The sequence below is a fragment of the Mytilus trossulus genome, chromosome 8 (assembly GCF_036588685.1).
Source record: "Mytilus trossulus isolate FHL-02 chromosome 8, PNRI_Mtr1.1.1.hap1, whole genome shotgun sequence".
Taxonomy (NCBI): Eukaryota; Metazoa; Mollusca; class Bivalvia; order Mytilida; family Mytilidae; genus Mytilus; species Mytilus trossulus.
In genome coordinates, this window is record NC_086380.1 from 22,003,143 (window position 1) to 22,067,769 (window position 64,627).

The 64,627-nt window shown below is 32.4% G+C and overlaps 2 protein-coding genes across 2 annotated transcripts; one reads left to right on the forward strand and one right to left on the reverse strand.

The window, feature by feature from the left end:
• Window positions 1–20,062: 20,062 nt before the first annotated feature.
• On the forward strand, window positions 20,063–24,184 carry LOC134727460 (antistasin-like). The gene is made up of 3 exons (XM_063591843.1): window positions 20,063–20,240; window positions 23,097–23,192; window positions 24,039–24,184. The coding sequence occupies exons 1-3, from the start codon at window positions 20,159–20,161 to the stop codon at window positions 24,182–24,184; spliced, it is 324 nt and encodes a 107-aa protein (XP_063447913.1). The 5' UTR covers window positions 20,063–20,158.
• A 6,559-nt stretch (window positions 24,185–30,743) lies between these two features.
• Window positions 30,744–51,498, reverse strand: LOC134727462 (uncharacterized). Its single transcript, XM_063591844.1, has 16 exons — window positions 51,417–51,498; window positions 50,611–50,871; window positions 50,263–50,383; window positions 48,055–49,201; window positions 46,189–47,389; window positions 44,420–45,798; window positions 43,144–43,807; window positions 42,240–42,356; window positions 40,057–40,361; window positions 39,620–39,745; window positions 38,872–39,028; window positions 36,612–36,795; window positions 34,094–35,691; window positions 32,322–33,587; window positions 31,450–31,956; window positions 30,744–31,032 (listed from the first exon to the last, which is right to left on the reverse strand). The coding sequence occupies exons 1-16, from the start codon at window positions 51,496–51,498 to the stop codon at window positions 30,785–30,787; spliced, it is 9,363 nt and encodes a 3,120-aa protein (XP_063447914.1). The 3' UTR covers window positions 30,744–30,784.
• Window positions 51,499–64,627: the final 13,129 nt, after the last annotated feature.

A 64,627-nucleotide genomic window follows, 5' to 3' on the forward strand; every position in this document is an offset into this window, starting at 1 on the left:
ACTTAAAAATAAACAATACGTCTTTATTTCAGGGCGAACGTTATTACGAACTTAGGAAGAAACCAACACAGGTATACTTTATTTAATTTAAGCATACACCGTATATAAACAAAACAACGTAACAAATGCCCACCGAAAGCTTTACTTTGTGAAGCCCAGGTGGTCGTGTGGTCTAGCGGGACGGCTGCAGTGCAAGCGATTTGGTGTTACGATATTACAGTAGCATGGGTTCGAATCCCGGCGAGGGAAGAACCAAAAATTTGCGAAAGCAAATTTACAGATCTAACATTGTTAGGTTGATGTTTAGACGAGCTGTGTATTTATATATATTATAATTATACCCGTGCTTTAAAGAAAGGGGTATACTGTTTTACCTATGTCTATCCATCCGTCCGTCAGTCCGTCCGTCCGTCAGTCAGTCCGTCCCATGAATATTTTTCGTCGCATTTTTCAGAAGTCAGGAACTACAATACAAGAATTTCTGAAATTTGATTTCAGGGTTTATCTAAGTCAGCTATACCGTCTGATGCGTTTTCAGATTGATCACTTGACAACTTCATGTTTACCGAACACTTGTATGATTTTACACATGATAGCCAAGTTGAAAATTTTCGTCACACTTTTCTCAGGAACTACAATACAAGGATTTCTGAAATTTGTTTTCAGGATTTATATAAGTCAGTTATACCGTGTGATGCGTTTTCATCACCCGACAACTTCCTGTTTATCGAACACTTGCATATTTTCACACTATTTATATTATCCACTTGCGGCGCTTGTTTGTACAAAATTACATCTTGTACATAACATATACATATATAAAAACCTAAAGAGAGGTGATTTAAAAAGACAAAATTGATAATAATTGTCCTATAACTCAATTCATTTAGATCGATAAAAAGTTTCGCAAAAGAATCTCCAAAGTTTCACAAAAACTGATCAGAGCAATTTTGAGATGAAAAATCCTGCTTTTAATATAAACAAAACACAAGAAGTAGCAAATGTAAAATCTAAAGTTTATAAAAATCGAAATGGATCTCAAATCATATAAACAATTCGTCCAAGTTTCATGCAGATTAGTTAAAGTGTTTTTGAGTTATTGTCCAACATGATGACGACGGAAGGATTTATGTACAACGGTATACCATTTTGTAAACGTCCTGTATATATAAACTATGAAACTAACGTTACATTGTAATAAAACCATATTGAATAGAAGGATCATTTCCGTTTTATACTTCACAGAAAAGAAGGAAAAGTTTTTGGTATGAATACGACCAGAAGAGGAATGGCAAGGGATTGCAAAGTTGTGTAAGTGTCTGTCTTTAATTATATATATATACATCAACAGCAGTCGAAAAGTCTGAAACGATATTTAATATCTCCAAAATTTTACTATAAAGGAAACTTTACCAATTGTAAAAAAATGTACTGATAAACGATGTGTGATTTTTCAAAATTTAATAGAAGAAAGTTCAATTTATTTCAAAAATGGAAAGCACTATATGTCTTGTAAAAGTTTAAATGTCATCTATGACACAGTAATTAATAACTATAAGTCACTTTACGGACTTCAACAATGAGTAAACCCATATCGCATAGTGAGCTATAAGAAACAATAAAATGATAAATTTCAACAATACAAACGAGCAAAGTTATTTTTAACTTTTGAGGCTTAACATTGTTAAAAAGATAATATTTTGAACTGTTATATATTTAGTCTATGGAAGATATTCTTAGGAATACAGATAAGAAGGACGATCTTAAAAGTGATAAAGAGGGCAGTATGAAAGGTAAACTACTAGTATACAAACTCTATATTATACACAAATTGTTTCTTCAAAAAGAAAACGATTTGATTACTAAGTTGCAAAACTTAAGACTCTTTATAGGCCTTAGATCAGTGCAAGAATCGAAAGGCTAGAGGATCAATTAAGAGTATAATATAATATATTATCGAAAGGCTATAATATAATATATTATACTCTTAATTGATCCTCGAGCCTTTCGATTCTTGCACTGATTATAAATAATTGCAAAACTAATGTGGCATCTCGTGTGGCATTCGAGAACACTTTTTCTGAACAGGATATTGGATTTCCACCATTCCGTTGAATAACATGTTAAAGTCAACGATTTCTTACTACAAAGTGATATCTGTGAGGTTAAGTACAAAATTTGGTTTCAAGAGGAAGGAATAAAGTCTCACTCAACTTGTTTTAAGAGGCAACTTTTTTTAGAACAAAAGAAGAACAGTGTTGCTTGGTAATCCGAAGGCCAAAGCTTCTCAAAGGACGCCAGAGCAATCTCGGACCATATAAAAAACGTTACATCAAGAGACAAAAATAAAAAAATCTATAGGCTCTTATACAGCCTTCAGCCATGAGCAAAGCCCATACCGCATAGTCAGATATTATAAGGCCCCGAAGTGACAATGTAAAACAATTCAAACGAGCAAACTAACGGCCTTATGTATGTACATGTACACAAATTGAACGGCTCGAAAAACAAATATATGTAACACATTAACAAACGATATTTTTTGCGTGGTGCTTCATTAATGTTCCACATGAGTAACATATATACAGTAAGCATTCATTTGTTGTTTCAGATATGTCAACGAGTTCTGAGTTGGAACACGATGTTTTTTCAGATATGTCAACGAGTTCTCAGTTGGAACACGATGTTTCAGATAGGTCAACGAGTTCTCAGTTGGAACACGATGTTGTTTCAGATAGGTCAACGAGTTCTCAGTTGGAACACGATGTTGTTTCAGATATGTCAACGAGTTCTGAGTTGGAACGCTGTTGGAGTTCTGATGTTGAACAGGTAAGCAGATTCAATCAAACCGGTTATGAACATATTAACATTTAGTGCAGAACAACGAAAAATGTTATTCTTTTTGAAATTTGGAAAAAATATAAATGGTGTGTCTATCCTTAAGATGTAATTACTGACTGAGTAACAACTTTTAAAGATTGAAAGGATATAGTTGTGATCACTAGAACATGTTTATAAATATTCATACTAAGTTTACTAAATATTTTTAAATATCTATGCAATTTCAACAACACTTTTCCAGTCGCATCAATTTTATTTGGCCCGTAAATGGCATAGGAGACATGTATAGTTGCCGCATATATTTATTTCTTAGCCGAATGAGAGATTGACTAGTTATATAAAAAAATTCAAAAATAGGTTAAAAAATTTCATAGTTATCGTTTTAACAGCTACAGAAAGACAGTTCAGATAACCAGGAAATTGGAGGCAGCGAAGAGGAAGAGTACGATATAGATGATGGTAATTTATTTTGAATTCTCCATTTTCTTTTTTGCTCACAAAGAAAAAAGTAAAGATCATTTCCAGTTCAAAAAGAAAAGAAAACTGCGAATTGGTTTCGATAAAAAAAAGTATAAAATGAACATTTTACAAGGACATCTTTATATAAAAAAAGAAGATGTGGTATTATTGCCAATGAGACAACTATCTACAAAGACCAAAATGACACAAACATTAACAACTATAGGTAACCGTACGGCCTTCAACAATAAGCAATGCCCATATTTGTAGTTTTTAAGCATTATCTTTTAATGTTCTGTAGCTATGATGCAGAATTATTTCTCGGGCCCTTTATATAAATGTTCGATGTGAGCCAAGGCTCCATGTTGAAGACCGTATTTTGGCCGTTAATGTTTTATGCCCCACCTACGTTATTAGAGGGGCATTATGTTATCTGGTCTGTGTCTCCGTTCGTCCGTTCGTTCCGCTTCATGTTAAAGTTTTTGGTCAAGGTCGTTTTTGATGAAGTTGCAGTCTAATCAACTTAACTTTAATTCTAATGGCAAATGAAAGCATTGACCCTAATTTCAGGGTCTACTGAACATGTAAAATGATATGCGAGTGTGGCATCCGTATACTATGGACACATTCTTGTTTTATAATAAAGTTTACCTTGGATGGCGAGTTGTCTCATTGGTACTCATACCACATCTTCGTGCATCTACTTATTTATTTAACAGTCTCCGTTTATAAAGCCTCGGTCACACCTTAACGGACAGCTATAATGGATATCTAATGGATAATTTTTTTACCGTTAGAGTCTGTTCGTCTTATCCGGTAAGGTGTGACCGAGGCTTTATGTTTGAAATTATTAAGAAACTAAGGTTTCAACTCCCTCAGGCAAATTTGACTTTAGATGGATTTGGCTATTTATTTTTATTTCAGTATTTTTGTCATATATATATATCGTGTCGGTACTTATACATCTTCGGATTTCAAATACTTGGCTTTGAGCATTCCTGATGAAGGTTAGTCCAGAAAAGTGCTTCGGATGCGAGGAATTATTGAACGTGTTGTTTTCATTTTTTTATGCCCCACCTACGATGTAGAGGGGCATTAAGTTTTCTGGTCTGTGGCTCCGTCCGTTCGTCCGTCTGTGCGTCCGTTCAGGTTAAAGATTTTGTCAAGGTAGTTTTTGATGAAGCTGAAGTCCAATCATCTTGAAACTTTGTGCACTTGTTGCTTATGATATGATCTTTCTAATTTTAAAGCCAAATTAGACTTTTGATTTCCTAATTTTGATGCTATATTTTATTAATTTGAATGCCTTCAATAGCTATCTATTGTAGAATGAATAAAAATACAGTTATCACTTCAATCATTCTAAGCACACGACAATTATAATCTGGTAAAATAATGTTTTTTTTATCTTCAGATTTCTCACTGGAATTTGCTGATTTTGAAGTAAGTAAATTGTTAATGCAAGCACTTATTACTGTTATCATAATTGTGATAAAGGTCAACAGCAGTGAAGCCGATAGCTTTATAAAGTCCCATTACATTATAATACCTTCTTTCTGTTGTACGAAGCTTGGTGGTGGATGGTGGAGCCTACTGAAAAAACTTGTTCATTTTTCGTTCTGGTCTTCTGTCACACTTTTGCATAAACAACTAAACTGATCCTGAACAGAGTAACTAAATTAAATAATATTCATCCGAGTCTTACTCACATGGTGTATTTTTGCGTCTCCGTTATAATGCATGGATATATCTGCACTAAACAAATTTGACTCGACTTATACTTCTAAAAAACTCATAATTAAATGACACTTCTCATATAATGCAATTGTCTTTAGGTTTTCCTCAGTAAATTGGTTCAATTCGTCGAATATGTTTTAATGATAGTTCAAATGCAAAACCAATGTTTATGAAAAACCAAGTACAATTCTTTGCCAATCGCTATCAGAGCTTCTAAAGTTTATAGTGGCAGACACCACGACAAAGATCCCAGAATGATAGAAACATTCATAAGAGTTTCACTTCAAGTGATAATTAATTTCTTTTTTAGCAAATGGGGATACTGACATATATTTATGGAATCATGGACTGTATGGACAGTACTTGGTGAGTTAAAAATCATTAAAGCACGACATTTCTTAGTTCAGTACGGATGTGGACGTTGACACCAGATTTACAAGCTTTTTTTAATCTTCATTTACCATAGATATAGGAAGATATGGTATGAGTGCCAATATACAACTCTCCATGCAAATAACAATTTATCAAAGTAAACATTATAGTTCAAGGTAAAGCCTTCAACACGGAGCATGTTTACTGAGTACTCACGTCTGATGCGATATTTTTGGTCTAATATAACCAACTAATTATATGATGTATAATGCCAATCAACCTTGCAGGCAACATTAATTTCCTCGACTTACACCACTGGTGATGAATTACAACCATTTAACTTGAAAAGAGTGGGGGTTATAACCCAATTGGATGAAAAAATAAAATCTATTCAAGCAGATGATTAAAAAATATATTCTGAATCCAGTCCCCCTAATACCTTATAGTGATAAATTTAGAAGAAGAAAAAACTATTGATTGAAGGCATTTGAGAACTAAATAAAATCCTATTTCAAGGGGATAAAAACCTTAGCCCCTTTTGAAGTTAAAAGTTTGTTCCCTAATTTAAACTTAGAATTTAAAAATTAGGGTGTGTGTAAACTCTATCTAGTTCAAAGAGGTATGTTTTTTTTCTTCCACTGCAAGCAGGAGACTTAAAAGCCATAATATTACACTAATTGATTTATTATATGTTATGCTGATTGGTTTTTTTTTTTGTGTCTGCATTTCGGAAGAGTATTGTTGTTGTTGCATCATACTGCAACAGTATACCAATTATCATTTTGTCTTTGCAGTGATGAGGCTGATCACGAGCGTCACCATCAATTTATTTGCAACCCTGAAAAAATATATAATAAAGAAAGGAAAAGAGTAGCTTTTGGTTTCGGAGTAATTTCTAATAAGGTATGCATCAAGGTTTTAATCAACGTATACGATTGCTTCTTATATTATTTTAACAAATTTGTTGATATTGTTAATAAATGCTGTATGCAATAGATAAACATAAACATCGAGGAAATCAAAAGTAAAAACTTTTACGGAAAAGGGACAACCCCCGTATTCAGTTTAAACAACTGCAAGTGAATTATTCATGCAAGAGAATAATTCACCGTTATTGTTTCTTAGCTTAATTAGACAAGATTTAAACATAGTTTCATCTAAAAGCGAATTATTATTTCACTTTTAACTTTCGTTAATGATTGAAAAAAATATACGCTAGATTTTTTTCTATATCTCGTAGCTAGAACCTCTTTAATTATCATGCATCACTTGAAAACAGAAGTTAAAAAAATAAGTTAAAAAGCCCTAACACAGTTGTTGAAATTGACCAAATTTAATATAAGGGCAACATTACGAATAAACGTTTCAACCTTTGATTCAATCTAATGACCATTAATTTCATCTTTTTCTATCAACTATGAAAGTTGAATACATGAATAGAAACGGAGTAAAAAGTGAATGCTTTTCTCTTTTCCTAGTGACTTCACTTACCTGAACTCAAATGTGTCGGTACTGTATCTTGACATATTTTTAATATAAAGACTCTTTTAAACATAAATCGTGTTCACAGTATATGAATATCTTGAATGGTCGGTTTTTTTTGCAGATTATTAGTGCTCTGTTGAAGTTTTTGACAGAAGAACTTATATATAACCACCAGGTTCCCTTCAGATTCGGCGGCAGAAGAATCAGAAAGCTGAAAAATATTGAACTTAACAATATTTTTTTGAAATATAAATTGTAAGTTTAATCTTGTTGCTCATCTGTCGATTTATACGGGATGCTTGTTTTTTTTTGTAACAATTAAAGCCTATCGTAGCTGGGCTTCCAAAATGTTGTAAATTACATTTTTTTTTCAAGAAAAAGTATCTCACAAACAGGCTTTGAAAATTTTAACAAAATGCATGTTTCCAAAATGTCGTTTGTAAACTGCGCTCACTCGACAAAAAAGCTTCATATTGTGACTCGCAGATGATATTTTACAATGTCAACATGCAGACAACCTGATAATCGGTACATCATGATTTTTATCGCATTGTAGTTATTTAATTATGACGCTGTGATTAGTTTAACCGTGACGTGGTGAATCCACCATATGCAACCCATGTCATCCTCTTCAATAGATCTTATGTTAGTGGGGTTACGTTGTTCAAAGAGGTTATGGTATACCATGTTAACATGTCATGGGGTTATTCTATTGAAATAAAGTAACGTAGTATTATAACCATGCTAGTATATGATCAGTATATGGTGTGGGGTGATCTTATTCAAATAAAATAACACAGCTATGATACAAAATTGAAATTTAGCATAATAGTATGGAGTTATAATATTCAATAAGGACTGAATCCCTATGGAGCCGTATGGCCGTTAGTCAGTTATATATTTGGTAAGGTTCATGACGAAAACGCCACGATCACGTATTCTATTTATGTAGCGAAAGGTTCAAATCTGCAAAATATGCATAAATAAGTCGATGTCTTAAAATGACTTAAAACAAATAGGAATAATTTTTTTTAACCATAACAAGCTGAATTTTAAATTTTGTTTATTTATAATTTCAGTTTTGCTGACAACTATGTGACCTTTGTGCTACACAAGGAGGCAATCGTATATTTCATCCAGAAGACAACAATGTGCCCATATGAGTTGGCAAACGAAAAATGTATGGAGAAAGAAATAGATGTTAACAATGAGGTGCAAAAGAAGTATAGAAAATAACTATGAACATTCAAGTTCAAAATATATATTATGATTCAAAATTTCATTTTTGAGTGATTGAGTATTTTGTAAAAAAGGGGGAGGTTTTTTTTTACATGTTGTGCCGTATCTCAATAATAATTTATGATTAGTTCTTAAGACTTTACGCACTTCTTTGTCATATTTATCTAAAGTTCTGTATACTTTTTGGTGATGATTCAAAATTTTAATTTTGAGTTATTGAGTATTTTGTTAAACAGGGGAGTTTTTTTTTACATGTTGCGCCGTATCTCAAAAATAATTTATGATTATAGCTTAAAAATTTACACACTTCTTTGTTATATTAATCTAAAGATCTGTATACTCTTTATACCCCGCTTTAAAAAAAAGGGGGGGGGGGGTATACTGTTTTACCTCTGTCTGTCCGTCCGTCCGTCAGTCAGTCCGTCCCATGAAACTTTCGTCACATTTTTCTCAGAAACTACACATCCACACTTTCTGTAATTTGGTATCAACATTGATATATGTCAGTCATACCGTGTGATGTATTTTCAGATTGATCACTCGACAACTTCCTGTTTACCGAACACTTGTATGATTTTACACATGATAGCCATGTTGAAAATTTTCGTCACATTTTTCTCAGGAACTACAATACAAGGATTTCTGAAATTTGGTTTCAGGGTTTATCTAAGTCAGCTATACCGTGTGATGCGTTTTCAGATTGATCACTCGACAAATTCCTGTTTACCGAACACTTGTATGATTATACACATGATAGCCAAGTTGAAAATTTTCGTCACATTTTTCTCAAGAACTACAATACAAGGATTTCTGAAATTTGGTTTCAGGATTTATATAAGTCAGCTATGCCGTGTGATGCGTTTTCAGATTGATCACTCGACAACTTCCTGTTTACCGAACACTTGCATATTTATTCACTATTAATATTATCCACTTGCGGCGGGGGTATCATCAGTGAGCAGTAGCTCGCAGTTTCACTTGTTGGTTTTGATTCAAAATTTTATTTTAGTGATATTTAGTTTTTTGTAAAAAAAAAAAACAAGGTGGGGGGGGGGGGGGGGGGGGGGGGCGGGGGGTTCCCGCCATGTCTCAAAAAACTATATATGGTTATTGCTTAAAACTTTCTCAGAAACTTTTTATGATTATTGCATATAACTTACACATAAGACGTCGGGCGTGTCATGAGCTCATGGCGCAGCTGTTTATTTATTATATTACCATTCACATTCATAATGTTCAATGCCGGGGAAAGCGGTGTGTATATTTGGTTATTTATAAAGGTCCTTTCAAAAAATGATAGATGTTGTACAAATATGTTGTGAAGGGTATAATTTACATATAAATATGCTAAAAACTATAAGATTGTTGTATTTATAAACAGAGGTGTTATCAAACCAGATGAAAATGGTTCATTAATGGAGAGAATATTGAGTTATGTGATGAATATATATATCTAGGTATGCTGTTAAATTATAATCATGGTATTTTTACGAATACTCAGAAGATGTTGTCAAATCAAGGTAAAAAGCTGTTTTTTTGTTTATTCTATAAAATTCAAGAAGACTGTTTTAATATAGAAACACTTCTGTCTTTATTTGATACATGTATATGTGTCATGCAAGCATAATGAATTATGGTAGCGAAGTTTTGGGATATCATAAAGCATTTGACATTGAAACTCTTCACTTATATTTATTAAAGAAGATTTTGACATTGATGTATTTTATACTAGGTAGAGTCCCTTCGTATGTACATGCATACTGTAAAATTACGAAATATTGTTGTAAATGTTAAAAACTGACAATTGTATTCTGAAAAATTGTTATGCAGAAGTTCTGAAGGTTAGCAGTGTAAAAAGTTAAAATAAATTGAATTGGTCATGTAAAATACGAGATTTATTATGTAATTATGGCTTAAAACATGTCTGGTTGACACAAAATGTTTTAAATATAGATGTTTTTAAAGCTGATTTCAAACAGCGTGTTACTGATAGGTTTATATCTGAAGAAGTGTCATTTTTTTAGGAGTCTTCTGAATGTCTGTTTTACAAATACGTAGAGTGGGGTGCTCATTTTCGCCGTTTTAGGATTTTGAGGTGTAAAAACTTAAATGGATGGCTAACATGGAAGAAATGTACCGGTAAATTATATTTTTATAACAAATATGATATTTTTTTAAACTGAGACAAAATTGCGGCTCCTACCAAACTGCCCGAAAAACGGACAACGATTTTCGGACAATTTCCGGAATAAAAAACACGATTTCAAAGAAGTATTTCTAAGTAAAAATTTTATTGAATGCCCTAATTTTGATTTTTTTTACACCTTTGAAATGTCTGCTATTCATCTATAATGCAATTGATTTGATAAAAATTGTTAAAAGCTGCGGTTATTTGGTTTTAAATAGATGTGTACAAACGGCGAATATGTGTCCCCCACTGACAAAACATCCGGAAATTTCATACACACTTTAATCTAACTTTTCAGATGATTTTTTTTTTCAAACAAACCCGTGTTCAAGCTTAAGAGTATTTTGCATATGAAGTTATCTTCATTTAGAAATATCAGTATACTTAAAAAAAAATTAGACCTGCCCATAAACTGTAGAAAACATGGAAAGATGTGGCGAAAAAGAGCACCCCACTCTATATGACAGTCATGGTTTGCAGTTTTATCTTAGTAGACCTGTTAATTTCCGATATAAATCATTAATAAGCAAGTATCGTATACATGCACATAATTTGAACATTGAAACTGGAAGGTTTTTAAATATAAATACAAATGATAGAATATGTAATGTGTGCAACTGTGATTCTGTTCAGAGTCGAATTAGGTTGGGGGTGGGGTAGGGGAAAAAATTTGGTAGCTTATATAGAGAATCACTGAAGCGTGACTGGAGCAGGCCCCCTCTTAGGTCAGTGGTCCCCCACTTATGAAAATTTCTAGATCCGCCACTGCTGTTGAAGATGAATATCATTTTATTCAAGTTTGAATGTATTGGATACAAAGATATTGGTATGAAGTATATCAAACATTATTATTGGAGAAATCCATCAGTATTTAAGCTTATAAATACAATTTTGATCTGTATATAATATAAAAGAACTTATTTTTGAAAGTATGTATGTTTTGTCGAAAAAAAATCGTAATCGTTGAATGTGTAGATCATACTTTAATTAAATATAAGTTTGTTGAATAAAGCTAATTAATATCATGCTTCTACATTTGTTTTTAATTGTTTACATACTAATAAATTATCTTATTGCACTATTTGTTTCTTACTATATTTAATGTAATATTTATTGTACTTGATATCTATAAGATGTATTGCTTTTGGAAAAAAGAAACTAAATTTAATATAGGGACAGCTTGTGTTCATAGGGATGATCTTACAATTTTTGACATAATTGAACTCTAAAAAAACTGTGTGTATCTATATAATTTAATTTGAAGTTGAACGAATATTTGTTGTTATACATTTCAGCTTTACACTTGTTATTTCATTATCTTATATATAGAGAGATATCACTTTCCATTATACTAGGATTTTGCATATATTCTCATCTGATCGCTGTCAGATCAAAATGTAATAAATAGTTCTATATGTTATCCTCTAGATGTTTTTTTTTATGCCCCACCTACGATAGAAGAGGGGCAATTTGTTTTCTGGTCTGTGCGTCCGTTCGTTCGTCCGTCCATCCAGCTTCAGGTTAAAGTGTTTGGTCAAGGTAGTTTTTGTTGAAGTTGAAATCTAATTAACTTGAAACTAGTACACATGATCCCAGTGATTTGATTTATTATTGTTTTATTGCCAATTTAGGGTCCCAATTTTATGGTCCACTGAACATAGAAAATGATAGTGCAAGTTTCAGGTTAAAAGTTTTTGGTTAAATTTTCGGTCAAGGTAATTTTCGAATAGGTTGAGGTCCAATCAACTTGAAATATATTATATATGATCCTTATGATATGATCTGTCTCATTATACTATGGACGCCATTCTTGTTTTTGTTATTTAAATTTTAATCGTCGGGTTTATATAACATTGACGTATTCTCACAATTGTTTTAATTAAAAAAGAAGCTATCAATCGACATCAAAAGTTATATTATGTAGTTTAATCTATGGTTGACATTAAAAATAAAATAACGAAAACACCCCGCAGAAAATTTCGAAACCTCTGACTTTAGGTTACAATGGTATTTTTTATGAACAGGTAAAAAACATTCCATTATGTTGCAACGATGTTTGAACTAAAAAACAGACGTAATAGGTAGCAGTCAACTTTGTATTTTAATATATATTACTGTAAAAAGAAATACCAACAAAGAAAAACAAAAAGGCATACAGAAAAAGCACACGACAAAAACAACAAGAGTGCTCAACAATAACATAGCACAATGACGGGATGTATAAGTACCGAGTCACGTCAATGTTTTCAGACAGCTCTTTGGTCGGTTGTTGTCTCTTTGGCATATTCCCATTTCCATTCTTAATTTCATTACCTAAAAATATTTGAGGGTTCCGCGGAAGGCAGTGTCTCGCTTACTTTACGATTCTAATGTTTACCTGTAGACTGTATGTAATGTTCCCTTGGAAAAAAACTAACTTCATATAAAAGTAATATACGGAAAACAGGAATACATATTTACAAAATACCTTCTAGATGCTAACTTTTGACCAAAAACAAGCTTATGTCCTAGTTTGGTAGAAATCCAGGATAGTTTAAGAAAGTTATTAAAATTTTTAAAAGTTTAACCACCGAGTACATATTATGTTAACTGGCACAAAAACTAAGTCCATTTACATGTAAAATACGAAATAAAAAGAATTTTGTTTTTTAATTTTACTTCTGGATACCATTTTCTAATCATTAACAAACTTCTGTTCAAGTTTTGAAGAAATCCAGGATAGTTTAAGATATGTATTAAATTTATAAAAACTTTAACCACAGGGTGATTGTTCAATACGGAAAAACAGAATTTGTTTTATAAAAGTTACTTCTGAGACTATCATATGATGATAAACAAGTTTTTGTCCAAGTTTGTTAGACGACGGAATGTAGGATCGCTTTGTCTCGATCGCTTTTTCGATAAAAGTCGAAGCTTCGGCAGAAAAGACTATATACAGTAAAAGTTGATGTTTACAAAGACAAGTAATAGAAACCTACGTCAACAAACGACAACCAAATGCAGCGGGTTTAACCGTTTTAATAGGCACCAACCTTCACCCTACCCTGAAAGAATAGTGTTAAATCACAACATAGAATGACACACTGTTTAATATCAATTGAAATGGCTTAACTCAATCAAAAGACATATATATTTTTAAAAAAACAGGTGAACATAAATGAGGTAGTTAAATTTCTCGTTTGAATTGTTTTTCATTGTCATTTCGAGGCCTTTTATAACTGACTATGAGCAGCGGACTTTGCTCATTGTTGAAGGCCAGACAATGACCTGTTGTTGATAATTTTTGTGTCATTTTGGTCTTTTGTAGATAGTTGTTGTCTCATTGGTAATCATACCACATCTTTTATTTATATATAAAATTGAGAATGGAAATGGGGAATGTGTCAAAGAGACAACAACCCGACCAAATAAAAAAAACAACAGCAGAAGGTCACCAACAGGTCTTCAATGTAGCGAGAAATTCCCGCAGCAGGAGGCGTCCTTCAGCTGGCCCATAAACAAATATATACTAGTTCAGTGATAATGAACGCCATACTAATTTCCAAATTGTACACAAGAAACTAAAATTAAAATAATACAAGACTAACAAAGGTCAGAGGCTCCTGACTTGGGACAGGCGCAAAAATGCGGCGGGGTTAAACATGTTTGTGAGATCTCAACCCTCCCCCTATACCTCTAACCAATGTAGAAAAGTAAACGCATAACAATACGCACATTAAAATTCAGTTCAAGACTGTTGTTGGGTTGATGTTAAGACGAGTTGTATATATATAAAAATATAGTGTTCACATGACCAGTCCAGTGTGAGGTGTCAAGATGGACATAGTCAAATCTGAGACAAACAGAGGAAATAATTCTGTGATATTTGATGACCACGTATAATATAGGTTATCAAAGTTTTAAAAAATGGAGACAAATCCATCAGGTGTCCAAAAAAAACCTGTAAAGCCAGGATTACGACTGATACGGACAGCAAAATAATTTTTAGCATTACTTGTAAGATTTTATCGAGGTTTTAGCAGAACTTGTATGATTTAATCGAGGTTTTAGCATAACTTGTATGATTTAATGATAACTGATTGTTGAGGAAGATGTTTAAAACTTTCTTTATTATTAAAAGACTTTTTGAAAAATTCAATGTTTTATACTATTATTACCTGTATCTACATGTATTTACCTGTATTTACCTGTAATATTGGCGCAAATGAAAAATTTATTTTTTTGCGCAAATGAAATATCGTTTGTGGCGCAAATGAAATATCGTTGTGGCGCAAATGAAATGCCAATTGGCGCAAAAGCAGAGCACCGGTTATAGGTATATATGGAGCGGATTAAAAAAGATTAACCGTTAGGCGTCCGTTCGAGCTATCCGGTAAAATCATGAAAAACACGCTCTTATCAAGTTTTAATTTCATTTTCATATGTACTTTATTGTGGGACGTCGTGTCATCATGAATGAAAAATAAGATTGCCAGTTAGCCAATCAGAATAACGTATTATAATGAAACAAACATCTAATGTAATTATATGGTAACCAACATTCCTAACCAAAATATTTTTTAAGTGAACTGAATACCAGTAACCCTTCAGAACTAACTTTTATTTACAGTTAAAACAGCTACACCTGGTCAGAGTTTAACTTTGTTAGTAAACTGAATATCGGTACCTCCTCAAAACCAACCGTTACTTATAATAAAATCAACTATACCTTGTCCAAACAAAATTTTCTCAGTAAACTTTATGTCGGTTCCTCCTCTGCACAATCTTTATTTTTAGTAAAAAGCAGCAGTGCCTGGTCAGAGTTAAACTTTCTTTGTAAACTGAATGTCCGTTATCGGTACCTCCTCAGAACCAACCGTTATTTATAAAGAAAAAAACCGTACCTTGTACTAACATTTTTCTCTCTCAGTAAACTGTACGTTGGTACAACCTCATAACAATCCTTTGTTTACAGCAAACACACGGCAATATTTCAATTGTCTGTACCTCATAAGAACCAACCGTCATTTATAGTAAAACAAAATCCGTTCCTGGTTAGAATTTAATTTTCTAAGAAAAATGTATCTTGGTACCACCACAGAATCCCCAGTCCTTTATTTACAGCCAAACCTGCACAAAAAGTAAACTGAATGTCGGTAACTTTGCGGAACCATCCTTTAGTTATAGTTAATATAGCAATACTTTTTTTTACTATAAATGACGGTTGGTTCTTATGAGGTACAGACTGGCATTATGTTCACTTAGAAAATCAAATTCTGACCAGGTGTGACTGCACATTTTTTTTACTGTTAATTTACTTTACTTTACTGAATGTAGATACCACCTCAGAACCAACCATTAGTCAAAATTTATTTTTTCTAAGTAAAGTAAAGGGCAGTACTTCCTCAGAGATCACTGAACAGACAGTTTCCCCCAGTAAATAATCAAGCAAGATGTACGTTATATCGTGTCTTTTATTAAAGCGTCTAATGTTTTAATGAATTCTAAGTAAGCTCCACTACACAAAATGTTGTTCAAATAATTTTCATTGATTGAATAATGCACAATTTTAATGTGATTTGGGTAAAACTCTATTAAAGTCACTTTAATAACTGTGGTATCCGTTGACATTTGAATAATAAAAAAATATACTTCTCAACAAAATCTATAATAAAATCAAAACGCATCATCGTATATATTATCGGATTTAAAATAAGATATATTAGCTATATTAAATCGATATTGACCTATTAAATGTTGGAGGTATGTATCTCTGATTTTTATTATCATGTCTTCGTTTTTCTTATTAAATTAATTAGATATATATTTGTAATATTAAAATAGTTTGTTGGCAACTTATTTCACCCAAATGATAATGTATAATTCATAAATAGTTATATAGCCTATACACATGACCTGATAAAGTAATCACCACATACACATTTTTATTACACCGACTCTAATCATGATGAGGCAAAGTTGATACAACTTGATGTTTTCTTTCAGGGTCGTCGTTATCTATCTTTAATTTACGGGAGTAAGATGTCAAACAAATACACAGCTGCGCAAGCCTGATATTGGTTCTGAGAAGGTACTCCGGTTCTACACAAGTAATGGTTCTGAGGAAGTGCACCGCTGCCGTACCCTGATCTTTGTGACATTACACAAGAAAATATATAAAATAATTTTGTTGTTCAAAGTATTTTCAATATCATAATAGAACAATTTCATAATAACATTATATTAAAACAATAACATATATATGTTTGGTGGGATGTTACAATTACAAAACTACGTCAACATATAATTATATACATGCACCACTGCGTCGAGTGTAATATAATATTTCTCCACTCAAGACAGATACATTTTCGAATTTAAAACGCGCAAGCCCACGAGGCAAGCCCAGCATTTCAAATATTTAAAGTTACTCTTTTAGCTCACCTGCCCCAAAGGGCCAATTGAGGTTTTCTCATCACTTGGCGTCCGTCGTCCGTCGTCGTCGTCGTCGTCGTAGTCCGTCATTAGCTTTTACAAAAATCTTCTTCTCTGAAACTACAAGGCCAAATTGAACAAAACTTGGCCAAAATCATCATTGGGGAATCTAGTTTAAAAAATGTGTCCGGTGATCCGGCCAACAATCAAAGATGGCCACCATGGCTAAAAATAGAACATAGGGGTAAAATATAGTTTTTGGCTTATAACTCAAAATCCAAAGCATTTAGAGCAAATCTGACTAAGTTACTGATGTGAATATTTTCTATTTAGAAAAACAATGAAAAAACTGGGAAAAAAATCTTATAGTTCATAAAATCTAGTTGTCTATTTATTTGAATAGCAATAAATTTTAATCAGTCATATACATTTTTGTAATATTTAAACAAAACTTCTGAATAAGGTGTAGAGACATCGTAATAAGTAACACATAATTCCCCATGTTTTCATTTGAAACAATACTGACAGTTCAAGATATAACGGCTTTTATCTGTTAACGTCTTGACTCACATTTCTATTTTTATAACAGGTATTTGGAATTGCTCATATTTCCAGTGATGGAAGTAGTCGATACATATAGAATAATACATGGCAAAATCCGTATCGCATGATGTATCACCACGAGAAACCAATATCAGTCCCTAGGGCCGAGGATCGCGAGGGCTGATATTGGTCGAGTGGTGATACACCATGCGATACGAATTTAGCATTTTTTTTTTATTCTGTTTATCATATATTTTAATAGAATCAGATTTATGGGATATCCATTTTTGTTTTAAATCGTCTGAAATTATAAGCTATAAAAGACACGTTGGTGGACATGAGCTGTTGTCTGCTCTATGTCGGGTTGTTGTCTATTTGATACATTCCCCGTTACCATTCTTTTAAAATTCTATTATGTTTTTCCTTTATTTTTCCAGCTGACTTGGTTTTGTTTTTATAGACATCCTTATTTGCTTAATATCCACATCATAAGGCCCCCTATAATCTTATTACATTCTCAATATATGTTAAAGACCATGTATTAAAATGCATCCACTATAACGATACTGTCCTATTATTTCAACTAAAAATAACATTTATCAAATAATTATTAGATGTAGATATGTTTAAAGTTTATTGTTTACTTGGCGATGATATCAATCATGGTCATTCAAATTTGCTGAAGAGGTAAACAGGAAGACAAATATTTTTGCTTGAAAATTTGCGGTCTACATGTATTCTTACCAAAATTTAAACCGTAAAAATGTGCATTTGTGTCAAATCCATCAGGTAAATGAAACAAACTTCACGAAAATTATGACCAAATAAACAATAAAACTTCATATATTTCTAAATCTTATTGTGTCTTTTTAATGCATGAAATCGCTCGTCAAGTTCCTGGGTACTATTTCTTTGGAAAAAATATCGATTTTAGTTGAAATGATAGGACTTTTTTTTTTTAATGGGAACTCATTTTTTTTCCAGGAAATACAGCAACTGAACGTCACAGGTCAAACTTTGACGTCATTCGAATTGTGACGTCATGCCAGAAATGCGATACAGGTTTTGCGATGCGATACGGGGTATGCGATACGGGTTTAGCCATGCGATACGGGGTATGCGATACGGGTTTAGCCATGCAATACGGGGTATGCGATACAGGGTAGGTGAAACAGACTGGGGAAACGAACCTTTATTAGATATACAAAATTGCTGTAATTTGTACTAAACATCAGATAAAATATCTTGTTTTTTTCATCCATTTTTAGGCTAAATCAACACCAATGAGTAAGTAAAATTATATGTATAGAGATTAAATCGGGTCATCATTGATGCATCTTCTAAACTTATTAGCAGACTTTTTTTACATACGACTAAAATACACATATACTTATTGGAGATATGATGAGGTGATTGAATCTGTTAATTTCATCCTTGAAAGTATTTATGTACGTTTCGGCAACGATGTTTATCGACAGGTTGTAGGTAATCCTATATCTAATAATTGCGCCTCTTTAATAACACAAAAAAAAAAATGAACCTCGAGGAAAATTCCGAACGGAATGTACCTAATCATATTTCAAATGCAAAAAATACAAATTGGATGTCTAATTGTAACAAAAATAAGAAAAATATGCTTTATCGTCCTGATTTGGTTTGCAAAAAAAAATGTAAATATGGGTTCAAAGATCGTGCTGATGGATGTGAGAAATGTAAATGCAACAAAAAACGTGAATCTGTACTACAATCAAAGTGATGGGATGACACGTCTTCATTTTTATGGAGATGTTGTTTACCAACCACGGAAATTTAGAAACGATCGTGGTAAAGTTTATCGATCCGTTGCAATGATTGATAATTTAGCTGATGTATTTGTTGTTATTGGCTTTTAACTTGCCGTTAGCTATTGCGACTACTCCCATATCTGTACTTAGTGTCTGCATGCGATGTACAAGTACTTGGCCACGTCCATCCTCATGTGTTTGATAGATATATATCTAATTGTATCCATCGGAGGAGTTAAACCTTTCTCAGCTGATTTTTTATTTCGTTCTTGTGTTTTACTGTTACACAACTATCCAATTGAGGGAGGGATTTGATCCCGCTCACATGTTTGACACCGACACAGTATGTACGAATGTGCCTGTCCCAAGTCAGAAATCTTTAATTCAGTGGTTGTTATTTGTTTCTGTGCTACATATTTGTGTTTCGTTCATATTTATGTGCAAAACATAGGTTTTTTATTGAATTGTTTTTCATTTGTCATTTCGGTGACTGTTGGGGCTTACTATATTCAGTGTGGGGTTTACTCATTGTTGAAAGCAGTATGGTCACCTATAGTTGTTAATTGATGTGTCATTTGGTCACTTGTGAAGAGTTTCCTTATTGGCAATCATACCACATCTTTTTTTTATATATACATGCTATAAATTTTGCAGCTAAAGACAAGTGTGAGTATCTTTCTTAAATTCTTCAATATATAATTTTTCAATTAACCCTTTAATGCAATATTATATCCAGCATTCAATATCAAAATATTATTAAACTGAAGGTTATACAATGTTCACTTAAGAATGTAAGATAATGTATAATATAATTTGAGATCTAAACTATTAGAATACAATATACCTATCAGGTACACTCAAGACTAAAAATTTATTGATTGTTGGTTGCTTTACGCCGCATTAGCACAAAAATGCTATATCGCGGCGAAAGACTAAAAATAATGTTAATGTTATTGTAAGCTTAAAGGAACAAAACAAAAATGACCTATAGAGAACACAACGACGTTATACTTTACTTATAATGCTCATAATTCCTGAATCATGTGTATAAAAAATATCTTAATTCTGCTTGAACATTACAGCTCTTTGTCCTGATATGAGTACGTGTTATAAGTACTGCGAAAATGGGTTTAAAATTCGCGACGATGGATGCAAGATATGTAAATGCAACAAGCCATGTAAGTCGTACAATCAGTTAACTTATTTCATATTTAAATACACTTTTTTTAATGCCAAAAGTTAAATTTAGTTTTCATTCGAATTATGTGCTTGCTCATACAAAATATAAGACCTTTCAAATATAAAAGCTTACCCAATTAGTCGATAGTTACCGAAAGGTACCAGGCTTATAATTTAATACGCTAGACGCCCGATTCTTCTACATTAGACTCATCCGTGACGATCAGATAAAAAAAGTTAGAAAGCCAAACAAGTACAAAGTTGAAGAGTATTGATGAACCAAAATTCTAAAACGTTTTGTCAAATACGGTTAAGTTTATATATGCCTGAGATGGAGTACTGTTATATCAAACTCAGATTATATGCTTTCATATTACAGCCAATTGTAAAGATCCGAAGTGTGATATCAATTGCGAATTTGGATTCAAACAAGGTTATGATGGGTGTGATAAATGTGAATGCGACCAGTCACGTAAGTCTGTACCATCATCTTAATTATGCAAATGCAACATATTTTTTTTACTGTTTAATACAGTGAATTCTAATATGACGTGCTTCTTTCGCTTTGTAAACAACACTGTGTGAAAAATCTCGATATATCTATACTTAGCGCAGACTCAGCGATATAAATAAAATGGATGTTACAATATACCTCCCACGTAAATCCACATGTATTTTAATCTACTTTGCAAAAAGCTTTGCCAATTTTATTGTATTAGAAATTGTATTAAAAAAAAAGAACTTTCATTCATATTCGAATGCATAATAAAAAGAATTAATATATTGCAACAAGTTGTGTTTATTTCTTAAATATAGTAACACAGCTGTATTTTGTGCAATGTCAATTTCATCATGGAACACTTTCTCTACAATCAGGGGTTCATTAAGGGATGAAAATAAGCTTGAAATTATGTTACGATTATAAAAGCTATCAATATACTAATTTCAGTTGCAGTATAAAAACAATATTTAGTCAATGTCACTAAAATATAAACTTTTTTGTAACAATCCGAGGTTCTTATGATATTGTATTAACACGGAATTCTGAGGTAGTTTTCGTTTTGTTTTGTTTTCTATTGCATTTGATTTCAGCGAGTCAACATGGCAACTCCTTCGTTACGAAATGTCAATTTAGGATTTGACGGTAGCTTACGAGAAAACATGTAAATTAAAAATTGGAAATAATAGGTTTGAGAATCAAACATATTTTTTCTAACGGTTATTAACGAAAAAAAATCAATGCAATCTAAAGATTGATTTATGAAAATATTTGAGCTTTATCTAACAAGGAGTAAAAAAGAACAGCTACACACACGGCATACCTAACCTCACTTCAGTATTTGAATGAACTTATTTGTCCTATTTATATCGAAATAATTCATGGAAGCCATAGATTTGTTGTAAATTTACACATGGCCTGGTCCGTGATATTCGTTAATTTCATCCCTCGCTAACGCTCAGCATAAAATTCGAATATCACGGCCCAGGCCATGTGTAAATTACCAACAAATCTATGGCTTCCATGAACTGTTTCTTAACTTAAACATATCTTTACGTGGACTGTAAACATGGTTTTCTAATTGGTGCTTTTAGAGATATGTAAATGCAACAAGCCATGTAAGTCTAGACGATCAGCTGATTACTCAGAATTCAACATATGAGTTAAAGGTAAAAAACTCAAACGTCATTTTAAATTGAACTCATCAGTATGATAGAATGAAGTTTTCCTAAAGTTATTGAAAAAATGTCCACTATCGTTTCATCTCTGCTTCCAACAAGTGGACTGTAATATTCATGCAATTAATGGGACGATCGGTGTGAGAAAATAATTCTCATCTAAAGAGAAAAGTTTATGATTGGTTGAAAATCAATTATGACGTCTAATTTTCTAAGTATAAAAAGAAGATGTGTTATGATTGCTAATGATACAACTGTCCACAATAGTCCAAAATGAAACAGACATTAACAACTATAGGTCATCGTACGAACTTCAACAATGAGCAAAAAAGTTTCGCTTTGTGGCGTCACGATAAAAGGACGACCATGCTGTTTGAAGTCACGACAAAAGGACGACCTTGCTTTTTGACGTGACATGAAATAAAAAGGTTGGATGAACTTTGCTAAGATGTCGTCTACAAATCATACGTTAAACAGATTACACCACTATATCTCTTGTATAACGACATGTCTCCACTCTCAACAGTTAATTTGAAAGTATTTAAAAAGCGCGGCATGTTTCACGTTTTAAATTTTAAAATTAAAATGGCTTGAGTGGAAAAATAACACACTTGATGCTGTTAAATCTATAGTCACTGTGGTGAAATCTATAAAAACTCGTAAATGTTATAATACATTTATCTGCTTTTAAAAGTACTATAAATTGCGTTGACATTTATGACTTTTCCACCCTACATACAAATGTAACCGCAAAATCGTATTACACAGGAGTTCTTTATTACATAATCCCAACTCTTATGAATATATTAACATTATATGGGCGGCAGCAGATTATTCATTTAAAAACGAAAATGAGAGCATTTCTGGCAAATTGCTTTCAACAGACGATCAGGATCGATACAAACGAAAATGAAAATAAGATGAATGCAAAAGGTTTTAAGATTTGCTTAAATATTCAAAAACCATTTATCTCTTCTACAAATGCATGCTGCCGTCAATATACAAGTGTAACGTAAACTGAGAAATATACATATTTGCAACGGACTCCACGGAAATTTCTGTTTTGTTAACAGCTGTATACTTCTGTCAGTATTAAAGAGTAAAGCTAACCACTTGTTAACTGCCAGACATACACATGTTTGTAATAATTCAAAAGTTTAAATGTTTTGATGTTTCAGCCTACTGTCCCGTTAAGTCATGTTATTTGTTCTGTGAAGGAGGGTTTCTAATTGGTACTGATGGATGCGAAAGATGTAAATGTAAAAACAAACCATGTAAGTCTTACAATCGGCTAAATTATTCTATCTTCAACATAATTGTTTTGTTGACTAACATGTAGTATCTGGATTTTAGCTTTAATTGACAAGATGTGCATAATGAAATGTTATGTTGTTAGGTTTTGGCGTTACACCATTGAATCATTAAAGGGGAGAGTTTGGCCCCAACAAACTAGTTGAACTCCGCCACATTCTGTATGGGCTTGTTCAAAGTAAGGGGCCTGTAATTTAGTGTTTTTTTGTTTTTTGCTGAAACTATATTTGTTTTTTGGTTCATTATTTTGTTTATTATTAAGCTGTTAGTTTTTTTGTTTAAAAATGTTTACATTTGTCATTCGGGGAGTTTTTAATTTATCTGAGCGGTAAGGGTGTTGCTCTGGAAATCTTTGGAATGAAATGATTGACATAGGGGTGAATCTGTTTTTCTAATGACGATGTCTATATAAAGTAAAATAACAAAAAATACTGAACTCCGAGGAAAATTCAAAACTGAAAATCCCTCATCAGATATTAAATGCAAAAATTGATGTAAAATTGTAACAACACTATGAAATATATGCTTTATCATTACAGCCCATTGTCTCGAATAGAAAAGCTTAGTCAATGATTATACATGTATAATTATCAAAGGTACCAGGTTTATAATTTGATTCGCCAGACCCTTGTTTCTTTTACATAAGACTCATCAGTGACGATCAAATAAAAAACCCAAACATGTACAAAGTTGAAGAGCATTGATGACCAAAAATCCCCAAAAAGTGTTGCCAAATACGGTTTTGTTTATCTATGTCTGGGATAGATTATTACTATATCAAACTCAGATTATATGCTTTCATATTACAGCCCATTGTAAAGATCCGAAGTGTGATATCAAATGTGAATATGGATTCAAAACAGGTTATGATGGGTGTGATAAATGTGAATGCGAACAGCCACGTAAGTCTGTACAATCATCTGTATTATGTAAATTCAACATATTTTCTGGGTAATATTTTCAAAAATGTACACCGAAACGTCGTGATTGGTTGAAAACGTCCAAAACAATGGAAATTCAACCAATGACGTAACGTTATTTTCACTTTGGGGTACGAACGATGAAATTACCCATGATGCTTTAGATTATGAAACGTCCAATTATATGAACGGAAGCAGATCATTCATGCAAAAACGAAAGTGTAATCATTACTTTCAAACTGCTTTCAACAGACGATCAGGATCGATACAAACGAACATGAAAATTATATTGAATGCAAAAGGTTTAAAATTTGCTTAGAGATTAAAAAAACATTTATCTCTTCTACAAATGCATGCTGCCGTCAATATAAAAGTGTAACGTAAACTGAAGGGCTTCACGGAACTTTTTGTCTTGCGTATAGCTGTAAACTGGTGTCAGTGTTAAATAGTAAAGTTAACCATTTGTTAACTGCCAGACATAAACATGTTTACAATAATTCAAACGTTTAAATGTTTTGATATTACAGCCCACTGTTCCGAAGACAAGAAGTGTTATACGTACTGTAAAAATGGATTTCAAATTGGTCCTGATGGATGCGATTTATGTAAATGTAAAAAGACATGTAAGTCATTAAATCGGCTGAATTATTTCATATTCAACAAGTCACTTAAATGTAGTATCTGGACGATACATTGTAACTTAAATTGACGACAGGTGCGTGATGAAATGATATGTTGTTAGGTTTTGCCGTTACACCACTGTCTCATGTGAGGGGAGGGTTTGGCACCAACAACCTAGTTGAACTCCGCCATATGTTATATGTGCCTTTCCAAAGAAAGAAGCCTGTGAATTAGCCGGGTTTTTTTTGTTTTTTTTGTTGCTGTATATCATATTTGTTTTTTGTTCGTTATTTTGTTCAGTATTCAGTCGTTAGGCTTCTCGTTTAAAAATATCTACATTTGTCATTTCGAGGACTTTCAAATCTGATAAAGCGGTAAAGGTGTTGCTCTGCAAATCTTTAACAAGAAAGGGTTAGTATAGGGGTAAATATCTTTTTTTAATGATTTAAAGACAATATCTATATAAAGTAATATAAAAAATAATACTAAAATCCGAGTAAAATTCAAAACGGAAAGTTCCGAATCATAAATTAAATGAAAAAAAGTACAAATTGATGCAGAATTGTAACAAAACTTTAAAATATGTGCTTTATTATTACAGCAAAATGTCCTAAATTGATTTGCAAAAAGAACTGTAAATATGGGTTCAAAGTTCGTGCTAATGGATGTGAGAAATGTAAATGCAAGAAAAAACGTGAGTCTTTACTAAAATTAAGTTGGTGGGAACTGCTTTCTTTTGTCATGTCCCTGTTTTCCTCCTCAATATTGAGATGGATCTCGGCCTTATTCTTTATTTGTTCTGCGTTATGTTAACTATTGTTTGTTATTCTTCAATATATTTGTACAACGATAAAGAAGAGTGTTCAGATTTTTTTCATGTTGGTCAATAGATAATTTTAAACATTCACCATTGGATGAAATACGATATTTCTACACTCTGAGTTATATTTTTAAATATTTTTAATATTTTAAATCTTAAAGTATAAATCGGCTTAGAATAAGCGACATATATTATAACTAGTGTTTAGTGACATAGTGACTTCAGTATGTATATTAATGAAATTTATCCTGCTGAACTTACTTTAAATAAAGCTAATACTAATAATGACCACTGCCCTTTCCTCGATCTTGATATCTATATCACTAACGGAAAGCTGAATACTAAAATTTATGATAAAAGGGATGAGTTTTCATTTCCTATCGTTAATTATCCTTTTTTAGATGGTGACGTTCCCTTGTCACCATCTCACGGTGTTTATATTTCTCAACTTGTACGATTCGCTCGTGTTTGTAACAATGTTTAAGATTTTAACGAGAGAAATTTATGTATTACTGAAAATTTATTACACCAGGGTTTTCGATATCACAAACTTTTATCTTCGGTATAAAGACACCATTCGTAAATATAGCTCAACATGCAGACTTTTTATACGTTCAGGTATTTCACATCCAATTTTTTATGGAAATATTCTTTATAAAGCACAAAGGTGTCAGTATTCACCTCAGAAACTTACAAAACCTTTAAATAGACTGATTAAGAAGGGATATAATTACGATACTGTTGTCAAGTCATTAAAGATTGCATATTTTGGCGTTAATATTGAGTCACTGATAAGGTCTTTGCGTCGGAACTAAAGACATGTATGCTAAAAACAGTTGTTGGCATGACACGGGTTATGTTCTTCTCATATATGTTATGATGGTATGATACTAAACCCCTTACGGGAAGGATTGTGCCTGATGTTCATATGATGAAATCATAATCTTTCAGTCAGTTTAATTGAAGTCTGGAGCTGGCATGTCAGTTAACTGCTAGTAGTCTGTTGTTATTTATGTATTATTGTCATTTTTTTTATTTTCTTTGGTTACATCTTTTGACATCAGACTCGGACTTCTCGTGAACTGAATTTTAATGTGCGTATTGTTATGCGTTTATTTTTCTACATTGGTTAGAGGTATAGGGGGAGGGTTGAGATCTCACAAACATGTTTAACCCCGCCGCATTTTTGCGCCTGTCCCAAGTCAGGAGCCTCTGGCCTTTGTTAGTCTTGTATTATTTTTATATTAGTTTCTTGTGTACAATTTGGAAATTAGTATGGCGTTCATTATCACTGAACTAGTATATATTTGTTTAGGGGCCAGCTGAAGGACGTCTCCGGGTGCGGGAATTTCTCGCTACATTGAAGACCTGTTGGTGACCTTCTGCTGTTGTTTTTTATTTGGTCGGGTTGTTGTCTCTTTGACACATTCCCCATTTCCATTCTCAATTTTATTTGCTGCCAAGTACACTTGAAATGCAATATTGATAGATTGCATGGTTAGGAATTGTCAATTAATAAAAATTGAGTTATGGTCTACAATAGATATGATTTTTTGGGGGAGTATTTTACGATAGGCATAAAAAGACGCATACTCATTATTTTGAATAGACTATAATTATAATGATACAAAAGATATGTTATAAGTAAAAGTAAAACAGAAAGAGACTTTCATTTTATTTTGCATGCTTTATGTACTGGAATTTACCATGATTGACGTTAATCAATGGTTAATTCGTAGATGCTATTGAGATTGTTTTGATGTAAATGTCTTTTGGTTTTGTGAGTACTTGTTTACTCCTTTGTTTTCATTGTTATTGTCTTTTGTCATAAGTATTTCTTCCATGCGCCTGCATCCGTCTATTCTCAATCAATATATGCTTTTGTATTTCTGTTTCAGCTTGAGTTGGCATATTCTCAAGAAACAGCAACTACCAACGAATACTTGCAGATTTTCTTTAACAAATAAATCATAACTTGCTGTTCATATACTTAATTGTTTATGTTTTGTGCCTTTTTTCTATTGTGATAAAATTCCTGATACAATGAATAGAATAAACAAGAAGTTAGAAAAGTTAGAATATTTTTCAAAGGTCCCTGCAGGCTCATAATTTGATTTGCCAGCCTCGCGTAATGTCTACACAAGACTCATAAGTGACGCTCATATCAAAATAGTTATAAAGCCAAAATAAGTAAATTTGTTAAAGAGCACTGAGGACGTACAATTACAAGGGTTTTTGCCAACAAAGCCCTTGTAATCTGGGAAAACAAAAATCCTTGGTATTTCGAATAACTCATATCTTTTTGAACAGTAAATCTTTAAAAAAACAAAAACATATAATTGATTTTTATGTCATCACCGAGGTGCTGACTGAAAAATCATATTCTATTGAAGTATCAGTTTTAAAAGTTAACAAAACATCCATTTATGAAAAAAATAGCTCGGAATAAGGTACAAAGTAAGTGTTTTCTGATCTCGAAGAAACCTCCAGTCTAGTACTAGTGAAATCTAAATCAAGTTATCCTGACTCGGTCGTCTCTAATAGGCAAATTGTTATAAAACTGCATATATTGTTCAAATATTTGCAAAGAACACGAGTAAAATTAATATAAATGAGTTTTTGCATATTCAACGGTGTCATGCAGGGTATGGAAATTTAGAACAAGATGAGTCTTTACATCAATTTGGCCTGAATCAGTTGTCATTTAAAAATCACAGTTCCCTAGTTCCACATGAATGTTACACAAGTAAGTCATGCGAGCAGCTGAAATCTTGTTTATTGTTAGCTTAAATGTAGTGACTGAACTTGAGCATTGAATGACGAGATGAACATTATAAAATGACATTTTGTTATTTTGTGTCTCATGTTAGAGAAGGTTCGGCACCAACACACCTTTTTAACACAACATATCATAGTTGTAAGCCGTAAGTGTTCTCTTTATAAAATGTTTTACAACTGTGATTTCGCGGACTTTTTAAACTGTGTGGTGAGGGTGTTGCACTGCAAGTCTGTGTAATGGAAGGTTAACATTTGTTTAGATATCGTCTAGTAATCATTAGAGAAACAGATGTCACACTTTATATCGTGTATCACGATTATTGTCCACTCAATATTTAAAATGATCGGTAAACTTTCTTTTCACAATTTAAAGTCAAACAGTATCGATTAGAGAAATATCGTAAAATATTTGAAGGGTTTGTGAAATATTATTCTACGTGTGAACTTTCTATCCTTATGAATCTTTATCATGTTTACAATCGCATCGTCTAAGATACGCGTATATACTTTTTTAAAGTATTTCAATTCCGTATCATTTTTGGATTTTTTTTATTCTATATACAAATTTTAATCAAAAAGACTCTTTTAATTTGCGCTTGCATGCTATTGCATGGAATCTGATTTGCCAACAATAAGTTTAATCGCATGATTTATTCGCAAATTTTCTCGAAATCATATTTGCAATATGCGTTTTCTTAATACCTTTTTATCCTTTCCGAATTAACGTATGTATACATATATAAATACTCTGTTGGTGTCTTTCTACTGCGACCTGCTGTTTCAGCTCTAGTTATCTTCTGATCCAGACGAAGATAAGCAAGATGCACATGATGAATAAAGTATTGTGTTAGTTCAAGTAATTGTGACGTCGTCACAACATTTTTTTTTAAATCGCCTTTCAATACCGACATACTCCTGACAATTATTTGGATTACTTTTGTGAAAATAAAAGTTAATGTTTGAATCTCATTTCTAATAAAGGTATCCATTTCAGGATAATATACACGTCACAAAAATACGTCGCTGTTTGTGGTGTTCTGTTGTTAAAGGAAGATGACCGTTGCTACTCTGCGGTTTACATGTTGAATTATACAAACATATTATTTATTTATGCGATTATCTGTGTTGCGTGTTCTTGTGTGTGTTGTTTCTATGTATGTTTGCATTGTTTCTATTGTTCCATGTTTTCCTCTTATGCTAATTTAACAAGGGGAAGCCCATACAAAAGGATAAAATTAAATCTTCTCAATTAACGGCCCAAGTAATGAACAACTGACATATTCACAAGAGAGCGAGCTAATGACAAAAAAAGACAGTGAAAATTAACACGTCAGAATCAACTTCGTCCATGCTTCTATACTAACATCCTTTTTTGCCCTGATATACTTTATTGACAAATAAAAAAAACATGAAGAATGTAGATTAAGCTATACTTTCAGGTCTCAATTGATTGTATACTTGTAGCTCATCAGGTATTTAAACATGTATTATATTTTGCTTTTTGTATCTAGTATCTTATCTGTCCCTCATAAAGGTAAATAAAAAATATTGTGGGACGGTCCAAAGCTTTCATTTATGGTTAATTAATTAAAACAAAGCAGAATGTTGTAAAATATAGTAAACATATCAGAAAAAGCACTGCACACAACACAAAACAAAATGGCGAGTCTACAGTATATACAATATGACGCCAACGCTCTAAGATAACTCAGTGGAGTGCGGTTAGACACTAAAACACAAGAAAAAACTATAAAAGTTATTGAAAAGGGTTCCATTCATTAGATCGATTTAAAGTAGAAAAAACACAGACCAGACGTGGGAGGTTGTTTATGCAACCTTAAAAAACAAAACAAACAAATAAATAGATAAACTATTCAAGACTAAAACAAAAAAACATCAGACTCGGACTTCTCTTGAACTGATTTTTAATGTGCGTATTGTTATGCGTTTAATTTTCTCCATTGGCTAGAGGTAAAGGTGGAGGGTTGAGATCTCATAAACATGTTTAACCCCGCCGCATGTTTGGGCCTGTCCAAAGTCAGGAGCCTCTGGCTTTTGTTGGTCATGTATTTTTTTTAATTTTAGTTTTTTGTGTACAATTTGGAGTTTAGTATAGCGTTTATTATCACTGAACTAGTATATATATTTGTTTAGGGGCAAGCTGAAGGTCGCACCCGGGAATTTCTCGCTGCATTGAAGACCTTTTCTGGAACAATAGTATAACATCACAACATAGAAAAACACACTATAAAATATCAATTGGAAATATAAACTCAATAGAAAACCTGTTTATTGCAAAAGCGAATGGACGGAACTATGAACTACATCAAATGTTAAGCAACAAATTGTTCATTAACCATTAGCACTAATTTGTATGTGAATGGGTTATTCTTAACCTGTCCATTTGTTTGACTTTCTAGAGTTTAATAATTTGTGTAAATGTGGTTGACATTCCTGTGATCGATGTGGCAGTCACAACAGCAATTATTTCATGATATTCACGCGGTATATCAATGGTGATTCTGGGTCCGGTCGTTGTAGTTGGCATAATTATATCAGTCATTCCTTTTGAAGAGCCTATTGCTACCTGGAAAGAACTGATATCTGTTGACGTAAACACTTCCTTCCAGTCTATAAAGTTGACGCCATAGTCAAATCCTTTTCCTGCAATGGAAAAATTATATAAGCCTATATTCAAATAGTCCCAGACAGAATTGTGCAACTTTCTTAGTTTATATTAGTCATAGGTAGCTGTAACTTTTGTTTCGTATTCAGGCCAACGCTTATTTAACGGATTTCACTCTTTCGACTGATAATGTACCAGCAATCGTGATTCGCCAGCGATCCCAAATGCACGTAAAAATATTTTCTCGTATTCTTTTTTGTGTATGACTGCCAATTAGACAACTCTTAACCGAAGTTCAAATGAAGTAAATGTTATCTCTTTATCTTTTTAATTAGTTTTGAACTTTTACAGATGTTTGCCTCTAGCATCGCTGCAAAGAGCATTTAGTTGCGACATGCTCATCTAGTACCGATTATTGGTAACGTTGATGTTAGTAACATATTCATAAACCTTACCTGATAATGATGGTTTAGTATAATCACATCTAACTGATGCGTGTTTGGCGTTGCTAGATATATTTCCAATATTTGTTCCTATGACGTCAATGATGTATAGCTCCTTGTTTTTCGAGTGGAGATTTTTTATTCGAATGTAATTCTTGTTAGAGATTTGAATGTCCAAGACCAGGTTATTGTTGGTAGACATTCGTAATGAGTACGCCTTCACTCCTGACAGATCATTAAAATAATCCCATCTGAACGTTAGTTCGCCTTGGTCTCCAGTGACATTCTTTATTCCAGTGTCTGTTATAAACTGTACTTTCGAACCAATGTTATCTGGTGAATTGTAAGAGACCACTAACGGCCCGCTGTATGCATATCCAGATAATTGAACCCCATTGATACAGCGAAGTTGAAGAAATATTCTGCTTCCATGTTGGACTCTAAAATCTTCTGATTGAGATTCAGATAAAGACGATGTAGCTGTCCAACCTATGATACCGCACGAAGATTCTGAAAACCCTGAAATTAAAAAGGAAAAAAATGTCAGAAATGCAGTACAGTTTAGGCAGTATATGAATATGACCAAATTTTATTGTTTTAAACACTGTATCCTCTACCGACAAAAAGGATTATGATATTTTATCGTAAAGATGCACTGCTCACTGAGATATAAGTCATAAGTTTGTATTATTCAGAAAAAAAGGGATGGGAATATCTTTCGAAACAAGAATACATAATTCCTCCCTGTCATGTAGACAACCACAAATTATTAGCCTATTCATATAAATATCAATATGTATTATTTCATTAACGGTCTCTCTTGTAATTGAACACAGGACAGTTAAATTGTCTGGTAATTCACAGTATCTTAGTTAATTACGTACCAATACAATATTCACAAAACTTAACATCACTTTCGTCGTCAATAACTTGCCATCTGAAATGTACACTGGTGGATGTTTTATTCTGGTCACCAGCTTCATACAAAAGTGACGACTCTAAACTTTGAATTATTGGAAGAGTATGATCGACAACGAATGGATGCGACGTAAATTGAGATTGTAATCCCGCATGGTTTATAACTACAGCTTGAACATAAACAAGTTCACCATGTGTCAGGTTGGCCTCTACAATATCATGCAAACGATGTGATGATGACATTGCTGACTTCATTGCTTGTAGTTCATATCCCCCGTTGACGCTTCCGATTCCAATGTTGACTTGCTTAATGCCACTGTCTAGATCAATCGCTCGCACACAAACGGACATTCCGTTTGATGAAATTTGTTGGGTAATAACGGTATTATTATCCAGTGTTTCTGTATTTATTGCAGAACATCTTGATACACTTATCAACATTGTTGTTGATTTTAAAGCTCCATAAATATCCAAGGAAAAATGTTTCAATGCCGTTTCAAATGAAAAGAAGTTATACTCTGTTACCAAAGAACCATCTGAATTACGAGCGAAAGGTAGAACTATTGACATATCATCAACTGCCAGTAAAGCTTCAAAGTCAAATGGCACATCTGTTACAGAGACTTTAATCTTATAAACACTGTTTTTATGACATGTTCTTTGTTCTAACCACCTATCTTTGCCCGTTATATGTTTTTCATATATTTTCTCATAATGTGTACATTCAAATGATTGAGGCGGTGTATTGTCAATCAATAATGGTAATGACGTCACAATAGGACTTTCATGGCCAGCCTTGTCAATAGTCTTTACCATGGCTGCAATCGTGTCTCCGTGTTTGAGATTCCCATTGTAAACTATGTGGTCGTGAATATTTATCTTTTTAAAACTAACGGAATCATTAGCCAATGAACCTTCGCCATTAACAATAAATCCTGCGTAATATGAATCAATGAAAGAATGTTCGTCTTCAAATCCATGCCAGGAAAATTCAACTGGTTGAATAATAGATTGGTAAATAGCGTCCCTGTAATGTCCAGTATTGTAAACTATTCCAGTAATGGGCGCGATATCATCAATCAAAAACCCATCGGAGCTAAGTTCGGTTTGTAGACCAATTTTATTGATTGCTCTAACAGTCGTGAAATATCTAGTTCCAGGTTCAAAAGTAAGGCCTGCCCAGTCTGCTCTTGTCTTGTGACCAACATCATGCATGCGCACTATATCATCCGCTGAGAAAAAAAAACAAATTGTGTTAATTTATTTTATCACCTTTCTAAAAATAATTAATACAAAATAAAATAAACGAAATTAGAGAAAATGGCGTAAAGTGCTTTTCAAATAAAGATAAAGATAAAAAAAAAAAAAAAAAAAAAAATAATAATAAAAATAATAATAATAATAATAATAATAATAATAATAATAATAATAATAATAATAATTATTATAATAATAATAATAATAATAAAAATAATAATAATAATAATAATAATAATAATAATAATAATAATAATAATAATAATAAAAATAATAATAATAATAATAATAATAATAATAATAATAATAATAATAATAATAATAATAAAAATAATAATAATAATAATAATAATAATAATAATAATAATAATAATAATAATAATAATAATAATAAAATCTTTATTTAGAAAGAGTGATAATTTGAATAACATCAATTTTCAAATATCTTTCTCAAAATAAAAGAAATCAAATATAAAATTACCATACGGAGAAGTTCCAACTGATACCATGAAACTCCCGATTCCACTTTCGTCATCATAAAATACACCATCCCAACAGGATAATACAAGATCTGTTGATAGAATATAATCCACATCCTCCTCACAGTTTGATATGGAATCGATAACAAAATATCTTTTGTGTATATCAGGTGACGTGTGATCGACCAGGACTGGTTCCGATTGGAATATCTTATATAATGTAAACGAGTACCATGCTCTAACGTATGCAACGTAGTTCGTTTTATGTTCCAGTTGATGTTTTGGAGACAAACAATGAATGGCTTGTGTCTCCTTTCCGACATCTCGCCAAGGGTTTTCGTTTGCTAAATCAAAAATACCACTACCTGGCTTTTCGTTCTGTATACCAAATGTGTATTCGAAACGCCATATTGTTTCGTTTAAGTGGTCTGTCCATTCAGACCTTAAGCATGACGACGATCCAACTATACTTGTATTGGTGTTCTGCACAATTATTCGTACCCGTATGGAACTGGTTCCATTGTTATCAGTTTTAATAAAACATTTAGGTTGTGAATTGGTTTTACATTTTTGTCCAATAACAGCACAGGTGCAATCGTTATTGCAATATTCTGCAACACAAGAATGTTTCTGTATAGCGAGATTCCCCTGGGTATAATTTCGGTTAAAACTTACTACATCAGTTGTTATTTTGCTCTGAGAACTTGAAAGGCCAGCATAATTATCTGCCCAGATAGTAAAAACTAGCTTTTCAGGTAGATTTGTTGTAGTATTTATATTTATGGTTGTGTGTTGCATACGTCCCTCATCTTGGTGAGGCGGTTTAACTTTATACGCACCAACGATGTCTACACCACTGTAATCATAGCCTATTGATATATAATAAGTTTTAATTTTGGATTCTACATCACTGAATCCATACCATGATAGATCAAATCTTATAAAGTTAGAAGCCCCATGAATCACTTCCCAACTTAAAGGTGGCATAAATCCCCCGATTTGTGGAGGAGAATAATCCAGCAGAACTTCATCGCTATGTGCAGTGCTACACAGTAAGGCAGCGTTGCAAGCTGTTACCTTAATAACGTAAATGTCTCCTAAACGAAGCTGATTGTCTGTTACCAATTTCACAGTAAACACATTTTCATTTGATATCACAGTGTCCGATATTGGGATATGGGAGTCTAACATGCTACTGATCGTGATAGTAGTTCTTACAATAGGACTTCGATCATCTTCAAATCTCCATAAGATTTTGAAAAAAGATGGGTCTGATATTATTTGTCGGAAATCAGAAGTATAAACGTTTACACTTTCTATAAACGGCCGAGTTATTAAAACCGGTGGAGTGTCATCTATTATAAAACTGGGCGAAGACCTTTTTACACAAAGTTTCACTTTATTACAGGCTCTTACAGTCACAAACATAGGCACATCATTTATAAGTTCGAGTTGACTTTTAACAAAGGCAGACGACAAAGAGACATTCCAGCGGTTCATAATATCGCATAACAATGGTACTGTTCCTATGCATACTTCAAAATGGTCGATTCCGGATTGTGGGTCTTCAAATCCAATCCATGTGGCATGAAGTGACGAGCTAGAATGATGTTAATTCATTTATTGATTAAAACACATAATAAGAAAATGTAAACTTTATCATTTAACAGAATTTTTTTGTAAATCAAACAAATGTCTGCAAGTACATATCCTAAGTACGAAGCAAGAAGCAAGTTATTCAGTAGTTGTCGTCAATTTCTGTCATAATAAGTTTATGTTTAGTGTTATGAACATAAATCATCAGACCGTCCATTTGTACATTTGTTCATTTTGGGACCTTATTAGGCTTACTTTATATACTATGGATTTAATGTTCTCAGTATTCAAAGCCGTCAGTTGACCTATAGTAGTGTATATTTACATCATTTACATAGTATGAAGAAAGATTTTTTCCTATTGGAATTCATGACATTTCTCATATTTTTATATCAGATGAATTATTGACCGACTATAAATCATAATTGTATTTTCATTTCCGTGTATACGATATTACAATGTTCTTCATCTTTTTATGTTTATATACGTCAAACTATTTTTAAAAAAATCATATATAATATACAGTTTAACGTGATATATCGCGCTATCATCATTATCAAGTTATTGGCTGTCTTGAGGCGTAAAAGGTAATAAAGTTTAGTGATGTTTCGATCAACTCAAAAAAGACATATCAAGGTTACAAAAAAATGAGGGAATCGCGTGAAATCCAAAAGGAAGACAAACTGGATATTCGTCTTTTGCTATGGCTTGGTCAGTCTGTTCATATCTTTTATAGCTTTTGTCGAGGTGGCACATTTCTTGTAGTCTGTGATGTGTATCAAAAACAATATTTTATACAGTTGGCCAATTTAGAATATTTTAAAAATCGTATTCAAACATGCTCTTTTGTGGTTTTTGTTTTATTATCGTATCATATGGTCTACAATTATTTAGCATAATGTGTATTTACATTTCAGAACGTACTTATCAGACTGGTATCTTGAATGAATTCCAGGTTCTCCAACAACTACTAAACCTGGTATAGGAGCAGAGTTGTCAATTATTACACCATTTGAGGACCCATGACTACAAAGTTTTGCTCCGTTACAAGCTTTCATTATACAATAGTGTCTAACTCCCTGTACAAACTTTGAAGTCCAGGTCTTCACTGAAAAAAAGAAAAAATGAATGCCATAATTCAATACTTGATGTATACAATATTTCTATTAAGTATTGTAAAAAGTTCAAACAGGGTCACAATCAAATTATATAATAATTGTAACGAAAACATCTGCGACGTATATATATTTCAGATATCCTTGATATATGGAACGCCGTAGCTGCCTTATGTGTACTTGTTTTTAGATACGCTTATACTTTTCAATATATGCACATAGTTTTTCTATATATGCACATACTTTTTCTCTATATGCAGATAGTTTACTTTATATGCACATAGTTTACTTTATATGCACATAGTTTTTCTATATATGCACATAGTTTTTCTATATATGCACATAGTTTTACTATATATGCACATACTTTTTCTCTATACGCACATACTTGTTCTCTTTATGCACATAGTTTACTTTATATGCACATAGTTTTTCTCTATATGCACATCTGTTACTTATTCGTTTTTAATGCGCGGAGTATACGGTTGCACTTTGAATTAAATCGTTTTTCAATTGTGTTCATGTCTCTGGTGGTAACAATGTGTTCTTAGAGATGAAATGACCCTATAAGCGCGATTGCAACCGTTCCAGTGCTCGGTTAATACCCTGTTACTTATTCACTTATAATACGTTTGTTGTACGTTGCACCTTTTAAAAAAAAATTCAATTGTGCCCATGTCTCTTGGTGTAACAATGTGTTCTTAGAGATGAAATTACCCTATTAGCGCGCATGTACCCGTTCCAGCGCTCGGTAATTAACCTTTTACCTCTTCATTATCTATTCACTGATAATGCGTTTGTTGTACGTTGCACCTTTTAGAAAAAGGATTTTCAATTGTGTCCGTGTCTTTGATGGTAACAATGTGTTTTAAAAAATGAAATTACCCTTTTAGCGCGCATGTACCCGTTCCAGCGCTCGGTTAATACCCTGTTACCTATTCACTTATAATACGTTTGTTGTACGTAGAACCTTTTAGAACAGGATTTTCAATTAAGTTCATATCTCTGGTGGTAATAATGTTTTCTAAGAGATGAAATTACCCTATTAGCGCGCATGCACCAGTTCCAGCGCTCTGTTAATACCCTGTTACCTATTCACTTTTAATACGTTTGTTGTACGTTGCACATTTTAGAAAAGGATTTTCAATTGTGTTAATGTCTCTGTTGGTAACAATGTGTTCTTAAAGATGAAATGACCCTATTATTGCGCACGCACCCGTTCCAGACCTCGGTTGATACCTGTTACTTATTCACTTATAATACGTTTGTTGTACGTTGCACCTTTTAAAATAGATTTTTGAATTGTGTCCGTGTCTCTTGTGGTAACAATGTGTTCTTAGAGATGAAATGACCCTATTAGCGCACATACACCTGTTCCAGCACTCGGTTAATACCCTGTTACCTTTTCATTACCTATTCTTTACCTATTCACATATAATACGTTTGTTGTACGTTGCACCTTTTAGAAAATGATTTTCAATTTTGTCCATGTCTCTGGTGGTAAAAATGTGTTCTTAGAGATGAAATTACCCTATTAGCACGCATTTTAAAAGGTGCAACGTACAACAAACGTATTATAAGTGAATAAGTAACAGGGTATTAAACGAGCACTGGAACGGTTGCAATCTCGCTTATAGGGTCATTTCATCTGTAAGAACACATTGTTACCACCAGAGACATGAACACAATTGAAAAACGATTTAATTCAAAGTGCAACCGTAAACTCCGCGCATTAAACGAATAAGTAACAGATGTGCATATAGAGAAAAACTATGTGCATATAAAGTAAACTATGTGCATATAGAGAACAAGTATGTGCGTATAGAGAAAAAGTATGTGCATATATAGTAAAACTATGTGCATATATAGAAAAACTATGTGCATATATAGAAAAACTATGTGCATATAAAGTAAACTATGTGCATATAGAGAAAAAGTATGTGCATATATAGAAAAATTATGTGCATATATTGAAAAGTATAAGCGTATCTAAAAACAAGTACACATAAGGCAGCTACGGCGTTCCATATTGATATGTTGAGAATTACATGATATCAATCTGTTCTTACCGGTTTTTAAACCAACGTTTGTCAATGGTTCTATATCGTCATTCCCAGCCGCTAAACCAAGTCCAACATGATAACTATCAATCTGTGAATGTGGATCATGAAATCCTCTCCACTTACAAGATATACTTGTTGTATTTCTCTGGTAGTCTATGTCCGTCTACAATATGGTTTATATTTTTTCATTTACACATTTTAACATATCAAATTAATATACCTCTACATGACAAACAACAGTAAGACTGACAGTGCAACTGATAACATGTTAGTCTTCTTCAGTGAATAAATACCAAGTCTTAGACAGAACTAGAAGTTTTAAATATCTAGAAGAACATACATGTAAATAACATCCACAAAACCTTAGACTGTAATTGATTGATATGTAATTCATAAAAAGTAAGCGTTAACCAAGTCCAAACAATACAAAGCAATCACTTTCAAATCATTTAGACTGTCACGACATTTTTTGTATTATTACTGAAGGTTCCCTGTAAAGATATGTCCAAACGATGTTAAACATTAACGATTAGTTTTAATAAATTCGATTATGGTCATTTGAGTTTATCAGAATAAGTTCAGTATTATCCGATTATATTAACAAAACATATTTGAATAAATACATAATTGCAATTAAAGCCAATAAAATAACTAATCAACAGTTCTATATATATATAATTGAAAACAACTTCCTTCTATTACATTTAGAATTCTTAGAACGGATACATAAATTATATCCTTTCTGTATACTCACAACATCTGTTTCACCTTGCATGTTGTCGGGAGAAATGTCCATGACCTGGCCTTTCAGTGGGCCTGTACTATCAACTAAGAACGGGGCAGACACAGACAGTGAGTAAAGACCAGCTCCGTTTGTCGCCTAAATAAACATCGAAAGTACATGTACATGTGTGCATATTGTTTTCCTTTAGAATAGGTTTGGACAAACATGTAATTTAGTTTGAGGTTGTTAGAGCGATTAGAAATGGAAAATTAGTTTGTTTTATGCCGTGACCAATGCCAACTGAGCAGTTATTTTCATTAACAGTGGTTGAAATATTTATTATTATGATATTATCTATTTCATTGTTATTATTCTTGTGATTCTTATTATTTTCAAAATATTATAGAATGAGCAGATAGTTATGTTACTTAATACTTGACTTTCTACACATTCATCAAGTAATGTACCTTAACGATAGCGTAATACTGATGTCCGTCAACTAATCGACTGCCTCCATTCAGCTCTGTAAATATTTCAGCTTTGTGGAATGACACAATATCTGCAGAGTTGTTTGTAGAACCTATTCCTATTTCAAATTGTACGATGCCGCTCTCCTTGTCCTCAATCCCAAACCACTGTACCGCAATTTGATCAGTTTTTACGACATAAGTAAATTCTCCTTCTACTTGTGTTGTACCAGTTGAAGGTGGGGTGTTGTCGTAAATAACGCCTTCTGAATGTCTTTCAACAGACCGATTCAACTGATCAAAAGCTAAAAATATTTAAATAAAATCAGAAATCAAACTACTGTGGATTCATTATTATTCGTTGGATACCAATTTTCGTGGGTTTCGTGGGTACTGGTTAACAACGAAATCTGACGAAAAACGACTTTGACCAAACCACGAAATCAGATATCCACGAAAATGCAAGTTTTCACCTATCCGCGAAAATTGATACCCACGAAAATAAATGAATCCACAGTATCTTTAATTACGGAAATATGTCTTCGGATATATTATTAACAACTTAATACCACAAAATGGATGAACGTCTTTTTTAAAAACCTTCTTTCGTTCTTTCTGATGAAAGTAAATGCAGGAAAGAGATTCAGGCTCAAAAAAGTATAACCTATTTGCAAAGCTATAGATGTAATGTATATATTGTTATAGAATACCGATAAAATAAAAATCTTTTTTTATATAGCTATCTCCATCACAGATTTCATAACCTTTACATAAGTACTTCCCTCACTACTAATTGTAGTGTAACTTAGTGTAATGTAGTGTAACGTAATGTAACGTAGTGTAACGTAGTGTAATGTAGTGTAATGTAGTGTAATGTAATGTAACGTAGTGTAACGTAATGTAACGTAGTGTAACGTAGTATAACGTAGTGTAATGTAGTGTAATGTAGTGTAACGTAGTGTAACGTAGTGTAACGTAGTGTAACGTAGTGTAACGTAGTGTAACGTAGTGTAACGTAGTGTAACGTAGTGTAACGTAGTGTAACGTAATGTAACGTAGTGTAACGTAATGTAACGTAGTGTAACGTAGTATAACGTAGTGTAATGTAGTGTAATGTAGTGTAACGTAGTGTTTCGCACACAACGGATATGATCTCTGCATTAGAACAGGCAAATGAAACAACATTCGTATTCAAAAACATACAAAACAAATGAGGAAATTTGTAACCAAATAGTTATTAAAGGTATCAGGCTTATGATTTGATCCGTCAGAAGCGCGTTTCGTCTGTAAAAGAATAATCATTGACGATCCGATCAAATAGTCAGAAAACCAAACAAGTATAAAGTTGAAGCGTATTGAGGACCAAACATTGCAAATGTCCTATGCGTTGGGTATAAGCATATTCTTTATATTTTTCATTTAGAGTAGTTTAAACATTGATATTTATTATGATTATGGTTCTTGTTTATCTTAAACTTTTTTTATTCTTCCCATGATAATTATCACATTCAAAATATTTCAGAATGTCATAATGAAAGTTACTTCAACTTATTCCAATAAGTGTTTTGTTTTCAACAATGTAATGATATCAATATCAAATAAGCATTCATAATGATATAAAGGAGACCATTATATTTGTTAATGGATAAAATGTTATCGTGCTTAAAGGAGGGACAAAAGATACCAAAGGGACAGTCAAACTCATAAATCGAAAATAAACTACCAATAATATGGCTAAAAAAGAAAAATTCAAACAGTCTAATCAACCGATTTCAACTGATTTATCAAGGTCATGGGATTTTTAGACTAAACAAAAAACATTGGCAGCGAATTGACGAGAGAACTTAATTAAGCAGATGTTAAACATGTAAAAATTAAAATCACAAAAAAGACTGAACTCCACGGAAACATTCTGAAAAGAAATTCACAAACAAAATGACCAAATCAAAAACTCAAATATATCAAACGAATTGATCACAACTTTTCATATTCCTAACTTGATTCAGGTATTTTCCAATGTAAAAAATGTTGGATTAAACCTGATTTTAAAGATAACTAAACCACTCACTTGTATTACAGTCGAAACAACTTAATTTTTAACTATTTCACGCTATTGGTTTGCCGCAATCGATTGCTTAAATTATGTTATAATTACTTTTTGATATTAATGGTGTAAATCTTACCTCGTATAGTAGCATAATATACTTGTCCTGATTGTAATTGCAAGTGTGGTACCACAACAAAGTCTGTCAGACCAGCTGTGGTAAACGGTTGAACATCATGTCCACCAATACTAGTACCTGCATGTGCCAATAAAACAGAGTTACCATTTGTAATATCCACAAGGAGTTCGAGGAAGACCAGAATGAGTTAATAATGATATGTATAATAATTGTAATAGTGATTATGCAAAAAAGAGAGCGGAGGGTACCATGTGAACGGGACATTCAAAACCTATAAGTCGAAAAGATGGTCAAATAGTTTTCAATAGTACCAGGATTATAATTTGGTACGCCAGACGCGCGTTTCGTCTTCATAAGACTCACTAGTGACGCTCATATCAAAATATTTATAAAGCTAAACTAGTACAAAGTTGAAGAGCATTGAGGATTCAAAATTCCTAAAAGTTGTGCCAAATACGGCTAAGGTAATCTATGCCTGGGATAAAAAAAAAATCCTTATTTTTTCGAAAAATTCAAAGTTTTGTAAACAGGAAATTTATAAAAATGACCACATTATTGATATTCATGTCAACACCGAAGTGTTGACTACTGGGCTGGTGATACCCTCCGGGACGAAATGTCCACCAGCAGTGGCATCAAATAAAATATCAAAAGACAAAGAATGCATCATATCACTTCTTAGAAAATATATATGGAAGCAACCAATAACTAATGGTTCTCTTGGTGCTGGTCCCGTGTTAGACATATCATGTGAACAATAAGTTAACATAAGTTAGTTAGATATATATTTGAATTCAGTTTAACTATTTTAACTATTTTACTTATTTTGTAGGTTCAACTTTTGTCAAATCACGTCTTTCAATTAAAAAAAATGTATTCAAGAATCACATTATATCATCCTTACCTATGGCGTATTGGTAAAATGCTATCGCGTTTTGATATCCGAGATCTACTCCTTTGGAATTTCCATAAAATCCTGACCACTGAATACTGATTGTTGAGCCTTCAATTACATAACCATTTCTTGATAATATGGAAACTTGGCCACCCTTGAGTAGGTCATCATCAACAAGGAATCCATCACTACAACCTTCAAACGAATCTGTTACAGCGCATATATACAATAATCCATTTTCCTTTAAATATGGATTATCAAAATTTACGAAACCAGTTGTTGTATTTGTTGAAAACAAGCACGACGAATCATGTGAGCAATCAATAGACGGAATTTGACTATTCTTCATAAGAAACCATCGGACAGAAACGTCGAATACTCCAAGAATGAAGCCTGCTATTTTAACATTCCGTTCGACAAAATCTATCTCATTGTCGTGAAGAACTGTCAAATATTTTCCAATGTTAGAACTATGTTTTAACTCTGCAATGCGCTTAACGACTGGATTATTGAAATTCAGATCATAAACGATCTTTTTATCATAGATGTTTGGGTCGTCTATCACAGCAGATCTGCTGCAAACTCGGCTGATATCTCCTGATGGACAGAATGCTTCTAAACAAACATATATCGCATGATGTAGATAAACTGGTATATCAAGACAAGCAGAGTCCTGTAATATACAAACGATAAACCATTGTTCTTGAAAACAATTTTATTGATAAAAATTACAAAACATCAAAAGCATTATTTTGCACACAGTTGAAGTTTATCAATGACGACTTATTAAAGAGCAAGAGTTAAAAATAGAATAATGAGGCCAAACAAAGTTCACAAGGTCATCGCTCCAAAAACTAATGGTTTTCGTTGAGTTACTTATGTTAGATGATTTGTTGGTCTAGTTTTTATAGGTTATTAAAGGTTGACTACAAATGTCAATTACAGCTACGACAACTAGAACGTGGGTCAATACATGTTTGCTTAACAATGACAATAAGTAAAAATGTTAACATACATATTTATATTTGAGATAAATTTCGCAAGAACTATATAACCAAAGGAGACTTACAACAATTATGATTAACCCTAAAAAGAAATAACACTATTGTAACAACCATGTTGACAAAGTTGGAGCCATTCTTTACTTTGAGTAAATATATCTGTCAACTCGTTAAGTTGTGACTATAAAAATCATACTAAAATATTGCGATATGAACTGTGTTCTGACGAATGGTTCTTTATTGTAATCATTTTTGGAACATTCATATCTTACAGAACATCGTACCTTAAAATGTGATTTATTTGTAAAATCTCCTAGGACGGACTCCCAGTCAGTCAGCATTGTATTTCCTTCATCCTCAAATAACGACCATCTGTAACCGACAGGGAAGGTGTCTTTGTAAAATACGGTGCAGGGTGATTTCCCCCATTTTACAGTTGTATTAATACAATGATAAGCAGACTGAAGCGTGGCCTGAACTTTCAAGTCTACGGATTTTACTTTTTCAATAACAATTTCGTTAGAAATAGAATGTAAAAGACAATTAAATCCGAAACACGGTTTCACAAACACCTTATAAGCTCCTTCCCTTAAATTACCAAGAAAATATTTAAAGCTGTCTGTTCCAACCGAATCATACAGTATTTTGTTATCACAAGTAGAATTGTTCGTCATTTTGCATAATCCTGTCTCATAATTTGATAGATATTGTACGTATTTTTTATCAATTGACCAGAACACAGGTAATAATGATGTAGATGATTGTATTCCCATATCCGGATCACACTGATGAAGATATAATGTCATGTAGGACGAAAGATCCGAATGGTTACTTTGTATATCGATGAATATGCTTGCGACGGAAACTATTGGCATGAATGTTTTTATCACCTGATCGGAATTTTGTCCGTGATATTTCATAATTACATCAGTATTTGTAATTTTAAATTGTTTGTTCCTGGAGTCCGTTACTAAAGAATAATAGACACCATGTTTTAAAGGTTTAGACAGTTTTAGTTCATTTTTGGGTATTGATATATTCCATTTGTTCATTTGGTTGTCTTTGTCACATCGAATACCATGTTGTATTGTCAAAGATGACGTCACTGTGGTACCGTTTAATATCAAAAACCCATCGGACGATACTCTGTATATTTCCCGATTTGTATTTGATGCCCTGATTGTCACATAATACTGTTTGTCTGTCTTAAGTTGCACCATAGATTCGCACTTTCTTTCTTCATTGGTTGCATTGACCACATGAAAAGCTATTGCATCATCCAATTTGTAAACAGTTCCGACTCCTACTTCAAATTGTATGTCCTTATTTGTAAAACCTTTCATTACAAAACAGTATACTTTAGCGTCATGTAAAACGTCTACATCTTCGTAAGGTCGTTTACTTCCAGGATAAACATCTAAAACTACCCCACTTCTGGGTGGAATTATATTGGGTAGTTTGAAAGAAGGTGTATTTATACTGCAATAATGTCCAGCATAGTTATATACATGCATTTGAATATAGAAATCTAAACTGTTCTCGGAATCATACACTTGTAACGTTTTGACTGGGTATTTGATGCACTGGTGAAGTAGACCACACTGCCCTCCGTGTGATTTTATATTCCACTCTAGAAAAGGTGTGATGTAACTGTTGTCTATGCCTGCAGTGATAGTATACTTTATGCATTTAAATAATATACTCATTTCTAACTTCAAGATTTTAAAAATGTAACTCACATTAACACCGTTGAATCTGTTTGATGAAAAAAAATATGTTTCATTATTTGAACCAACTATCTGTTTTTTTATAGAGTCTTCACCATTAATTGCCTTTGAAATCTTAATAATAACCTTTTTACTAAGATCGATAACACACGTTTAACGTTAATGATGATTGTTATTGCAAATGTGTTTAAACTATTATCGCGGATCCTTCAACTTTCCTTTGTCCCCTTTGTGTGTTTGTTTAACGTCATACAATACTTTTGACATCTACGATTTTATGTCCCGTGTTTGTTTGTTTTCAAGGATTTTATACATTACCAACTTACCCACACGAAACATAACTGATCCTATTTCTTCTGTTTGTTCGGTGTCATAAACGTCTCCCCTGTCCCATTTAACAATCACATAACCATTATCAATAACGGGCTTTGGAATATACTGGCAGACTGGTGGTGTTTCATCGGCTAATATTGGTCCAAACCAAATCTTCTGGTCTAGGCCAGCTCTGTTTTGCACTTTGATGAATATGAATATTTTTTCTTCTCCTATAAGACCTGGGTGATGTTGGGTGTAGCTTGTTAGATGATGCGTTTTGGAATAACCCATTAAGTCCGGACTATCAATTTCGGAAATTTCTTTTCCAAACCCTACATAAACATGGGCTATCTGACTATGATCTTCACGGACGTTCCACGTGATTTGAAAGAGATCCGTTGGAGTGTAGATATAGTTTAGTTGATAATATTTAAGTGTGCGACACAAAAATGTTGATACGGAATTATTTTCGTTCATAGTTTCTAATGTAGTTGGCAGTAAAGTAAAAATGTCGTCGTTGCTCTTGTTTGTACATACATTACTACATTCATTCCCAACTAATTTAACTTTAGACAGATAATCCGTCATTAGCCAAGGAACGCCGTTGAGGCACCCGATTGATTCCACAGTCTGAGCATGTTTTATGCTAACGTTGACTATTTCAGGAACACTTGTATCGAATGTTATTCCGTCAGAACAAGCATTCTTTGACGGACTCATTGCGTTATTAAAAGCTATAACAGTCACATAGTATTTACCCTGACCATTTGGAAAGATCAATTTTGAAGATTCGTGAGCAGTTTCTAGTACAATAGTACCGTTGATATTACCGATAATCATGTCTTGCAAATTTGGAATGCAGTCTTTACCGATGGCCACTCTATATAACTTTATACCACTCTCGTGATCAATAAAGCCGTGCCAATGAACAGTGACTTCATTTATACTTGTATAGTCTATATCAGGACTGCCGATTAGTCCTTCCAAAACTACGCCTACTTCCGGAGGAGACTCATCAACTAGTATGTCAATATGGTCGTAAGCGACAAGATGAGCGTTGTTTGTTGCTGTAACGGTGAAGAAATATCTCCTGTTATGGTTTCCGTTATGTTGGTTCAGGGTTTTTAGCTTCTTCAGTTCTGCAACATACGCTGTCGATGTACACTCACCGATCATCGGACAGTAGCAAGTCGTTGTACTGTTGCAAGAACTCTAATGAAAAAAAAAAATATTAATCAGAAAGGTTTATACGAATAAGAAATAAATATCACTTTATGGTATAGTTTATCCTGTTATTGTAATTGCATTTCGTTATATATTTATTATCCTTTCTTATCATGGCAAAGTCTAATATTTATTTAGAAATAAAACTGTATTTTTATCGCGTTAAGCCATTTTAAAGTCATTTAAGGGAATTTTCTTTAGCGATTTTGAAACCTATATCATATAGTTAAGTAAGGAAAGTTCAGCATAAAAAGAACTTGCCAGTGTTGATGTTTGTGTTTTTGACGTCTTTTGGTGGTTTTCCTAAATGTGAATTAATGTCATTGATAACTTAACTATACCTTTTAAACTGTTACTGATATATTATTAATCAATGAAATATTACTTCATATTTTCATTGTTAGATCAAATTTTGTTATGAATAACCTGTAAAGCAGAAAGAATGTTTGAATTTTAAAGTCAAAGTCAACAACAAAATATAACTTCATTACGCCAACCTCTTGATCGTACGTTGGTAAAATCTTTCGGAATTTTGGAATACACCATTTTAATCTTGGTATTTTTATGAGTTTATAAATTTGGTGATATTTCTTGTGTATTCTTCATTTCTATTTTATAACCATGATGGTATTTAGTTTATTTCAAGTCCTTACCGAATTGTTGGTTTCTTCTACGGCTATTGCTTTTTCTATCAAAATTGTGTTGTTTTCGTAGACACCAAATGCCCATTTGATTTCCCGTATACCACTATGTAAATCGAATGCCTTAAACTCTAGATAAATGGTAGATAAGTCTGAACTATGATGGACATAGAGCTGTTTCTTTCCATTGCGAATTAACCATATATCAGCTATTTCAGGTACAGATCGGTCGATATGAACTTGTATACTATCATTGAGTGTATGGTTCATGATATCTCTGGCTTGGAGACGGAGTACAATTGTGTCACCATCGTTCATACTAAGGTTGAGACAAATGGACTGTGACGTAAAATTCATCACTCTTCCAGAACTTACAACAGTTCGGACATTGCGAATCAAAGCATAGAAGAAATCAGTCAAACCGTTGACATTTTCCGTACCTTTCACAGTTAATAATCCAGATACTTGATCGTAAACACCTGGTATTGAGTTTTCACTCCTAACTGGACGAAGTGGATTGTACGTTTTGTATCTATTGTTTAAAAATCGATTTTTCCATGAATAACAGATAGTGCCATGATGCACCTGCCACGTAAAGTTTGTTTTGTTTGAAGCTGAAACGACTCTGAAAGGTATACGATCATTCGTCACTACGTATGAAGAGTTATCATACAAAACAAAACGCCGTGCATATCCCACATTGTTTGCTTTGTCTTTCACCTCCAATAACACGGCGTATAACATTGGATTTTTCTCTGGTAATTGTATGTCAACTTCTGTTTCATCTTTCGAACAGTTGTGTGGACCTGCAACGGCAGTTGTATCCCTCATTAATGTTTCAGGAGTAGCTTCCTTAACCTCGTACACACTTATTGCATATGATTCTATCCCAGATGCTAGTACCGATGATCCATAATCAGACCAACCACGAAATGACACTGTTATGTGACTCGACGTGGTTAATCGTTTTGAAAGATCAACTGGTTCAACTGAACAGTTACCACTTTTTGGACAAAAAACTGGTGGCTCCTCGTCAAAAATGTAACAAATTTGCCTAGATTTTTCAGTTTTGTCATACGGTATGTGTTTTTCTGCACGTGTTGTCACGTCCTTTGATACAAGATATCCTCCACCTTTGGCACGATAAGTCAAGCATAAACTATAACACAAGTAAACATACAAAAATTAGGTATGTATGCAATAATAAAGTCGTATCAATGTTAAAGATAGACAACAAATAAAAAACTGAAACGGGAAAGATGTTTGTTGTAAATTGCGTTTGTAGATAGAGGTTGAAACTAGGGGAAAAAAACAACAATAGACTGATAACCAAAATTAAATAAACGATTGACATTGGTATCAGGATTGTATGTTAGTACAAGAGACTCGCGTTTCGTCAATATATGACTAATCACTGATGTTCGACTTAATGATATTTAGAGAGGCCGGATCAAATGTGAAGCTATAGTCAATGAGCACTAATAGCTGCTTAATTTTATAGCTACTGATATTCATGCAATCATACACTTCCTATTCCTAAGAAAAGTAACGACGTTTCTATATTCCGATTAACTATTTTGGTGGAGATTGTTCTGAAGTGTGCAAATATGTGCATATCATGTAAAAAATTAAACTTGATAATATATATAGGAAGTATTCAAATGAATCATGTAAGTTTATCAAAACGTTCAGCTTTTGCCAAAATGACAAACCAAGAAAACTCAAGGAGCGTCAAAATTATTGAAAAGGATAAAAACTTGAAATGGAAAAAAAATGAAAACATCGCTGGATAGACGACAGGCTTAGTTGGTGTTTTAATTTGCTTTTGCTGAATGAGAGAGATATATAGAAAAATAGAGAGACCCATGAATATGTTCGGTCCCACAGTTGATGCACGTTTTTTCATTTGAGGGTATTATAACCCTAGTAGTCAGTTTTTTTTTTTTAGACATGATTGATATGTAATTTTATCTATAAATTGACTGTTTATAAAATCATGAATAACCTGACACTTCTCTATGATTTATGAAGAACACCTTTAGAAATTTTAGTTATTAGTGCAAAATCTTATTTAATTTGGTCATCCAACTATTGTAATTCAAGAATAAGACTCGTCTGATGAGTATGATAAACGCTTTTTTGACATATAAAATACAAGCCATGTATCTTTGATGCTATTTTTTTTATATAACTTTGATATGTCACATTAACATGAATTACCTTTCTCCTTGTGTCAAATTGAGTTGTACTGGTATTTCAATTTTTTCAGCATTGTAATTCTGTTCTGGGTTAGATACCTTACTATTCTTTATTTGTGTTGTGCCAACTAAATGTTTTCTTCCTAAAACAGTTAGTAATGACTGTTTAAAAAATAATTTACGTCAAACATTAATAGTAAGATGAAGAAAACTTTTAAATTACATTGTTCAACCCTTGCATTGAAAATAGTTATAAACGAATAAATCAATATTATTTTATGATCAATCCAAGTACAGTACGATCGCTTACGATCATTTTGTCTTACCTTGTGGTTAAATGTTACAATTATGTTTAAAGGTAACACATTACCTGTAACTGAAACTGTTTCTAAAACGACGTCTACATCAGTTATTCCAAATATTTCATTTGCCACAAATGCTGGTCTCGCGGACTTGTTGACATTAATTTTATATTGAAAATACAAGTCTACTAAAAAGTGTTTAACTTGGTTTCTGCCATAGAAATTCGTCTGCTCCGAGCATTTAGAAGGACCAATATTTGAAACAAATTCGGTTCCATCAGCTGCGATTGCTTTGGTAAGACAGCTTTCTATTGATGGTTTTATTTCAGCTGCAAAAAAGTAATTGTTAATGCTGCTTAAGTTTTAGAGCTAGATTCATATATTAGTGCGAATGTCAGATGTATAAAAGACGGTTGTATATTAATATTCAGATATGTTCTGGACATTCAATATGGTTCTGCTAATAACTGTAATCGATAAACATGTTGTTCGGTTGTTATTTATTGTTATTGTTTTGTTTATCTGTTGTTGCTATCGCATGCTGGTACGTGCAGAATTATGTGGGTATTGTTTGATATATATTTGGTTTTGGTGAATAATAGGCATTTAATACATTTGTATCCCTTGGAGCACCGAATTAAACAAGTATTCTCACTTTGTTTGATAGATATGGTATTAAATGTACTATTCATTTAACATTCTTCAACAGACAATCAAACTTCATATTTTCATGTACCTTATTAAAAGAGAGTAGTTATATAATATTATATACTAGTATTAAGGCCTGGAATATCTTTTACGTATTAAAAATGTTTTCTTACGTTGACATTTTGCTGAAGTCGAATCTGCATATGTTCGAAATCCATTGCTACACCTGCATCCGGATGCCAGGTCCCCATTACACGTCCCAGGCCAACACCATCTATCTTCCCAGGAACATTTACCTCAAAAGACATCATCAAAAATAGGTATCAATTTGAACGGATATTATCTTCCGCATAGACTTTATTGCTGGGTTTATCCGAATTTATCACAATTATTTGATTTACATTGCACTTCAAATTCGTTTTTTAATTGACTTTCGAACTCTTTCAATTTAAGACAATAATACGTCTCATTTAACCGGAACGTATGTCTGATGTTGTAAAATTATAAGTCTGGTATATTTTGTGAGTTAAAAGAAATACAAAGGACACGTTAATGAATACCTAAAGTAAAATGAAAAATCTCAGAAATGAATCGAACTGTTCAAAGTTAAACTTACTTTTTTAGTCTGCTAAATCACTGTGCCTAATTATCAACAGATGTAGCTACATTATCTATCTTGTTTTATTGAGAACGTTTGAACTACTTTCCAAACTATGTGTGTCATGTTTTATTTCCTTATTTAAGCTTATGATCGTGGTGATGGTAGGTGGACTGTTTAAATTTTGATTTTTGTTAACGACATATGACACACATAGGCGGTATGTGTTAACGTAAAACTAGTTTAACAATTCCACATTTTGCAACAAACAATATACGATAGTGTTTTACATATGTCATGTATGGGGCCTTTAATGGTGAATTTTCCCAAATTTAAGGTCTGTACGGTGACCTTTTGTTGAAACTTCTGCGTCGTTTGTTATCGGATGGAAGGTTACTTATTTGCAAACATACCACAACTTTCTATTTTAAGATTTATAAACCTTCACGAGTTGTTATAAAACTTGGACATGTTAGATAGAAGCTTATCATCAAGATTAATAAATTATCAACTAGTAACAAAAAGTTATGTAAATAAACTGACAAATCATCATTCCGAAATAATAAAACTACCTCATCAATGCAATCACTACATTACGTCCGTGTACATTCGAATAAACAAATGTTCAAATTATATTGCCTAATGACCCAACAACAAAGAGAATTTAAAATTTGTTATCGGATGCTAGTCAAAATATTAATGCTTGTTGACAGTTGCTATTGTCTCCTACTGATAAATAAATTGTATTTAATTCTGACCTCGCAATTGTGATTTTTTATGAAAGTCATTCACTGTACAACTGTTACGAAAACTTCTAGAACATATGTGTATATCTACGGAGTGAATGCAGTGGTTTGGTGAGTGATTGAATGTGATATTTAAAGACGACAATTCAAAAGTTTAAATACTTACGTTGACAGGTACCAGAAACAAGCTGAAAAAGTTCATTGTCGATACATTTGGAACACATAACACTGTTGCTAGTATGACAAACAGCTTCTTTACAGTTTGGTGGTTTTGGGAGAAATGAACCTAGTGAACCAATGATAAATGAGCATAATATAGCGATATGATTGAAAAATGGTCAATAAATCATTAGGGCTTCTTGATTTTATTTTGTATTCAAAATTGATGAAATATGTTTGAAGTAAAAATTAACACGAATAAAATAGAATATTCATAGACATTGTTTTCAAATTTTACAACCGTGAATTGGTCTGATTAAATTGAAAGTCAACAGTAGTTTACCGCTGTTCAAACGTCATTTATAGTTTAAGAGAAAAAACAGGGTAACAAACTTAAACCGAAGAAAACACTTTAAATATTTACAACCGAATGAGCATCGATTACAAATAAATATTTTTTTTAACTTAATTTAGATCGTTATTGACCGTGCGCGAAAATTGACATTGTATCTATTTATCTCTAGTAGGTTTATTTTCATATGAATTTAATGTACAAATTGGCTAGACATTAAGGTGAAATTTTTCGTGATACAAACCTCCAACGCAGTTATATGACACAAGAAGGTATTTCACGGTACCCTGACATGGATCTGCATACCAGCCGTTCAATGCTTTAACCCTACAGGATTGTTTGTTCTTACATTCACGTCTTGTACTCAATGTTACATTTCTCCCACAGTTTTTTCTGGTGTCTGTGCATGAGTTAGGTGGAGTTGTACCATAAAAAGCATAGGTGACAAAAACTCTTCCACAATAACAATTTAAATCTGTTTCACTACCTTCACAAATTTTTCTTGTTGCATCCGTTTTCTCTGAAAGATTAGCGTTTGCACTTAAAACTAGTTACTAGTATTTCAAACAGAATACACTTTTATATATTGTAATATTTCCTGAAGTTTTGGATTTTATTTATCATATGTTACTAATCAAGCAGGCTTTGTACATATACACATATCATTGAGTTTACCATTGAGTTTCGGCAGTTTAATTTATAGCATCAAAAGTGTTTGAAATTTATTAGTTATCCCCTTGTTTTGTTTTTCTATTCACAGAAACACTCCATAATTTACACAAGGGATTTTCCAGAATACGATCGAATATGTGTTCATCCTAAACACAATTATCAATATTTAATTGAACTGTAACTTTGTAATTACCTATAACATATGTAGAGCATAAGCACGAACCAACGAAATCTGAAACGAAATTGCAAATAAGTGGTTATAGTTAGTTGGTGAAATTATGAACTATTCTCATTTGGAAGGCCAAACTGTGACCTCTCCTTCTTTAAAACTCTATTGTGAATGTGAACCACTGCAACAACAAATGGTTTGGGGTTTTCGTTGTAACGTTGTGTTCTTAATATATAGACATTTTTGACGATGGCAAATAAAGGTGCAATTTAAAATATATAAATCATGATCATTAAACTAATAATACCCATTATCTTACCTCCTATACATTTCTAGGAATATGATTGGTTAAAAGTGACATCGTGGAGACCGTGTATATTCAATATTAGGTTAGTAGGGAGGCGGGGCTTATTTCAATACACCGTTAGTAGTGAATTTGCGACATAAGCACTGTTTGATCATTTAAAATATTGAAATGTCTGCTTAATATTGTTATATCAAGGTTGTTTATTATAGATATTTATCGTTTACATTAGCTTTTTTTAGTGCAGATCAATTGAAGAAGTTCTTAAAATTGAACACCTTTACACTTTAATACAGGAATAAAGAGATGTGTTATGATACCAAATAAGACAACTTTAATCTAAATTCAACAAATTAAGATAGTCGGTAAGATAAATTCGTTACATAGTCTGCAAGTGACCTAATATGATATATACAGGGTAAGTAAATTCAATATGGGGTTCGAGATTCGCTTCGCAACACCTTTCTGAATCCTCAATGCTTCTGAACTTTTGGCTTTATTTTAAGTATTTTGTTACGAAAATTGCGTCTGCCGTAGTTTCAGTTCTGGTATCAATGATGAATTCATTTGCTTGCTTTTGTGATGTGGTAAAACTTGGTCCAAAAAATTCCACCTTTAACTTGACGCGGATGTGTAAAACTGGGGTTAGTTTATCTTTTCGGATAAATGTCGCGTTCAAATAAATTACGATAGCTTTTCAATATCGTTTCTCTGTTATATTATTAAGTGAAATGAAAGAGAAGCATTTTGATTGTCTTCGTGTATTATTAAAACTTACAACATAGAATGATGAGCACCAACTTTACATCCATGATATTTTCATACCTGCAAGGAAATAATGTAAACAGTATCATTTCTTATACAAAATAAAAAGTCAATCACCTACTACAATGTGTGTGTCCTTTATTTCAGATACAAGGCGTTTAATGATGCCATTAGACTTTTAATTATACAACGAAGGTCATCATTTATGAAGAGGATCGTAAATGGAAGCGTAAAGATAAAAGTAAAATTTTGCTTTCCATAATGAATTTTAAAACTGAAACTATAAGTTGAATCTCCTGAATTTAGAACATTTTTTGTCTTTATTTCGCCTTATAGTGTTCTGCATATTCCTAGGCATATGGTTTTGAAAAAAAAATGGGAACGTTCAATAGCAAGCTTGCAACATTACCTAATAGCAATACAAAAGTGGTAGTTCTCTTAATAATATCTTCTGAATAATAATCAATTTCATTTACATTTTACAAAACATACTCCTCAAATAAATAAAAGTAAGAGTATACGGTAATATAAACTTTAGTAATAGTAATTTATTAATATACTTTAATTTCGATTATTGCCCTGATCGTTCTAAAATGAAAAAACAATTCAATATTGCGGGCAAAGTAAAATGAATATCAGCACACACTTATTATTCGTCAATGAGTCCACCTGACCTACAAATGAATCTATCGAACTATTATTCATCTTCAACGTTTATAAGTTTTATCTGTTGTATCCATTTGTCTTTCTAGTTTACTTAAAAAAAGTCCTTGTTTTGAAAATTGAAGTAAAAGTAAAAAGGTTAAAATATTAGATATAAATGCTACTTACTTTTCAAATTCGGTAGAATAAAATACTAAGTAAGCCACTCACAACACTACTGGGATTTTCGTTAAGTATATTTGGTTGGAAGACTTATCTTTTTAAAGTCCTGAGATAAAATTTTGTTGACATACAGATTTATTTCAAGGTAAATTGTTTAAAAGAGTCTGTACATTTATACACAGAAAACAGTTATAATCCAAAACATTGTAAATCCAGATTGGATTTTGATCATTAAAAAGGCGTATTCGCTTTATTGTTACCGCTATATATGTGCAAATAACTTGCTTATAAGGACACAAACATACAAATACCAACTACCAAAACACTGATAGGAAATTTCGGTTTTTGTAGCCTCTCATTTCTATTTTGATATAGATCAGTTCAAAGTTCAAACATCGTCATGTAGTCAAAACCAGTAATTGGGATAAGAAAAATATGTTTTGTTTGAAAGATTCGTTTTTTTGCGCCCGAAGTAGCACGAATAGTAAGTTATCACAATTACAGTTATTGAATTGAAAAATTATAAGGATAATATAGTACTAAGGGATAAGATGTGAAGCACGCTTATGACAATAAGTACAAATGCAACAAAACCAAAAATCAAAAAAGATATTGAGGGGTTTTCATCAAATTTATTTTCTGGTTTTAATTTAATAAGTTTGGAACAATTATTCAAAGATATAAATCTTATCATTTAGTATCATTGTGTTTAGTCTACAGTAGACTTAAAATTCGCTTTTCTTTTGTCAATGTCGGCATTTGTATGACATTTTTTTTTTAATCTAGTAGGTTTTCATATCGAGCATATTTGGCCATTTGTGTTAGTATACTTCCGCACTTAACATCAACTGACACCTTAAGGCTGCAGCTGTTTTACAAACCACGCCTCTTTTGGGGGATGTACAAATTTCAGGGGTATTTTGTTTTGTTAACTTTCTGGTTTCAAGACATGATCTCTATGTTTTATCTCATAGCGACAAAACATCGGAATATTACAAGTATAGAAAAAAATATAGTGGCATCCTTGAATTCATGGGGACACCGAAAATGAAGTTGATGAAGTGCTGAAAGTGAAATCGATCAAATTGTTTTTAAAACTCATTCAACAGACACCCAGCGTATAATATTGCGATATTCAATAATCAATCGCGTTTCATCTGCACAAGACTCACCAGGGTTTACCATGCTAGAATATATATTATTAAATTGAGAATGGAAACGGGGAATGTGTCAAAGAGACAACAACCCGACCAAATAAAAAACAACAGCAGAAGGTCACCAACAGGTCTTCAATGTAGCGAGAAATTCCCGCACCCGGAGGCTTCCTTCAGCTGGCCCTTAAACAAATATATACTAGTTCAGTGATAATGAACGCCATACTAATTTCCAAATTGTACACAAGAAACTAATATAAAAATAATACAAGACTAAAAAAGGCCAGAGGCTCCTGACTTGGGACAGGCGCAAAAATGCGGCGGGGTTAAACATGTTTGTAAGATATCAACCCTCCCCCTATAACTCTAACCAATGTAGAAAAATAAACGCATAACAATGCGCACATTAAAATTCAGTTCAAGAGAAGTCCGAGTCTGATGTCAGAAGATGTAACCAAAGAAAATAAACAAAATGACAATAATACATAAATAACGACAGACTACTAGCAGGTAACTGACATGTCAGCTCCAGACTTTAATTAAACTGACTGAAAGATTATGATTTCGAATGAATGTATTTCGAACCTTATCAGTTGAATTTGTTTTAACATGTACTAATTTTCATTTATAACAATTAAGATATATAACAAATTATAATTAAATATAGAATTTTGAATTTGTTCTATAGTAAATAACAATGTGTGTGTATAATGATATAGTAACATAGTAACATATGTCTGTGTAAGAAGATTCTCGAACCCAAAACAATGGACAGATTACGATTAGAAACCCTTAATGCAAAACCTTAGCAAACAAAGTAAATGTTCATCTCTTTTGTGGTTAAGTCAATAAAAACATAGAGAATTGACTAATTTTATTTGTCTGACAATGAATGAAAACCACTTTGAAGTACATTTTTTATTGAAATGAGAACACCATATTTTGGAAACCAGGTATTCGTACTTCCCGGTTCAAATGCGTGGTAATAGTGGTGGTAACAGCCGCATTATCCCTTTTTTACTTGTTGTTTCGGCTGTCCTGACAATTAATTGACCTTGTGATTTTTGTTCCTGTATTGCATTATTTGATATTATAAAACAAGTGCAGTGGTAAATTAAATCTTATAAAAGAGATTATAACCATACTAACACGCTATTTCTGTAACTAACTGAAAATTCAATTAAGTGCGTGGTGGACGGAGTGGCTTCTAAACTAGTTGCATTATTTGAATAATTCAAAAATGCAATACAATGAAACATAATCATATCCATTATTAACAAACAGAAAACAACAGAATGATCAACAATTATCCAAGTTAAACCAGAATAGAGCTGAATTGCTAATTTTTTTATAATTACGGTGTCGTTGAGATCCAGTAATACTTACTTGGATATGCTCTGTGACAGATTGCATTTGCTTTAAAACATCAACATTACTTTGCTAAAATCGAGCTCGGTGTTCACCGATGATGCAAAATTGCAAAACGTCAATAACATTATAAAGTTCTCAGTTTCATGTCTGTCCTGTCAGATGTATCTTCTTTCAAGGAAAAAAATGGTAAATCAATGACAATTTAAAACATATTGAAATGCGCACTTTTGTCACAGAAAAAGCCTTCACGGTGAACTATGGTCTGCTTTAAATACAGGTATGGTTTAGTTTTCCCGTTTGAATGGTTTTACACTAGTAATTTTGGGGCCCTTTATAGCTTGTTGTGGTTCGGTGTGAGCCAAGGCTCCGTGTTGAAGGTCGTACTTTAAAATATATAATGGTTTACTTTTTAAATAGTTATTTGGATGTAGAGTTGTCTCATTGGCACTCACACCACATCTTCCTATATCTATATATGGAAATAATTTATTCATTATCAACTGATTACTGTCCGAGTTTTATTATACTTTTCTTTAATTTGTAAAGAGAGATATGTAGCGCTATTCTGCATCACCATTCACTGCAAAATTCTAATGTTTTATTGTTATGAATAAAGCAAAGAACAAAAAAAAACTTGTTCTTACATTTTGTGCCGTTTGAAGTATATCAAGCATTTACAAGAGTTTGTTTTTTTAAACTTGAGAAAATAATAAATTCAGATAAAACTAACAAGGAATTAAAGATGCTTGTATACTCTGTAAATTTTACGTTACAAGTATCACCTTCGTAAACACTACCATGCTGCTTGTGTTGCCGTCGATTCAAATATCCTTGAAGACGACAAAATAAATAAATAATTTGCCATCTGATATCACTAGATGTTACTTTTTTCCACATTTAAAAGTAAAGTTATAAAAAAAGACCCGAATTTTGTTAATTCCTTTATGAAAGTAAAGGATAGCCTCTGTAGACGAATCCTAACCTATAATCTTCTCAACACAAAAGATACCATAAAAGGAAAATCTGTGTAATCATAAAATATTATTAAAGATATTATTACGTTTAAAAACAAACAAAAAAGTAATCATAAAATCAGATTTGATTTCAGTTGAAGTTTCAACCAATCAAGGGGAGCTGGAGCTGCAATTACTATTTCTTATATATAGATTTTTAGTTTCACATAGAAAGCTCTTTAAAGTAAATGTATGACAAAGGAAACGATGTTTTGTTAGTTTCGCTTTTTTTACGGTGATGTTATTAATTTGCATTACAGATGTTAGATACATGCACAAGATACGTAGATGGACAAATCCTATAAAATTCGATAAAATTGAATTTTCATTGTCATTTTGAAATATAATGACTAACATTTTTATTGGAGACTCATGGTTATTTGTTTATTTATTTCACGGTGGTCACCACTAGTGATATGGTTTCATCGCGCCATATATATGTATTAAATTAAATTAAATTGGAGACTCATGGTTATTTGTTTATTTATTTCACGGTGGTCACCACTAGTGATATGGTTTCATCGCGCCATATATATGTATTAAATTAAAATAAATAACATTTTACCTACCAAATATTTTACCGGCTTTGTAATAACATGAGCAACACGACGGATGTCATATGAAATTACCCCCAGTTTTTGTAGGGTTCGTGTTGTTTTTGTATCCCTATTTGTGACATTTTGTGTAATATTTGATTTTCTCATTTATAAGGGTCTTTTCGTTTTGAATTTTCCTCGGATTTCAGATATGTTGTGATTTGACTTTTGACAGATGTATTTATAATGAAATCGAATATAGTTTTAAATGAAAAATATCATATCTTGATAATTTTATGTAATGCGAGTAGCAATAAATACAATGATCGATTTGTGAAATAAATATTACGTAGTAATCTAATAAGATTGACATTAAAATGGTTTAAAGATTCATTAATCAAACGCTTTGACATACATTTCTTGTTAGGTTAGTTTGTTTTTGTAATAGATAAAATCGCACCATCTTATTATTCTTTGTATAGAGAGCTACCTTGTTCAAAAAAAAAAAGATACTAGATTCAAGTGAATAAGATTCCAGGTTCAAGTGATTAAAGAAATAAGCATTTACTGCTATCTTCACTAATGTGTTCGTTGAATGTTCAATAATTCTCAAAATATACTGCCGAATTGTATCAAAATTAAACTTTGTTTTAACATCATCATAGTTCTTGCATACACACTTTTTGTGCAGTTTCTGTAAATAGAATCATATTCAAAACAGTGTGGTTGTGGCCATTGATTGACGACCTAAATTATCCCATGGACTGGGACAGATTAGGTGAACGTTTGCCTGTAACAACCACTGCTCACTACTTACTTATTATAGAATTTAAACTGTGGGGTCACCAATGGTTCTAAACGCCTTTAATAATAAAATCAATCGGGAATAACCTTTATGGTTTGATTTATATTATTGATATAAATCAAAACATCGTATTGTTCCTGGTTCGTTTTTCGAATTACTTTATTTAGATGTTGAGAACCGTTATAATTTGGTGACCCCACAGTTTCATTGTCTTTAAAAAGAACTTAGTGAGCTGTGGTCGGTACAGACAAACGTTCACATAATCTGTCCCAGTCAATGGGATAATTTATGTCGTCAATCAATGGCCACAACCACACTGTTTTGAATATGATTCTATTATATTTTTCTAGTAGCATTCATGAAACCATACTGAATAAAGGCAACAGCAGTATACCGCTGTTCAAAAATCGTAAATCTATGGACAAAAAACAAAATCGGGGTAACAAACTTTGGAACTAAAACTGTGGAAACGCATTGTATATTAGAGGAGAACAACGACACAACATTAAAATGTAACACGCACAGAAACGGACTAAGCTTCAGACAAAATCCGATGAGAATAACAAATATATCATCGAAACCATGAATTTGGAATAGAAAAGTACCGTGACATGTTTTATAGTAATGTGAATTCACACTCAAATATAAGAGAAAATACTGTAAACCAACTTTTTTTCGCGGATACTTTATTTCACGTGTTACCCTTTCTTGACCTTTTCGCGGCTATTTAATTTTGCGATTTTCTGAATTACGTTTATAAAGAAAAAATCCAAGTTTTACATATTCGCGACGATTTAAATACAAACAATATTCAATGATCGTATATCAAAGTTGAATAGGTAACCTTTTAGAATAAGTTTATTTAAAGCAGCAACAAGTTTACATGGATCATTTCTAAGTTTCCGGGCACGGTTAACAACATATCCGTAAAAATGAGGATGTGCTATCCCGTTTGACATGCCAGCTCCAGACCTCAATTAAACTGATTGAAAGATTATATCTTCATCATATGAATATCAAGCACAATCCCTCCCGTTAGGGGTTTAGTATCATACTATCATAAAATATATGAGAAGAACATAGCCCGTGTCATGCCAACAACGGGTTTTTTTTATAAAAAAATAAATGTGTTAGTTCCGATGCAAAGACCATATAAGTGAATCAATATTAAAGCCAAAATATGCAATCTTTAATGACCGGACAACAGTATCGTAACTATATCTCTTCTTAATAAGTCTATTTAAAGGTTTTGTAAGCTTTTGAGGTGAATACTGACACTTTTGTGCTTTGTAAAGAATATTACCATAAAATATTGGATGTGAAATACCTAAACGTATAAGATGTCTGCATGTTGAGTTATATTTACGAATTATTTCCTTATATCGGTGATAAAATTTTGTAAATGTTTTGACCAGTTTGTGATATCGAAAACCCCGGTGTAATAATTTTTCAGTAATACATAAATTTCTCTCGCTAAAATCTAATACGTTGTCACAAACACGAGCTAATCGTACAAGTTGAGATATGTAAACACCATAAGATGGTGACAAGGGAACGTAACCATCTAAAAATGGATAATTAACGATAGGAAATGAAAAATCATCTCTTCTATCATAATTTTTTGTATTAAGCTTCCCGTTAATGATATAGATATCAAGATCGAGGAAAGGGCAGTGGTCATTGTTAGTATTAGCTCTTTTTAAAATAAGTTCAATGGGATAAATTTCTTTAGTATACATACTGAAGTCGTCATTATTGAGAGCCAATATATCATCAAAATATCTAAAAGTGTCATTAATTTTTTGTATCAAATGTTGTTTCGATGTATGTCTTGGAAAGAGTCACTTATGTCATGGTACTGTATTTAAAGTGATTTATATGTAACAAATGTCTTCAAAAATATACAGATGAATATGACATGTTTTGAATCATCCTTAGACAAACAAAAATGACAACATTATCAAATTTTGCAAATGACAAAAGAAAACTCATCTTGAAATTACAAATGTTAACAACTATCTAGTAAGTTTTATTTTATTAAAGCACAACATTTTCCATATATTAGTAGTAAAAAAGGCATATAGATTATTTAAAAAGTGCATGATACCTAGTTTTATCAAAATACATGTTATGTTTGTTAAATAAAGATCAAACTACCATAAACGGTATAGGTAAATAATTGAAAGGTCAGCTATGGATGTAGAAGTTGGAATATAAGTGTACGTTCAGTTCTATAATTAAAACTGAAAAATTAAACCCAACTAAGTAGAAAGTAAAATTTCAAAAATACTAGACTTCGAGGAAAATTCAGAAATGAAGCTGCTTAACAAATGGCAAAAGCAAAAGCTCAACCCATCAAACAAATGGATAACAAATGTCACATTCCTTTATACTTGGTACATGCTTTTTCTTATGTAGAAAACGGTGTAGTTTTATGTGTACTACCTCGTATGCTTTCATCATATATTTTTTTATGTTTAATTACAATGCAATGTGTAAGTTGCTAAGCAGTTAACCATGATGTCAGCTTTTTTAAATGGATTGCAATCACTTTTTATGTCGTGAGATCAAGTAAAAAAAATGATATTTTAATCCTCTATTAAATTTTAACGAATCATTTTAAGATTGATGAGTAAATAATTATGTATATACATATATATCAGTTACAAATGCAAGTGTCCTGTGGAAAGTAAATACAATGATCGATTTGTGAAAATTGCAATTTGCCTTTATCTAGTTTGACTGATAAAGATTAGCTTAAATGATTATTTTATCAAAATCAAAGAACAAACCCGTTGGTAAACATTCGTAAGAATTTACTCTCAGTAATAACTAAGCTTCTTCGATTCGTTTATTGTTGAAAATAAAACAAGGGAACTTCCTGGTTAGATAGATAACGGTATTCGAATCAATTAAATAAGTGACATGTTTAAGTGGTTAAGATTCACATTTCTTACAATTGACAGAATAAGCCTACGAATGTACATCAATCCAACATTAGGCACGTAGTATACAAGAAAATATATTCCTTGTTTGGAAAAAGAAAACATCCTTACATGGCAGTCCAAACTGTTACCTGTCCCGATGAACCTTTCTTGCTTAACCTTCATATTTTATTTTACTTATTGTTCATCTGTTCTCGGCCTGTGTATATATAAAGTATTTTCCATTTGATGTATTAATATTGAAAGATTGAGGAAAAAAAATTAAAAAAAGCAGATCAAAACCAATCACATACATATGAGTTAACGCAAACACATTTGCATCGTACTAGACAATACACGATATGAACGATACTGAAAACTTTTTACTTTCGTTATTGTTTCTTCAGACCAATTGTATTATTTGTTTTAGGTGTTTCTTACTACAAATTCCTCCTCCAACTAAAATTATAAAAAGACACTGAAAAACTATTTAACAGATAATCAATCATATGACTATTGTACTGCATAGCATTGCAGAATATAACTGTATTCACGGCTTTAAATGCTGCTCAGGTAAATTCGTTAAAATGTATGTTAAATTTTATGATTCGATAGAAAATTTAACTTTTCAGATTCAAAGACCATTTCCTACACGTGCATCTGCGGTACATACTTGATTTATCTTTCATGGGTATTTGATGATTATATATACCATTCCAGTGTCAACTGTGCAAGTTGCATTTTAAACGTCATTGTAAGTTAAATAAAAAAATCACAGATTGGCAAATCTTTGACTTGTTTCAACTTCCTTTCTTTCTTTTTATTTAGTATTACAATAGTTTATAAACGGTTTTCAAAATAGATGTTCGAAATAGTTTAAAGGTTTTCACTTGCTGTCCAGGAAGTGTGTGCATTGCGATAAAATATAATGCGAAAAAAATCGAATATTAAGCTTCGAATATATTTAAATTAAAGATTGATTGACAAATTATAAACATCTACGAATCTAGGTCCACTTGGTAAAATAAATAAAATGATCGATTT

What these genes read in the sequence shown, in the direction of transcription:
- LOC134727460 (XM_063591843.1), top strand. Translation starts at nt 20,159, where the DNA reads ATGAGTACGTGTTATAAGTACTGCGAAAATGGGTTTAAAATTCGCGAC. An exon ending in ATGTAAATGCAACAAGCCAT is followed by an intron (nt 20,241 to 23,096) that starts GTAAGTCGTACA and finishes TTGATGTTTCAG; the next exon opens with CCTACTGTCCCGTTAAGTCA. An exon ending in TAAATGTAAAAACAAACCAT is followed by an intron (nt 23,193 to 24,038) that starts GTAAGTCTTACA and finishes TTCATATTACAG; the next exon opens with CCCATTGTAAAGATCCGAAG.
- LOC134727462 (XM_063591844.1), bottom strand. Translation starts at nt 51,498, where the DNA reads ATGTCTTTTGAGGTAAATGTTCCTGGGAAGATAGATGGTGTTGGCCTG. An exon ending in TAGAAGAAACCAACAATTCG is followed by an intron (nt 47,390 to 48,054) that starts GTAAGGACTTGA and finishes TTTTTTCATTAG; the next exon opens with AGTTCTTGCAACAGTACAAC. An exon ending in AGTATTACGCTATCGTTAAG is followed by an intron (nt 39,746 to 40,056) that starts GTACATTACTTG and finishes ATGTTTATTTAG; the next exon opens with GCGACAAACGGAGCTGGTCT.